Here is a 72,089-nt window from a genome sequence, read left to right as displayed (position 1 = left end):
CTTTGTAATCACTTCTTTAAATCTCTTGTCTCCAGTTTCAGATTCAGCACTACCCCTATCCTCTCCCAACTTTACTAACTTTTAATTTTTCTACCAGTTTCTAACTTAGGATCTTTACCTTCCACTGTGTCTCTCTAACTTATTTTTTTTTTCAGTTTATCTAGTGTTCCATTACGTTATTTAGTATTACCCAGCTGTGTTTTGGTCTGCTACTGTTGCTTCTTTCTCCTATACATTTTTTTTAAAAAAATAACTAGTATTATTAATCTTATTAAGAATTCTTGAAGCCATTATGCTAGATCTGGACTAGTCTTCTCTTTCCTGTGCTCATTAATGTTTTTCCCCTTCCAAAACCTAATTGATTAAATGCTTTTGTTAACTTATCATCACCAAAACTTTGGTTAAAATTTGATCTGAACAATTGTTCTTTGTCTTCTAGTCCTGTGGTTTTTGTGTCCTTGTTCTCTTGCCCCATATACCCCCATTCTCCTTGTTTGGATTGTAAGCTCTCCAGGCAGGACCATTTTTTCCTTGTAATTACACAGCTCATGATCAGGCCATTATCAGTGCTAAAAGATAAATGGTTTGTGTGTGGGATGGGTTCCATCTATTCACCTGCCAGGACTATAGCAAAAATGCCCATCATTTTTAGGAAGACTCTTTAATTTAAGACACAAATTAAAAATAATGTACCAATGAACTCTAGTCCATTAGATGCTTTATTCCAATAGACCCCCAAAACAGTGTGGTTTGTTGATTGAACTTTGGTGACAGCTCTTTATTACCCAGTTTGGGGGGATATAGTTTCAACGATGCAGCTTCATATTATCAATTCTCTAAGGTACAATATCTCTGAGACTTTTTTTCTTCAGACAAGTACCCCAAATTTCCATTACATAAGCATTAAATCCCATTGTAAGAGTTTATGATGGGGTGATGAAGGGAATCTAAATATTTTCTTTTATTGGTTCAATAAAATCAGATGAAGACCAGCAGGCTAAATTTTGTTCCTAACTGTATGGGAAATGGGAAACTCAATGGGAAATAAATGAGGTTAGAGCAAAAGAAATCCCTTTGTCTTAGGGTTGAGATGCTTCCTATCATAAACTCTGAAGCTCTGGTATATATGTAAAGAATCGGGATGTCCCAAAAGAAGTGTGATCCAAAGTCACTGAAAATAGCAAATGAAAATCTGAACAAACACCTATAAGAGTCACTAACGCTGTTTGTTTTTTCAAATTCTAAGTCATATTTTTACTTAAGTTTAAAGGATTCCGGTCTTTATCCTAATGGCCACGCCTTCCACCATGGCAGATCTCCACCCTTCTCCACTGCAGTGGACAGCCTTAATGAGGTCCCCCAAAAAATCAAGTTGTGGCCAAGCTTCTTACCTTTCAAGATCCCCTTCAAATATGACTAGATTGATTGGACTGACAGCTGATGTGCTGGTTCCCTCTTACTGACCTGATACTTTCCAGCTTGGGAAGACCTGCACTTTGCTGCCATAGTGAGAACCCAGGGTCACCTCCATATCACTGTGAGATACTGGTTTAAGACTAGAGTGATAGAGAAAACAACTATAGAATAATTCTTTTAACCTGTTATAATTGTGGAAGGCTCTATCTGTTGATACTGCATATAATGTTTTTCCTATAGATATTAGAGGAGCAGCATAGATGATTAGTGGATAGGGCGCTAGGGTTTGACTTGTCTACCTTGGGTACTTATTAACTGTGTGACCCTGGGTGAGATACCTAACCTTTCTGTACGCCTAAGTTGCCTCATGGCTGGACTCACTGGTCTTTGAGGTCTTTTCTAGCTCTCAATCTGTTATCCTACAGCCTAATTATTTTCACAAGTCTACGTATTTGGAGGAGGTGTTTGTCTTTTTACTAGAATGTATTTCATTTCCAGGCTAAACAAATTTAGAGTGAAAGGTTTAGCAGAACCTTTCTAATGGAGTGCTATTTTAATTAAAATAGGTAGAAATTAAGAGTCATTCTCTGCATGGTAACCTTATTAAACCTATACCCCAAAAAGTTCAAGGATGGAGAAAAAGGACACATATGTACAAAAATATAGCAGCTTTTTTTGTAGTAGGAAAGAACCAGAAATGGGGGGAGTGCCCATTAATTGGGGATTGGCTGAACAAATTATGATATATGAATATAATGGAAAGAAAGAAACAAGCATTTATTAAATGCTAACTATATTCCAGGCACTTTGCTAAGTCCTTTACAAATATCTCATTTGATCCCCACAGCAATCCTGTGAGGTAGGTGCTATTATCCCCATTTTACAGCTGAGGAAACTGAGGCAGGTAAAGATTAAGTGACTTGCCTAGAACCACACAGCTGGGACATGTCTCAGGCTGGTTTTGAACTTGTCTTCCTGACTTGAGGCCCAGTGGTCTACTATGCCACCTAGCTGGGATACTATTGTTCCAGAAGAAATGATGAAGGGGACTGTTTTAGTGAAATCTGAGAGAACTGATAGAGAGTGGAGTGAACAGAACCAGGAGAACATTTGATATAGCAACATTACTGTAGAATAAAAGAACTCTGAAAGACAAGAATGCTGATTAACACAATGACCAACCATGCTTCCTACTCACCTCTTGAATGAGAGGTTAAGTTAAGTTAAGGCTCAGTTAAGGATGAGGCATATATTTTTTGGATACAATGAGTGTAGAAATTTGTTTTGTTTAACTGCATATTTGTTACAAAGATTTCATTTTATTTTTTCTCCCAATGATTAGGGGTTGGGGTATGAGAGAGAAAATTTATTTTTGTTCAATAAAAAAGTACTTAAAAATTATATCAGCAATCTAAGAAACTAAAAAAAAAAAAGTGGATAGAAGTTGCAAAGAGGCAAGCTTAGAGTTGATGTATGGAAAATCTTGGCAAAGATTAGAACTGTCCAAAGTGGGCTATGTGGATAGGTAGTAGATTCCCTCTCACTGAAGGCCTTCAAGCCAGAGTTGGTTGATCTGTTGGCCACATTATAGAAGTGATTCTTGGGCAAGTATGGGTTAAACTCAGATTCTGTGGCTGGAATTGTGGGTGACATTCTCTGGAGGTGAATGAGAGATAAATAGTGTTTTGGAGGTCCCCAGTCATTTTATTCACATTGCACAGAATATATAACCTGAGCACAGAGAGTATCTACTGTTGTCAAAGTTCATGAAAAAAAAGGCATTTCTCTGTGTATTGGTTCCTAAAAAGGATATATACTTATCAGGGAAAAGATTTTCAAATTGAACTTCTTAAGAAAGTGTCCAGCCTAACAGGAATGAAGAGTTATAGGGCTTCTCCTTAATCCTCCCAGGCTGGGGGATTCTGAACCTGAACACTTTAGCTAGGATATACTAGTTAAAATGGGCAGCAAGGTGGTGCAGTGGATAGAGTGCTGGGCCTGGAATTAGGAAGACATCTTCCTGAGTTAAAATCTTGCCTCAGATACTAGCTGTGTGACCCAGGGCAAGTCACTTCACTCTGTTTGTTTCAGTTTCCTCATCTGTAAAATGAGCTAGAGAAGGAAATGGCAAACTGCTACGATATCTTGGCCAAGAAAATCCCAAATGGGATTTTCACAAATCACAGTTTGACGTGACTGAAAAGCAACTGAACAGCAACAACATTAAAGTAGATGCAGGCTCTGTCACCAACCAGAGCAGGAGGTACACTGGAGTGCAGTCTTTTAATCCCATCAGGAATGATGCCCCTGGACTTACACCATATTTTCTTATGTTGGCATAAGAATTGTCACTGTCCATGGGTTGATACACTTTTAGGAGTCAGAAGTTGAAGATAATGACACTACCCGTAATATGTGGATAGATTGAGAAGTGTGGCCAGTATCTGGAAGGTCAGTGGGAGAATCTGGTATCTCAGATACTGGACCACCTCAGTTTATAACATTCAAAGAATTTGTAAAAATTAGGACCTAGATAAAATGTGGGATAAAGAAATTTAAAATCTTACCTTAATTTGACTAGTCAGAAGTGTAACATTTTCATGAAACTAATATGGAAATATATCAACAGACAGACCTGATTAGATCACACAAAGGCATACTATGATGAATTGAATTATATTTGGGTTGGAGAAATCATACAAAAGAGAACTTTTTTGATTCCAGTGTTTATTTAACATAGTGCCTGGTACATAGTGGGTGCTTGATACTGAGTTGCCAACAGAATTGCAAACTGTTAACAACTATCATGAGATATAGATTCAAATCACTAATTCTAAAAAATGCAAATCAAAATAATTCTAAAGTTTTATTTCACACCTAGCAAATTTCTGAAGAAGTCAAAAGTTGAGAATAGTCAGTGTTGGAGAGATTGTGGAAAGACAGGCAGACTAATAACACATTGTTGGTGAAGAAATGAATTGGTCCAACCATTCTGAAAAGCAATTTGCAATGATGCTAAGAAAGTGACTAAAATGCCCATACCCTTTCAATGGAGAGATGATCCCACTGGTAGGCAAACACCTTGAAGAGACAAAAAAAAAAGGCCCCATATACATATAGGCTCACAGATTTCGAACTGGAAGGAATTTAAGTGATCTTCAAATCCAACCCCTTCACTCAACAAATGAGGAAGGTCAAGCCATAGAGATAAAGGGGCTTGCCCAAGCTTAAATGGCGTTAAGTGATAGATGCAAGATTCAAACCCAGGTCCTCTTCTCCAAAGCCTATGTCCTTACCACTGTACACAGAACCTTTGAAATATATTTGTAGCAACACTTTTTGTAGTAACAAAGTAATAGATAATCAACACCCATTTGTTGGTGCCAACCGATTAGACAATGGCTAAACAAATTACAGTGCACGAATGTAATGAAATATAGTAATGCCTTTGATCTTCTTGGAGTACATGTCTATACTGTAAGAAACAATGGTGTGAAGCCTGCAGAGAAGCATGGGAAAACATACGTACTGATGCAGAGTAAAGTAAGCAGAACCAGGAAAACAATATACACAATGACCAAAATTATGTGAATGGAAAGAACAACAAAAAAATTGAAACGGAATGCTGTGAAATTATAATGATCAAACTTGGCTCTAAAGAAAAGATGAGAATGCAACTCCCTCCATTAATTACAAAATTTGGGGGAGGGGAAGCAAGAGGGACTAAAGATGTAGAAGCTGTATATATGATATTGGTTAGTTATGCTAATTCTTTTCTCTTTTTTTTATCATTCCCAAGGCCTCTCGGGTTTTAAAAAAAAGGTCCTGGAATAAGCCCTCACCCAGAGTGATTAAAGAAAGAGGAAAAGGACTCATATATCCAAAAATATTTATACTAGCTCTCTGCATAGGAGTTAAAACTAGAAAATAAGAGGATGCTCACCTATTGTGGAATAGCTAAATAAATTACGGTATATGAATATAATGGAATGTTACTGTGCCATGAAAAAGAAGGAAATGTACACGTTTCAGAGGAAACTAGGAAGATCTCTATGAAATGATGCAGAGTGAAGTGAGCAGAACCAGGACAATTTATACAATGAAAACAATATTATAAAGAAAAAAGATTTTGAAATATTTTAAAATTATCAATGCAATGATAAACTGTGAGTCCAGATGTGCCACCCACCTCTTACAGAGAGGTTAAGGACAATAAGCTGTACATTTTTGGAGACTGGCAGTGTAGGAATGTGTTTTGCTGGACTAAATATATTTGTTATAATGGTTTTACTATTCTTTTTTATTGTTCAATTGAACAGCAGTGAAATGGAGAGATAAATACTTGTAAAAATTAATGAATTAAAGGAATCTTGCACTCTAGATAAAGTGTTGGGATTCCAGAGGTTTCCATGTTTGAGTTGAATCAGAAGGTCATAGAACTATCTGATGTCATAGGGGTACTGAGGTTGCCTGGTTCTTCAGGATGCTGTTGCATCAATTAACTTAGGTTGGTCAGTAATGGAAGATATGGCAGTTAGATCTTGTCTGGAAAAGCCTTCTTGGAGCAGATTTGGTTATTGCGAAATGGATTCATTATTGTTATTTAAGTTATTTGAAAAACTCAGCAAGACCTCGGCAAAACACCTTCTATGATCCTTGGAGTAATTGTTTTTTTTAATAATGGAGATCTTGAAGCACTACAGAGTTTCCAGCCTTCCAAGGGATTGAGATTATGACCCAGTATGCTGCTCAGGACACATCAGTGAGTATTAAAGATACTCTCAAACACAGCAGGCAAGTGTTGCCCCAAAGGTAGTGAGGGACCAGTAGGCTGATTCTTCAGTGTTCATGGAGAGGAGGCAACTTGAGATTCATGTGCACCTTGGGAGATAGATCAGCACTTGGGATTAAAAGGTTATGAGTACAGTTTTCTGAAGAGAAAATATCTAAGCCTGTCAGTTATTAGTGGGAAAAGAATGCAGCCCTGGAGGTTGAGTGAAGGAAACGGAGTTGAGGCAGATGAGAAGGGAGGATCCATAGAATGTTGTTATGCTAAATGGAGTGCTTCCTTTGTATTAGACAATTCAAATCTTGCCTCTGATGTTTACAACTAGTGTGACCTTGGACAAGTCACTTAACCCACAATTTTCTCTTCTGGAACAAGAAGGATTAGATGAGATGGCCCCTGAGGTCCATTCCAGCCCTAAATTTATGCCTCTATGATCTTTTGATAAGAAATATCTCAATGACTCTGGCCAAGTTGAAATCCATGATAAAAAAATGGCCCTAGGCATTTCAGACACAGTTCACTGGGGAGTAATATCATTAGGTGATTATATCTTCTCAGCACTTTCCCAAGGTTTTGGATGAGTGACAAACCAATGAAGAGAAGATAAAGAAGATGAAAAGTGGGAGGAGCGGAGAGAAGGCAGAAAGACTTGGGACCTGTGAAATAAGAGATCTGCCAGACTGGTTCCTTATTATTAAATAAGGTAACTGAGGCAGCTAGATCATGAAGTGGATAGAGAGCTGGGCCTGGAGTCAGGAAGGCCTAAGCTCAAACCTGACTTCAGATATTCGTTAACTAGCTCTGTAACCTTGGGCAAGTCACTTAACCTTGTTTTTCTGATTTCCTCAACTCAAAAATGAGGATAACAACAGCAGTTGCAGGGATCAAATGAGATCCTGTAAAGCACTTAGCACAGTAGGTGCCGTAGAAATGCTAGCTATGATTATAATTACTATTATTAGAGTCAGAAGGACTAATCTGTGGAAAGGTGCACTCTACCTTCCCAATTAGGGGTTGACAGCACAAACAGCTAGAGGAAAGAAAAAAGCATTCATTAAGGGCCTCCCACGTGCCAGGGACTGTGTTGAGCACTTTACAAATATTATCTCATTTGATCTTCACGGCAACCTTGGGAGGCAGGTATTATTGTTATTATCTCCATTTTAGCATTCAGGGAACTCAGGCAGCTAATTCTGGGTCTCACTTTCTCATCTGTAGAATACACAGGTTGTACTAAATGATATCTAAGATCCCTTTCAGTCCTAAAAATCTTTTTTTTTCTAGGTGTTTCTGCACTTTACTAGGATTTAGTGCCTGATAAGGCTGTGGCTTCACAAATTATGTTAGGTAAAGAAAATATACTTAAAAATCAGTTGGCAAGATGACATTAAATTAGGAGAATGAATTGGATGTGGTAACTTCCAAGGCAGGAGTTAACAAAATAGCCACAGTTTAAGCACATCTAGAATAACTACTCAATCAAAGCTTGCTGATTAGTTTATTGCTTTTGAATATTTGTAATTTTCTGGAAGTATTTATTCCCTTCAGTAATGCAGATCACAACCTTCCAATGACTTAGGAGGTGATCTTTGAGGCAATTTTTTGGGATGAAAAGAGCATTAGAGTACAAGTCAGATGACATTTCAAATCTCAGCTTTGCCACTTATCACTTACATAACCTTGAACCAGTCCAACAACATCCATGGGACTCATCTGTAAAATGAAAAAGTTGGCTTAGATGACCTCTGAGGTCCCTTTCATATCTAAAGCTATAATGTGATATCACCTCTGGTGAGTACCCTAGGTACTGAAAAACATTCATCATCCTGTAGCCAAGCTGGTGATGAGTCTCTGAATTCAGCCTGATCCTTAGACAGCATACTTTACCTCAATAGCCTAGCTCGCCAAGCCTTTCTGGCATGGGAAGACATACCAGAGCTTGTGCTCCATTAGTAAAGCGAGGATAACCTCCATATCATCATGTTACATTGAAGATACTGCTTTCATTAGCCTTTTCTTTCCTCCTTTACCACTGCACTATAGGATCCCCTCCTCTGCTACAAACAGAAGCAGTGTTATTGATTCTTCAGACTCCTTCCAATGGTCCTGTTTACAACAGAAGAGAGGATCCTTTAGCCTGGTGTCAAAGAAGAGGAAGCTAATGAAAGCAGCATCTTTTAAGAGATCAGAGGTGTGTCACAAAGATGGGGAGGGAAAAGAGTAAAGGGAATCCAACATTCCAAGGAGACCAAGTTATTCCACAGTTAGTAAGGAGGGGAGCCAGTGACTGTACAACTTTTTAGTTCTCCTGATGATTCATGGGAACATAATAATGATGTTATAGTTGAGTCATTTCAGTCACGTCCGACACTTTGTGATCCCATTTGGGGTTTTCTTGGGAGACAATGGAGTGGTTTGCCATTTCCTTCTCCAGCTCATTTTACAGATGAGAAACTAGTGATAACCACTAAGCCATTTTTGGCATAAAACGATCGCAATCGTAGCTTCCAGCTAGGTGGCACAGTGAATGGAGTGCTGGTCCTGGAGTCAGGAAGATGAGTCTTCCTGAGTTCAGATCTGGCCTCAGATACTTAAGAGCTGGGTAAGTCACTTAGCCCTGTTTGCCTCAGTTCCTCATCTGTAAAATGAGCTGGAGAAGGAAATGGCAAACCATTCCAGTATCTTTGCCAAACAAACAAATAAACAAAAAAACCTAAATAGGGTCATGAAGAGTCAGGCATGATTGAAATAACTGAACAACAACAATTATTAGTAATTTGGAGCATTTTTTTATATGGCTTTTGATGGCTTGGATTTCTTCTGAAAAAGGCCTATTCATATCCTTTGACCATTTATCAATTGGTGAATGTCTCTTATTCTTAAAAATTTGAATCACTTCCTATATATCTTGGAAATGAGACCTTTATTAGAGAAACTTGGAGCAAAGATTTAATACTTATTTGTGTCCCTTCTAATTTGCTTAGATATATGTATGTATGTACATATATATATACATATACATATTTTTTAAAGTTGTATGTCGTATATAAAAGCATTATTATTACAAGAATATGTATTACCAGAAAAAGGAGAAAGACTGATTATAGTAAGAGTGTTAGTGAATATTTCATAAATGCCCACAAAATATTAAAAGAACCAAACCATAGGAAGTCCTTCAACTTACTGGGTGAGTCTTCTATGGCAGATTTAAGAAAAGACCTTAACAAAAATTACAGAGGATGAGAAGGACTAGAGGAGTTGGAATCTGCTCTGGGCAGAAGGAATATCCACACTGATTGTATCTCTGATTCACTGAAGTGTTCAAGGACAAAAAGCAGATGTAAAAAGTAAGTAGATAGTACTTTTTAAAAGTATAATTTTCTGCTATAATTTATAATATGCATCATTTATGAGGAATTACTAAATGTTTCACAACATTGATGTATCATAGAAGAATGCTACTCATACCCTTTGATGTGAAATAATACCTTTTTATTCTGTCATAAACTGACTATATACATTTCTGTAGTTGGTTGTTATGCAACTATGGAAACTAGAGTTGCTTCAACAAAGATAGAACGTATGCTAGTTTATTTTTTTGTCAACTGTTTAATTGATTCAAAAGTATATATAATGCCTAGTTTAGTTGGCATCACTGTAGTACTCCAGAGAAATAAAATTTCCATGTGATTAAAACTCATCTTTTTGAACCTTGACCTTTTCTTATATCAATCTTCAGGTGATAGAAATACATAATTCCCTAACTTTTAAGTCAAGATTATATTGACATTATTATTGATAATTTTCCAGAGTCTATAATGATTATGAACATTAAACAATCAAAAAACATTTACTTCCTATGATGTGCACAACTTCTCTCTAGGTACTGTAGGGGATATTGGTAACTATCCTCAAGGTGTCTTTAATCTAGCACTTTGCTTTCTGAAGGGTGCTTCTCCTAAAGTTATGTTGTTAGAGGTTGCTGACTGTTATATAGGACCATTTGTTCTTAGACTAAACAGTCTGGGACTTTTGTGGGTCATGATTAGTATTATTCTGTTTTATTCCTGTGCAGACTGGCTTTGAACTCAAGATCTTCCTGACTAGATAGGCCAGAGGTGGGGAACCTGCAGCGTGGAAACCACATGTGGCCTTCTAGGTCCTTGGGTGTGGCCTTTTGACTGAGTCCAAATTTTACAGAACAAATCCTCTTATTAAGGTAATTGGTTCTGTAAAGTTTGGATTCAGTCATAGGGTGCACTTGAGGCCGAAGTTTCCCCACCCCTGTTCTAGGCCAACCACTCTGTAATGCCTAGCTGCCCTGTAAGTGGAATATTAATCATGTTTCTTTATTACTTATCCATTCCTGCCTTATTAATCATCCAATTATCATCCAGAGTTCAAGTCAAAGGTATTGATACATAATCTGATGAATTTTTTTTTCAGGTTTTAATACAGTACTTTCAAACTGACCATAAAGTACTAGACTACCTTACTCAGAATATTTTTTTTTCAGAAGTCCTTACATTTAAATTTTTTTAAAAAAACTTTGGTATTTTAAAGAGTCTCAAAACTATTTTCATTTTTAAAAGATTTTTTTTTTTTGGTGACAATGAGCAGATCACTTGACCATTAAGTGCTAAGGTCTTTCCTAAAACTATAAATTGAAGAGAAGATGCTGCCAGGTACTGGTGAGCTCTTCACTTGGGAAATTCCCTGGCGACTAAATCCAGTCCCTAGCTCTATTTATCATTTTCTTTGTAAACAAATCTGAGAACTTGTTTCCTTTTTTCCATGCTTTATGTCTTTTGCTTGGGCAGCCAGATTTTATTTTTTGAAAGAGATCCCATGAACCACCGCAAAATATTTTAGAAAAATTCTCCTGGCCAATTTCAAACATAATTTTTATTATTATACATTACTGAGCAATAAACTGCACCCTCCCAAAAAAGGAAAAAAAATTGCATCAACTTGATAAATACAGGTATTTAGTTAATCTTAGGGCAAAGTACTAATTCTATTTTTTTACTGACATTAAGAGACACTGACTAAAATAAACACTCCCATAAAAATTTCCACCCATCTTCATAAATAGTTATTTTAATTAATCTTAGGGCAATGTTCTAATTCTAATTTTTTTTAAAAATTCTGACATGAACAGACACCAACTAAAACAAGCACTCCCATATAACCCTGCTTAAGAAAGAAGACTGCAGAGGAAACTGAGAATCACTATTACGGGCCCCCAAACTGAGTAATTCTAATTATTTTTTAATCCTCTTAGTTCCCCGCTCCCCCCCTTCTATATTATATCCTACCCACGTGGAGAATGTTTAATTTAAGAATTCATCAACTCCCTGGAGGAAAAGTAATTATTCTAAAATGACAGTTATTTTTAATAATGGGAGTGGTTTTCAAGCATCTTCTTTTGCATTTTTTTTGGGGGGGAGGGGGCTTTTTAACGCATCAGTACGAGTTGAATCTAAATTTCGCGGCTAGTTTTGGGGAGAAAGTCGTCACGTCCAACCTATTGAGCCCCGCTCTCTGCTCCTCAGTTTTCAAACCCTAAAGTGGGGATCTGATTAAGAAAAAAAAAGAATTAACGCCAAAAAACCCTAACTACCCTTCCCTTAGGTAAAAGGCGGGCCAACCTGTGGCTTCAAGTCACACGAGCAGAGAAGTTGTGGAGCGGAAACCGCCTGCCCCGCCCCCAAGATGACCGGCAATTAAGTCCCGCCCCCAGCGCGATCTGTGCCTCGTTCCGTTCCTTTGGCAGTCTCCATGGAAACAGCGTCTCGAAAGTTCCTTTCTGGTTGGACGGAGGAGTCGTGAGGACGCTGCGGTCTGCGCTTGCGCCGTACTGAGGGTGGGCGTCCCCGTCTGTGCAGGGCAAAGGCCCCGGATGGAAGAGGCGGGGTCCCGTTGTTGCCATGGCAGCCCGGTCCCAGCCACCGCCGCCCCAGCCCCTCTACCGTCGCCCCAGCCCCTCCGCCGCCGCCGCCGCCGCCGCCGCCTCCGCCTCCTCCTCCTCCTCCCTTCGCCTCCGCCACCGCTGCGGATGCAGCCTTGCCTTCCTGGCCTCGCTGTCAGAACACAGCTAAGAGGAAGAGAGGAGGACCTGTCCCGCCCTCCGTCCGTCCCGCTCCTTTCCATCTCAGTGACCCCAGCCGCCGCCGCCGTCCTCGACCTCCACAGGCAGGAAGGGACGCCCAGGGAAGGGAAGGGGAGGCGGGCTGGACAGAGGGAGGGGTGCCCCGAAGGGCAGCGCGGGGACGCGGCGTGGCGGGCGGACTGGGCAGCCTTCCGCGGGGCAGGCGTCCTGGGTGCCGGGGCAGGGACCGCCCGAAGTTTAGAGTAGCCATCCGTGTTCCCGGCCCTCAAGTCATTTGGGGGAATTTGAGTTTACATGGGAAAAAATGTTGTTATTGTGAACTTTGTATGTTCGTCCCCTGCCTGAAAAACAAGGTTTCTCACCCCCACAGGGAGTGTTGTCAAAGTCTTTAGTTGTCATGGCATGGGCTCAGTTATGAGCTTTGGAGTTTTACATGTGACAGTCGCCCTGGATGGTGATAACCCAAGTGGAATCAGCCCAGTCCTATTTTCCCTTTCCTAAGACACCTTTCTTTTCTTTTCTTTTTTCCTTTCTCTTTTTCTATCTCTCTTTCTCTTCTTTCCCTCCCTTCCTTTCTTCTTTCCTTCATTTCTTTCTCTTCCTCCCTCTCTTTTTTCTCCCTCGCTTCCTTCCTCCCTTTTCTTTTTTTCTCATTTACTTCCTTCCTCCTTCCCTTCTTTTTCTCCCTCCATTCTTCACTTCCTTCCTTCCTCCCTCCCTCTCTTCCTCCCTACTCTTCCTCCTTCCCTCCCTCTCTCCCTTTCTTCTTTCCCTCTCTTCCTTTCTTCTTCCTTCCCTCCCTTCCTTCCTTCCTTTTATTTTACCTTACAACTTGATAATGGTACGGTCTTACTTAACTACAGAATTTCCCGTTACAGTTCTTTGCAAGAGTTTCAAAAACGACATATGATAGTGGTTGGATTCAGCTTTTTATGAAAAATCAGAATCTTCAAAATGAAACCTTGTGAAACAGGTGTATATGTGATAATTCAGACTCAAACTAAAAGATCTGTAGTTTCCTATCCACTAGGAGACTGGGGGATTTAGCAGACATCCTTAGGGAGGGAATTAATTTCCTGTTCTAATTAACATCTGTGTTGAAAAGGTTGGCTTGTCCAAGAAACCTACCTCTTTACTTGCCGATGATAAACTCCATGAGATTCAGATGTGTTAAACTCACAATAGACAAATAAGACAGGAACATCATTAGTAATGAATTTGGCCAAGGTGTCTCCTCTCAAGCATAATGATTGTGTGCCATATGGATTGTACACTCCAGATGAAGATTAAGAGAGCTGAAGGGGGTTAAGTGTCCTGTGACGCATCTGAATAAGACATAAGGGATGTGTGTTCTGATCTGTGTTCATTTTTACTGATGGGGCTAGAAGATACTTTTTTAATTTGCTTGAAAATAATTAGGGCTATGATACCTTTAAAATTTGCTTGAAAGTAATTGCACTTTTATGTCTTTATGTTTGGATGGAACTTTTATTTGTTTCAATTGAGTTCAATTCAGCTTTGTGTTTTAAAATTTATTATATTGCAGTAGTATTAAAAACAAGTGTGATGCTGAGTAGAGATTTTAACTTGGTGATCTAATTTTCACATTGGAAAGATGTTGGAAATAATAATGTTTGGTATAATTTTCTGCATGACTTTATTTGCATTTTCAGGATTATGTTTATAATGCTTACATTTAGACATCAATATTACCTACATTATTATTTAGCAGCAGATGAGAGGCACCTAAATATTAATTGGATCATACATTTAGAGCTAGGAAGGACTTCAGGGATTATGTGGTCCAACCTCTTCATTTTGCAGATATTGAGGTCCCCAGGGCAAATGACTTGCCTAAAATCACATAACTAATAGATAGTATTCTGGATTTGAACCTAGATTCTCTAACCCAAGATGCTAAAGCCTTTGTATTACATGACACTTTTTGTGTGTGTTTAGAAAGAAATAAAAACTTAACCTGAACTGCAAGCTCTTGAGGATAAGGAGAAGTTTTATTTGTGTCTTTGTATCCTGGATGCCTTAAATATTGCAGGTTCTTCCTGAAGGTTTGTTGAATTGAATTTGTTGAGCTGAATGAATTGATTTAGTTTATTTCTTTGAAGAAAAACAGTGGCTAAGTGAATAGTGACTGTTTCTTGAGGTAGCCTCAAAGAAACCAACACTGGATATTGAAATAATACCACCATCTATTTTTCAAGTTACAAAGTTAATTAAACCTAATTTTGTCTCCTTGAAGGTCCCTTTGAATTTTGTTGTTCTTTTTTCAAAGAAATGCAAACATCAAAGATGGTAATAATATCAAAAAGAAAATGACAACTAATTAATTCAGTAAAAATCAATATTAACCAGTGATAGTATTTATGTCAAACAATCAAATAAAAGCTATAAGCTTGATTTGTCTTTGGGGGGTAAAAATAAGAATATTTGTGGGAGATGAACTGACGATATGGGAGAAGAGCAATAGATGATGGGGGGGTCTAAACAGGCAATTTTGAAGTAGAGAAGTAAGGTTTTTAAAGGAGGTCATCAGAATTTAGCATCTTTATTCAGTTATTCAGTTTAGGAATTGGTCATTAGCTTATGGTTTGCCCTGTTTTCTTTCTTCCTTCCTTTCTTTTTTTCTTTATTTTTTCTTTCTTTCTTCTTTCTTCTTTCTTTCTTTCTTTTTTTTCTTTCTTTTTTCTTTTTTCTTTCTTTTTTCTTTTTTCTTTCTTTCTTTTTCCTTTCTTTCTTCTTTCCTTCCTTCCTTCCTTCTTTTCTGAATTTTGTTTTTTCCCTCTCTGCTGGTGAAATTTTGGTATTTTACTTTTAACTAGCAGTTAGCTAGCTAGTAGAAGGGGAAAAACAGATGAAGAAAAATAATAAATTTTGCCCAGTTAATAGGCTTGGTTAAAAAAAAAAAAGATTTAGTGGGAGAGGAGTTTGAAGCCAAAAGCTAAAATTGTTTTTGTGTAACCAAACAACAATTTCTTATAGTGATTTTGTAATTGTTGAATTCCACCACTCTAAAAGCATGCTTTTGGTTTGTTTTTTTTTAATATGGGTGAGAATAAATGGGGTGTAAGAATATGGGTAACAGATTAAGAGTAAATGATGTATAAGACTAAATAATCCCACTAAAACACTGATAGCTTTGATAGCCTGAAGTTCTACTGTTTTGATTTCTGTGACCATTTCTGGAGTTAGAGTTTCAAGTTTGAGAAACATTGATCTATGTTCCTTTGAGTAATCAAGAGGTATAGACATTTTGAAGCCGAATAATACACAAAATATACCTGAAGAATTTTTATGAATTGGAAATAATCAAAATAGGAAATAACTTATTTTCAAAACTCATCAAATGAGCTGGAATGCTGAACTAATTTTGTTTAGGAGGCACCAAAAAAAAGAACACAAATATTTGAAAAATACTACCTAAAATTTATTGCTATATTTTCTAGCCTGGAATATTCTTGACATTTAAGTCTACATGAAAAGTCCTATTAATCCCAGATTCTTGGTTATTAGATTAATTCAGTTCCATTACATTATCATTTCATGATTTCAACCAGCAAGTATTTTTGGATGCTCGTAGTGTGCAAAGTACTATGGTAGGCAGTGGAAGATACAAAAAGAAAAAATAGAAGATAGACTATTCAAGGAGCTTAGAATCTAATTTGAGAGCAAGGTGGAGAAAACATTAAAAGTACAAAGCAGTCCATTTTAAAATTATACCCCATCACAGTAAAAAAATTGTGTATATTCCCAGTATGTGTGTATGTATGTGTGTGTGTGTATATTTTTACATATATACACACATATTATGATAGGAATGGTGTGAATGTACACATACATACACTATATATACACTCCATATTCTCTCTCTCCATATATATATACATACACACACACACATATACACATACACACACACACACATACATGTAAATACCCCACCACCAGTAAATAGAGTGGTAATTATGTGTAGAGAGAAGGGAACAGATGGGAGAGATGTGGAGGTAGAAACAAGATTAGCGACTGATTAGCCCTGTGGGGTGAAGGATAGTGAAGAGCCTAAGATGACACTGTGAATCTGTGTAACTGAAGACGTTTGAAAAGAGGGATGGGTTTGGAGGTGAAAGATAAAGTCATGAAATTGGCAATCTCTGACAGCCCATACATTGTTGTTTGTCCTATGAAATTCCCTACCACCTAAGACAGAAAGAGAGAAGGTCGCATTTTTATTTCCTGTTCTGTACACTATATAGGGTCAGTATAAGGAAAAACTTCCTGATAATTAGAGTTGTCTCAAAGTGGAACAAATTGCCTTGGGAAGTTAGTGGGTTTTCCTTCACTAGAAGTCTTCAAGCAAAGATCTATGGACTATTTTGTGGAAATGATACATAGTGGAGGTGTCAAACTCATGGCCAAGAAGTCATGCAACCTGAAAAACTCCCACATGCAATCTAAATTAAAATTAATTGGGAAATGTTTAACAAAAATAAAAAATACAATAAAACATAATGTTTGTGCTTTTCTAAGTCAATCTGCAGCTCACAGGGATCTGTTTCTAATTGAGTTTGATACAACTGATACAGAGGGAATTCGTAGGAAGGTTAGTCTAAGGTCCCTTCTGACTTTGAGAGATTCTTTGATAAAGGCTGATTCAGCAGTTGTAGACAGCTGTACAGTTATAAAATTAGGAAGGATTTCTTGGTAGTTTAGCAGTGTACCTCCTTTTTAGTTCTGTTACTGAGATGAGAGGCAGAGTCTTTCAGAGTAGTCTTGTGAATGTTGGCCAGATAGGGTGCAATTAGCTGGTTGAATGGCTGTAACAAAGGAATGTCATCAGTGATTCAGTTTCAACTGGGGAGGCTGTCTCCCTGTCTTTTTGGATTAGTAACTTGGATAAAGACCTAGGTAACATGTTCATTTGATGCGCAGATGTGCAGCAGCAGTGGTTGTGGTGGCATCCCCTAGAGCAAGCGATTGGTGCCCAGGGGAAGTGGGATAAACAGCAATGTTGATTGATTGTAAAGAGACTGAACTCTTATCACAGCAATCATGGTTTCTGTGACTTAGCTTCTGATCTTAAAGAGACAACTCTGAGAGCAATGTGAATAAATTATTTCTCTCCAGGAGATTGCGGGAACCCGTGCAGTGTTTCAGCTTCCCCCTTCATCTCTGGTGTTCACTCCTCAGTTTTTCTGTTCTTTGTCTTTTTATAAATTTTTATTAGCATCCTTGAAAACATTTTTCCATGACATACAAACTACTTGACCATAACTTTTTGGTGTTGTGTCTGTATGTTGATTCTGTGTCCGGGAGGGCAAAACTGAGGATGCCATTGAATAATTGGGGCAAATAGAATTAAAAATAGGTCAGAGTAATGATTAGACTTTTATTCTGGTGAGCAAGGTTTCCCCCTGCAGGGATTCCATGAGTTGTATATGTGAGAAGATATTATGGTTATGATTTTATTAATAATAATCTTTATATTTTCCTAAAATAGAGAGAGGAGAGATGACCATGTCATCTGGGAACCATGTGCCTTTAGATTTAAAATCAAAATCTTTGCTGTAACAATATGCTGGTGTGGATGCATCAACTGTGAACTACCTCAAGCAAATTTCCCATTTCTGAGTAAAGGGGGGCTGGAATAATGGTGTGGACTAAGGTGAGACTTTGCCCTGGAGCTAACCAGTGGGATGAGAAAGGGTGGTTTGGTAAGAATTCCTCTTATCGCTTTCTTATTAGGAAGAGAGAATAAAAAAAAAGTGCCCAATTAAACCTTGCTCCATAGCAACACCTACTGATTATATTTATATAGTGCTTTATAATTTACACCGAGGACTTTCCATAAGAGGATCATCAGAAAAGTCTTGCATGGGAGATACTGTAATTATCACCATTTTACAGATCAGGAAAATGAGGTTCAGATTTGTGCAAAGTCATATAACTATTAAATGTCCGGAGTGATTTTTTTTTAAATACTGGTCCTCCTCTTTCCATTACGCCATGCTGCCTCTTCAAAAAGATTTCTGACAGAATATTGGGTCAAATTTAATAAGACTAAATTTAATATAAATAAGTGCAAAGTCTTAATGCTTTAATTTTTTTTTTTAAGAAACAGAAGTACATGACTTGAGAGTCATAGTCATTTGTCTGAAAAAGATTCTGGGATTTTAGTGGACTGCAAACTTAATGAGTTGACAGTATGATTGATATGGTAATCAAAAAAGAGAATGAGATCTGTAGCTTGCTATGAGAGGGACGGGGTACAGAACTAGATTGGGGAGAATCCTGCTATACTCTGTAATGATTAGACCACATCTGTAGTATTGGGTTCAGTTCAGGATACTATGTTTTAGGAAAGTCGCTGAAAAACTATAGAGTAGCTAGAGAGAGCAACAATGCTGTTGAAGGACCTTGAGATCATGCCATATGAAAATCTGTTGAAGGAACTTGGAATGTTTAGCTTAGAAAAGAGAAGATTTAGGGGGACAGGGTAACTGACCTCAAGAATTTGAAAGGTTGCTATGTGAAAGAGGATGTAATAGAACTATTGTTCTTGGCTCCTGAGGACGGACCTGAGAACAATGGGTGGAAGATGGAAAGAAGCAAATTACGATTTGAGGTGTTGCAATTGAAATTAAGGTAAACTGAAGCACAAGGTCCCAAGTATGTTCAGTTTATTGGTAAGGCTAGCAATTACCAATAAAATGGACCACGAGGTAGAGTTTGGGAGCCTTCATCTAGTTTGGGGAAGTACTAGGGGACAAAGAACAGGAAGCATCACAGGTGGAAAACAATGTGATTGGTTACAAAGTCTGGAGCATCATAGACGATGGAAAACAGTACGATTAGTTACAAAGTCAGAAGTGTCGTAGATGATGAAAAACAATATGATTGGATGGAAATCTGGAATTTAGGGCTAGCAACAGCCCCTCCTTCCATCTTGTTGCTAGGGAAAGTTCATTGGTGATGTCCATCCGCATTAGTGTCGCAGTGATGCCAGACCGACCTTTCTTGAAACACAACCAGTGTTGCAGGGATAACAAACCAGACTCTAGAATACACCTGCACCTTTCAAGGATAATAAATTTTATTCCTAATTGTACAAAGGCAGCTAATGGCACAGAGATAATAATTTTCTTTCCATTAAAGTGATTTATTGTGCATACCCTTTGACCCAGCAATAGCACTTCTAGGGCTATATCCCAAAGAGATCATAAAAACGGGGAAAAGACCTCCATGTACAAAAATATTTATAGTAGTTCTTTTTGTGGTAGCAAAGAATTGGAAATTGAGGGGATGCCCATCATTTGGGGAATAGCTGAACAAGTTGTGATATATGAATGTAATGGGATACCATTGTTCTATAAGAAATGATGAGCAGGCAGACTTAAAAAAAATTTGGAAAGACTTACATGAACTGATGCAGAGTGAAATGAGCAAGAACCAGGAGAACATTGTACACAGTAACAGCCACAATGTGCTATGACTAACTTTGATAGACTTGGCTCTTCACAGCAGTGCATGAATCTAAGCCAGCTCCAAAAGACTCACTGTGGGAATTGCTATCCACATCCAGAGAAAGGACTGTGGGGTCTGAATGCAGATCAAAGCATACTATTTGCTTGCCTTTTCCTTTGTTGCTTTGTTTTATTGCTTCATTCTTGTGGTTCCTCCCATTAGTTCTAATTGTTCTTCACATCATAATTAATGGGAAAATATGCTTAATATGTGTGTATAAGTATATCAGATTGCATGCCATCTTGGGGGTGGGGGGAAGAATGGGGAGGGGGAGAAAATTTAAAACTCAGAATCTTATGGAAGTGAATGTTGAAAACTAAAAATAAATAAATTATCAAAAACAGTGATTTATAAGAAAACTTAGCTTTTAAACTTAACTCAAGGCAGAAAACAACTTCTGGACTCATGAACTTCTGAACCTAACTCAGAGACAAAGAAACTTGATTGAGGCAGTTATAGAATAGAATCAGATATAGAAAGAAATCAAATAGAAAATGAACATTTGATTTTTCTCAGAGGTGAAGAAAAACTTCCCATTAATTAAAGTTATCTAGAAGCAGAAATGACTGTCTGGGAAGGGAGTGGGTTCTATTTATTAGATGGCTTCAGATGAAAGACGTGTGTGTGCTTGTTGGATACATTGTATAGAGGACGGTTTTATGTGTCTGAGTTCCCAGAAGTGGACTTTCTGAGCTCTTTCACAACTCTGAGATAATGCAATTCTTTTCTATTGTATAATAAATTGTCTTTGTTGAGAGGAAAGAATGAGTCAGTTGTGTGTTTAAGGAAACCGGGAATCTCACTAGCCAGAACCCTTAGCAACTGGATGTGTTTGACAGGGAAACAACCTGCCAAAGCAGTTCTGTTACCATGATTGCAGGATCCAGGATCTCTTTCTTTGCTATAAGAGACCCTTTGCAAGAGGAAGGGGTTCTTGGGATTTCCCCATTGTTGGTTTCTCTCCAATCCTCTATCCTCTTATCAGTGAATGGAACTCAAAAAGGAAATTGCTTCTGTCTAACTTCATGAATTCCGAAATTAGAGGAGGGAGGAGGGATAGGGAAAAAGGAACGAGAATTCCACCTCCAAAATATCAGGGCTTTTTCTGATAGCGTTTTCTGACACAGGAATACCTTGGAGATATTGTGGGTTCAGTTCCAGACCATTGCAATAAAGTGATACTTTTGTCACACACATGTTTTGGTTTCCCAGTGCATATACAAGTTATGCTTACACTATACTGTAGCCTATTAAGTGTGCAATAATGTCTAAAAAAAAAAACCCAGTGTACCTACTTAATTAAAAAATACCTTATTGCAAAAAAAAAAAAATGCTGTCATTTGAGCCTTCAGTGAGTTATAATCTTTTTCATGGTAGAGGGTTTTGTCTCAGTGTTGATTGATCAGGGTTGCTGAAGGTGGCCGTGGCAATTTCTTAAAATAAGACAACAATGAAGTTTGCCACATTAATCTACTCTTCCTCTCATTTGAGTGCTTAGAGATCATTGTATACTTATTAACTGGCCTAAATTCAATATGATTGTGTATCAGGAAATAGAGAGGCCTGAGGAGAGGGAGAGAGAAGGAAATGGCTGGTTGGTTGAGCAGTCAGAACACACACAATATTTATTGATTAAATTTGCTGTCATACTAGCTGGCTGTTACATAAGATGTACAAGGGATTCTTGTCCCAATGTGGATTAACATCAGATGGCTTTCCAATTCTCAGATTCTCTAATAATGTGAGGTTATTTGAAAGTAGTCCATCCAGGTGTCAATTCAGGGATTATGTTAGAATCATGGCAGTAGGCATAGAGAAAAAGTAGATCTGAAAGATAATATAACATCCAGTAATTTACCAGATGCTGTCAAGTCAGACAAGAAGCATTCATTAGGCTCTTACTATGTACCAGGGTATATGTGAAGCACTGGAGACAGAGAAACATTTCAAAAGTCCTTGATTTTAAGAACCTCCCAGTCCAATAAGAGAGACCATATATAAACAACAACAACAACAAAAGTTTGCCATCATATATGGTTGTGGTTTGTGGCACCCCGAAACACTTACAATAATAACATCAAAGATCACTGATCACAGATCACCATAATAGATATAATAATAGTGAAAAAGTTTGAAATATTGTGAGAATTACCAAAATGTGACATAGAGTACACAATGTGAGCACATTATATTGGAAAATGGCACCAAAGGACTTGCTTGCCACAGACTTGCCACAAACCTTCAATTTGTAAAAAACTCAATATCTATGAAGCACAATAAAACAAGATATGCTTGTATTTGCTTTCACATTTCTTGGCATGATAATTATAGGTCCGTGTATCTGTGTGTTTCTCGGAAGGAATTCTGAATAGGGTTCAGGAAGTTCTTTCATCACTTAGATATCCTTTGATTTACAAACCTTAACTAGTTTTTTTTTGTTTTGTTTTTTAGTGAAATCAATATACTTTATGTTCAGTGTTACCTCCTTTGGAAATTGTAGATTTTTTGCAGGATTCCTTTTCCTATGAGGACATATTGCCATGTCTTTTCTTTTCTGCCTGACAGCACTATTCTTTAACAAGGAGAAAATGAATGAAAGGACAGATGCTGATTTGAGGGAAAGTGGAGAATATGAAGATGACTTTGAAAAGGACCTTGAGTGGTTAATTAATGAAGAAGAAAAAAACCACATCGGCATGATTGAGGTATTTACTATAAACAACAACCTTTTTTTTTTAAATGTACCACTATATTTATACTATTTCTTAATTTTCTTTCTCTCATCACTGAGCACAATGTTTTGTATACATTGAAGAAGAAATGGTTTTTGAATGAGTTACTGAATTGAAACATAACTAAGTGTGTCAAAAAGAGAAGTATAAATACAGTGGATCTTTGTGTACAGCATGGATTTGGATGTAACTTAGGTTAGATCATGAAATGATGTCCTTCTAAAAAAAGAAACCACATGAGAAGACTGCATGCAAGGCCTGGCAGAGAGTAGATGCTTAATAAATGCTTGTTGACTTGACTTGGTATAATGGCATAAGCATTGGGTTTGGAGCCAGAATATCTGTGTGTGATTCTAAGCTTATATTCCTGGCAAGAAACTTATCTTCTCTTGAGTCTCAGTTATTTCATTTGAAAAATGGGGGATGAAAATGCTTGGATTACCTATCTCACAGGGTGGTTGTGGGAGAAATTCTTTGTAAACCTTAAAATGAGTTGTTATTGTAAAGGTGAGTGGTTAAGTGCAACAAAAAAAAACCTGGTATTAATATATACACACACACACACACACATATATATAATTTATAAACAAAGAAAGATATTTTAGAGAGAAGGTGTGAGCTGAGGAAAATCCATGGATTGAATAGAAGGAATGAACTGGGAACCTTGGAGAACAGTTGTAAGGGATTGGTGATGACAAACTTGATTTGGGTGAAGAGGTGGGAGGGTTATGGAGAAGTTGGGAGAGAAGAATAGAAGGGGACAGGTATAAAGTACCTGCCAATTAATCAGAACGCATGTTAAGTACCGTATGCCAGGCGTGTGCTGAGTGTTTGGGATAAAAAGAGACACAAAAACACAGTTCCGAAGTCAAGAAGTTCACATTCTAGTGGGGAACGCAACATATGAATAACAAAGTAGATATAAGAAGTACACAATGTATGCAAAGATTGTGCATTCAGGATATATACAGTGTAATGGTAAGTAATCTCACCAGTTGGGGGAGGGGGGATGGAGAAGAGGGACTGGGAAAGGCCTGTGGAAGAGTGAGAGGCCAGGGAAGTCAGGCGTTTGAGAAAAAGGGAGAGCATTCTTGGCTTAGGGAGAGAGCTAATAAAAGGTGTCGAATCTGGAGATGAGAGTGTCATGTATAAGGTAGAGCAAGGAAACTGCAGTTTTTCGAACTTGGCACTGTAAATTCTTAAAATGTTTTGCTCTCTGGGGAGAAGAATCTGTGTAGCTGGATCTTAGAGTATATGGAGGTGAGTCAAGTATAAGAAGACTGGAAAGGTAGGAATGGGCCAGGTTGTGAAGGGCTTTAAAACCAATGATAGGATTTTATATTTGATCCTGAAAGTAGCAGGGAGCTACTGGGATTTAATGAGGAAGGAGATGATGTGATCAGACTCTTGGAAGATCACTTGGCAGCCAAGTGGAGGATAAGCTGGAGTGGGGAGATGCTGAAGGCTGCTCCAGTGGTTTAGGAGTTATGTGGGGAGAGCCTGTGCTAGGCTGAGGAACTCACTGTGTGAGAAGAGAGAAGGAGATTTGTAGGAGGGGTGTTGTGAAGGTAGCTATGAAGGTGTGACTTGACAGCTCTTTGTCTTTGGGATGTGGCCATGAGAGGAAAATCATTAAAAGAATGGTGGTTAGAGAGGTCAGATGGATCAGGTGAGATTTTAAAAAGGAATGACGATAATAGCCGTAAGTTTTATTTAAGTATATGCTCTCATCCCCACAATATGCCCCCATAAGATAACCATTAGGGGCCTTATTAACTCCATTTTACAGATGAGGGAACTAAGGTTTAAAGAGATTAAGTTACATGGCTGTGGCCGTATCACTAACAAGCGGGGAACATGGTACAAGATTCCCACCCAGGTCGCTGTGGAATCCAGGGCCATTCTTCTTCCTGCTATACCACACTCCCTCTCAAAATAAGAAACTTCTGTGGCTTATGACAGTCAGTCAGTCAACAAGCATTTATTTAGTGAGTGCCTAGAAATGTACTGGGTGTGGGGATGCAAAGACAAACACAGGAGCTGACATTCTGTCTGGGGCAACAACGTGGACGTATATAAACATATACAAAATATGTATAGAATAAAAACAAAGTAATCAGGACAGCCTTCTTCCAGGAGGCAGTACTCGAGCTGAACATTGGAGCAAACTAGGCAGAGGAGAGGTGGGGAATGCATTCCAGGCATGGGAGACAACCAAGCAAAGGCAGAAAGCTGGGGGATGGTATTGTGTGTGAGGGACAGTGAGAACACCAGTTTGACTGGACTGCAGTGTATAGGAAAGGGAGTATGTGTAACAGTGCTGAAAAGGTAGGTTGGGGCAGGCTGTAAAGAGCTTTATATGCCAAACAGGAATTTGTTGTGATTCTCGAGAGACTAGGGGCCATTGAAGTTAATAGAGCAAAGGAGAAAGAAACACGGTCACACCTATGCTTTTTGAAAATCACTCTGGTAGCTGGGTAGACCATGCTGTGGTCACTTGAGACAGGGAGATCGGTTCTCCAGGTTTTTCATGTACTTCACGCAAGAGTGATGAGAGCCTGAATTAGGAGCATGTGTGTAGAAATAGAGAGAAAGGCAGAGATGCTTAAGAGGTTGGGGAGGTAGAATCAAGCCTTGCCAGCTGAGTGGTGGATATAGGAGTGTGTGTGAGGAGTTAAAGGTGACTCCTAGGTTGTGAACCTGAGTGACTTCAAGGATGGTAGTACCCATAATGAAAATGTGGATGTTTAGACAAAGACGTGTTTTTGAGGGGAAGATTAAGAATTGTTTTGGACGTGTTGAAATTGAGATGCCAATGGGACATCCAGTTCAAAATGTCCAGTAGGCAGTTGGTTATGCGGTATTGGAACTCAGGAGAGAGCTTAGGGCTAGTTAGTGTGGATTTGGGAGCCATATTCATAGAGATGATTATTAAATCCATGGGAATAGATGACATCACAAAGAGAGAGAGTGATACAGAAAAGAGAAAAGGGCCACAAAGAGCCTATACCAGTCAAACTACTAAGGAGTTGCTTTGTCCCACTATACAAAATAATAACAAAAATCATTTGGAAGAAAAAAATCTAGAATGTTAAAGGAAATACTGGAAAAAATAGGAATAAAGAAGGGATAACATTTCCAGATATGAAACTGTATGATAAAGCAGTAAGTACCAAAAAAACCCAACAACATTTGGTTCAAACATAGAAAAGTAGATCAGTGCAACAGTTTGGATAAGTAAGAATCAGAAACAGTAGCTTTAATGTTCAGTTAAACCAACAATAATCTGTTGGGAGATGGATTCTCTATTTTGACAGGAACCACTCAGAAAATCGGAAGGCCGTTTAGTAGAAAATAGATTTGGACCACAAATTCCACTATATGCTACAATAAAGTTCCAAATGAACAGGTGACCCAACCATAAAAGGTCACCTCTTTAAAAATTTAGACTAGGGTGGAGGAGGGAGGTACCTTTTACAACTATGGCCAGGAGGAGAATTCTTAGCCAAATAAAGGACAGATGTGATCATAAAGGAGAAAACAGACATTTCAACAACATAAAATTTTAAAGCTTTTACATGAACAAAATCAATGTAGCTGTGATAAGAAGGGAGATTGTTAATTAGGGGAATAAATAGAGGAATAAAAATGATTAATTAGGGAAAATACCTCAAATACAAGTCTCACCTCCAGTGTATAATAATGAAATATATAAAACCAATACTCATTCCCTAATAGTTATCAAAAAAGGTGGTTTTCAAAAGAATTTGATGAAAAATTATAAAAGATTACATTTGAAAGATTATTCCACATCACTAGTAATAAAAGAAATGTAAATTAAAACGATTCCAGTTTCTCATCTTACACACAGCAAATTTATAAAGATGATAAACTGGAAATTGTCAAAGCTGTCAAAGCTTTGTCAGGACAGGTACATTAATACACCATTGGTGGAACTGTCAATTGGCCCAATTCTGGGAAATAATGTGGAATGATCTGAGAAAAGTTACTAAATTGCTTATATCTGTTGACTCAAGCAATCTCATTACTGGAAATATACTCTTGAGGGAGGGGGGAAGAATTAAAGACAGAAGTAAAGAATATAGATATATAGATATAGATGTATGTATATGTATATATATGTGTGTGTGTATATATATATATATATATATATATACACGTATATTTAAATAAGAACATTGTGGTAGCAAAAAACTGGCCACAAATTTGGCACCCATTGATTGAGAATAGCTGAATAAATTCTGCCATATGAATGCAATGAAATATCACTGTGATGTAAGAAATTATATTAGGAGTTGAGAAAAATGGGAATACTTGAATGAACTAATAATGATGCAGAGTGAAAAGTGGAACCAGGAGAACAGTCTATATAGTGATTACAAAAGGAAAAGCTAGTGGAAAGAAAGACTGAAGATGTTAGCAAAGCAGAACATCAGGATCGAAGCAAGATGTTTTGGGATGTGAAGAGGGATGATATCCAAGCAGAGGTGAAGGGGGTTAAGCTTCAGAGAACACTGTTTCCTGTGAGACCAGTGGGGAAGAAGCTTGGAGATGAAGAGGGAAGTGGACTTCATGCTAAATACTCTTGGTCTTAGTGAAATAAGGTGAGGTCATTAGATTTAATTGATGGGAATAGGGGCTGTAGGAGAAGGTCTGAAATAACTTCTAGAGAAATGATAGTGAAGGACAAATAACTAGATATTAATGGGGTGGTATAAACTGTATAGTTCCTGGTTTATTTAATTATGATCTTTTCTTTGGAAGATCTGTGTAGCCAAGTTGTAGGAGTTAAGAAAGCAGATTGTAGGGGGAGGTAGAGTGTTGGGGACAAGCAGGGATGACATTTTGGAAAATAAGGGAAATCTAGAGTGAAGGCAATTTGAGGTAGTTGATTGTGTTGTCTAGGGTGCTAAAAGTGTATAGGATAAAAATAATGTTGTGTGTGAAGGGGAGGGAAGGCAAAGTTAAATACTGAAATGGTCCCCTTGTGGACAGAGGACACCTTTGGTAAGTACTGAGGGGCGGTGCTAGAAAAAATGACACATAAGAAGATGTGGTTGGAGACAAGAAGCGCTCTGTGATCATGAGGTTAAGTCGGGGGTTTCATGTAGAAGGTGAATTTTACACAGAGTCTAGAAGAGGGAAGAGCTTTTGAGACTAAGGAGCCTGATGCATAATCAGCATAGAAGAGTGGAGAAGAAGGGGCCGCGAGGGGGCGCAGTGGAGAGAGCGCCGGCCCTGACGTCAGGAGGACCCGAGTTCAAATCCGGCCTCAGACCAGACACTTGACACGTACTAGCTGTGTGACCCTGGCCAAGTCACTTAACCCCAACTGCCTAAAAAAAACCCCCAAAACTAAAAAAAAAAAAAGTGGAGAAGAAAGATAGGAGCCATGTATGGAAGTTGTCTAGAAGGGGAATGGATTCGGGGGAGAGGGGCAATAGAGAACAGCATTGATTGTTTGAAGATGATGGAATTAGGGAACATGTACTCAACGTGAGCTTCAAATACTCAGGGAGAAGATGACTATAAAAGTCATCAAATACCTGATGACTCAGTTGTCCTGAGTGAACACAGTCATTTGCTTTGCCTCCATAGGTTTCAATTAAAATCAACTCACATTAAGCATCTACTATATGCCCTATACTGTCTCAGGTCTTAGGGACAAAAGGGAAAAAAATTAAAAGGTCTTGTTTTCATGGAGGTTACATATTAATTATTTTTTAAGGTTTCTTTTTTATTTTGAAGGGGAGAATCATGTGGAGGAAACATTTTTTAATCTCTTTTTTAACCTGTAAATGGAGAGAAATATACAAATAGGAAATTCCCAAGTAAAAATGACAATTATGTAGTTAACCCCTTTATGTAGCAGAACAAATATATATATATATACACATATATTATATATATAAAAGCATATTAATGCATCATTTAAGTGAAACCTTTTATAATACCACAGTAAAATTCAGTAAACATTTTCAAAGGGTTTTTCATATATATATTATTTATTGCAAGATATTTTGTTATGTAATTATACACCATAGAGTATCATATCAAATTGTCAATAAGTAACACTTTCTCCTGGAGAAAGTAAGTTGTATAACTAGAAATTTCTTGCTGGGTTGAATTATACAAGTGAATAAATTTGCATTTGATTTGGGGAACCTCAATTCTGAATCATCTGACTGAAGGAGAACCTGATTTCTTTTTAGATGTCTAGTGAAAAGGAAGAAGTTGCCAACCAAGAACTCAAAGAGGACGATAAAGGAGAAGAGGATACAAAACAGCTTCCTGACCATGACAAAGTGTCAAAGGATGAGATGTCACCGAGGCAAAATAACTTCATCTCTGTACCTAGCATTCAACCTTTGGATCCTGTATCTGATTCAGATAGTGAAAACTCATTCCAGGAGAGCAAGATGGAAAGCCAAAAGGATCTTGATGATGATGATGAGGATGAGGAAGTAAAGCGATACATCATGGAAAAGATTGTAACGGCTAACAAGATTCTGGAGACTCAAGAGCCTGTCAACGAAAAGAGAGAAAGAAAACTTAAATTCAAGGACAAGTTAGTAGATCTGGAAGTGCCCCCGCTGGAAAATACGGAAAGTTACAGAAATGATAATGAAAATGAGAGAGATGTGTCTGGGAAACTGTCACAGCTATGTATTTCTGGTGAGCGTAGACCAGAGAGTGTGCTCCTTTCGCCGACTAATGGCAGTAGTGAGGAATATAAGGATGGAAAGATACTAGTGGAGAGAGATGGGAAGTTTGAGCTTCTGAGTTTACAAGACATTGAGAGCCAAGGCTTTTTGCCCCCCATTAATGTTAACGTTACTGAGATCGAAAGTCAGCAGTTACCACCTCGATCTTCCAACTCAGCTACCAATGGGATTATTGGGATTAAAAAGGAAGACCTCCTAGGAAAGCCACATGTTATCACTCACACATCCACAAGTGAACCGCTGGTTTATTTTCCCCAGCCTCCACCCAATCCCAAATACCGTCCAAGCTCAGCAGTTAACACACGAAGAAGCAAAGGGAGTGGAAAATCTAACCGCGGAGTACAGTCCGCAGAAATATCACCAATAAACTCAACATACTGTCTTTCACCTCGACAGAAAGAGCGGCAAAAACAGATAGAACTGAGGAAGGAAAAACTAAGGAGAGAGGTGAGAGCGTGAATAAGAACGACATTGGAAGTAGAGCAAGATCTCGTTTTGTAAATGTAACAAATGGAAATTGTTGCCCAAAGTGATTTTTAAATATTATTTTAGTGTCAGAATGACGTTTAGAACTTATGATTATATGATAATCATTATTTGTGGTTTTCATTTAGGATTTATAAAACACCGTGAAAACTAAGTTGTGTAAACTCTTTGAAGCTAGTGAAATTCAAATGGCAGATGTCTCTGTCTTAAGGATGAACAGCTAAGATCAAATTTGTATTTCCTTTACCCTTTTGTGTACATGTCTTTAATATACAAAGTTCTCAAATCTCTGACATTTTGCCAAGATTGACGATTTGGTTTCAGGACCAAGGGAATTGTGTAATTATTATTTTTATGTTAAACATTTTCAATATGGTATATTCCAAATTGATTTTTTAAGGTCTTGGATTATACTTTTGAATATTTTCCCGAGTGTATTTTATGTTTTGAATATTTACACATATTACAAGTGAAGCACCCAAAGGGGTTGAAAATCCATCATTCTGGTTCTTGGTCCCACGTGGATGCTAGTCTTGTTCCAGCTGCACCATAGGGATGCCCAACTGCATATGTAAAATGTAAGTACAAAGAGACAGTTGCTAGGGATAAACAATAGCACAAACCTGGCTGTCACCTCGTGTCAGTCATCTGGAACAGGAATTGCTGGTTCACTTCAGCAAGGAGAAAGAGGGTAGTTGAAATAACTTTTATTAATGAACTTTTAGTATGCAGCCTACAATCAGAAAAGAACTCTACAGATATTGGTATTATCTTTTGTATCCTTGTATGAAGATAGGATTTTCTCCATTATTTACTTTTTATTTCCTTCACAGGAAGTCTTTCTACTTTATTATGCTAGAGAACTTTGAGCTCAGCTATTAATGGAGAATTAGGATATCAACTTGTATAATTCGAATCAGAGAATTGTGACATTTTGGAGTTGAAATGGATGTTGTAGAGAGAATTTCATGCAACTGTCCAATTTAAATAAACAATTGAGACTCAGATAAGTGATTTGTTTAAAGTCATTTAGCTGCCTGAAAGGTTAAGGACTAAAATCAGTTCCTGTCCTATTCTTACGTTCCTTCTACTACGCCACACTGTTTCTCTTCATTTCTATGTTTTGCATCTGTATTTGGCTGTACAGATATCAACTTTTGTCTCTTAGTCAGATTCCTCAATGGATCTGTGATTTCATCCATATGGCTGTATCCAAGTAATGCTGGTCACAACCCACTCATGCCTAGTTATTGTGTGTGATTCTTGTTTGCGTCCTCCCACAAGTTCCCTACAGGGAGTACAACTAGTGTACTGGTAGCACTCCTTGATTTTTCACGACATTTTGAGGCAGTTAGCGGAGCACATGGGCAGGCTGTCCAGTGCTCATCTCTTGCTCTTGCCATGACTAGCCTATGTTTTTCAATCGTGCATTTCTCTGATGACATCATAGTTCTGTGTTTGTTTTGTATTGTAGCCTATTTATACCCTCCATTACCCTCTTAAGTGATACTCATTTTTAATCGTTCAGAGACTTTAGTGTTCCATACTGCAACACTGGTAGAATTTTTTTTTATTGCTATTAAATATGACCTTTCATTCTAGGTGGAGTTTGGGATCATTAATGGAGTTTTGTCCTTTCCCAAAGCAACCCAACACACACTCCTCCTCCTCCTCCTGTTTTGGGCACAACTCATTGTTCATGTGTTCTGACTATCCCCCCCACATGGATATTCCATATGTGTATATACCCATATATAAATGGATATTCCATATATGTGTGTATATACACATATCGTGTATATACATATGTGTCTATATATACATATATGCACACACAGAGGTAGGCAATTTATAGCCTTATGGTATTGCTTCTGACTTCATCTCTCAACTCAAACTACTCCCCCACCAGTTGCCACTTATTTCTGAATTGCCTACCAAATACAATGGTCATTTCTCAGTCCTGACCTTCTTGACCTCTTTTTAACACTTATCACTGTTGGCCACCCTCTTATCTCTGGGCTTTCATGACAGTGCTTTCGAGTGGTTCTATCTATTTGATCTTTTTTAGTTTCTTTTACTGGTTCATGATCCTTATCATGCTCTGTAACTGTTATCTAACTATCTATCTATCTATCTATCTATCTGTCTGTCTAGTGTGTAAACATATCTCTCTTCATACACATATGTGTATGTATGTGTGTACATATATATACATATATGTATATATACACATATGTGTGTGTGTGCGTATATACACATGCATACACATATATGTTCCCCCCTTGTCTTCCATCTGAACTTCAGACAGGCATCGTCAGCATGCATACTGGCTATCTTATATATTGGCATTTCAAACTCAACATGTCTGAAATAGAACTAATTATCTTTCACCTTAATCTGCTTTCATACTTCCTTATTTAAATCTAGAGTACCACTGTCCTTCCAATCCATTTGCAGATTGTTTATAACTCCAGCATTATCTATCCTTGACTCCTTACTGTCATCTCACATATCCAGTCAGTTGCCAGGTCTTGTAATTTCTATCTCCATAACATTTCTCACATCTTTTCCCTTCTCTTTACTCATATGACTACTATCCTTGTCTGGATAATTGCAGTAGCCTCTTAATTACCCTTGGCCCAAGTGTTTCCATTTTCTAACAAATCTTATGTAATCCATAGAGCTACTAATATAATATTATTAAAAGTGCAAGTTTGACTAATTCACTCCTCCATTCAGTTAACTCCAGTGGCTTCCTATTGCCTTTAGGATCACATATTAACTCTTCTGTTTACTCTTTAAAGTGCCCTACCCACACTCTTTGGTCAAGCCAGACCTGCCGTTTTGCTGTTCCTCACACACAATACTCGGTCTTCAGTCTCTGTGACTTTGCAGTAGTTGTCCTCCATGCTAGGAATGACTCCGTTTTCACCTCCACCTTTTTAGGAGTCCCTTGTTTACTTCAAAACTCAACTTGACTGCTGTCTTATACATTAAGCCTTTCAAGATCCCCCAATAACTAGTGCCCTCTCCTCAAAAATTGTCTTGTATTTATTTTGTTGTATGTATTTTGTTCCCCTGATAGAATGTAAGCTCTTTGAGGGCAAGGTTTGTTTCATTTTCATTTTTGTATACCATTGCTATGAAGAGTCCAACACGACTGAAAACAATTGAACATCACACATCATTGTCTAGTACATAATACCTATTTGTTGATTGATTAATTCCATAGTTAATATGTCTATACGGAAGCACTTTTCATTCATTGGGTTTTTCCTGTTTAGATGATTAGGCCAAACTCTCTTGAGTGGTTATGGATCTCTTCCAGGAGGCTCTGCAGTATTCCAGAACTTAATGTAACCAGCACAATGTCATTTCCACACAAGAACATATGGAGGACCTAACTGTCTATAAGAGAATCACTCTTCAGCTTGGACTTGGCGCTGGACCTCTTCTCTAGAACAGAGGTGAACATCTTTGGCAAGCACAAATCTCCATATTTTATGCCTCATTTGGTATTAGTAGTCATTAATCAAGGTTATCTCTGTTGTTATGCCTTTTTAGGTATGCGATAGGGATTAGACCTTTGATTTCATTGACATTACCAGTCAGTGTTGGAAGTGGAACCAGAACCCAGATCTTACTAGCCTCAAGCCCAGCTGTCTATTGATTATGCCACAGCTGTGGCTTTGTTGGTGGAGAGCCCGTAAAGCAGTGTTTTGCCTTCCTGCATAAAATTGTGTTGTTTTGTTTTAAATAATCAATAAACAATAAACACAGTGCGCTCTTGTGCTTTTTAGCTCTTTCAGTCAGTCATGTAGTGGTAGAGAGATCATCCATTGGGGAATATCCCATGTGAAAGCCTGTCTGTTTCTCACCAATATCCTTCCTGAGGATGCCATTGATGGCATGCGTAGTATATGGTCATCATATTTTTATAGAGTTTGATACTTTTGTCTTATATCAAGTCCTTTGTGCTCTTACAACTGTGTTGTACCCAGCATAGGTCTCTTCTATGCATTCTTGGTCTAACCTGGCTGCTTTGACAATGTTCTCTTTAGGGCTCTTTCTACCTCTTCTGTAAATGCATCCATGATGTTAAGGGTTAAAGCATGGGAGTTCTGCTGTCCTTATTGATAAAAAACCTTGGTTATAAAATTTTTTTGTAAATATGTCCATTTCTTCCTCTATTTGTTGCCTTCCCTACATTGTCATCCTTAATGTCCTCAGGATGATTTTGCTTAATTGAATCTTTTGTCAAGGTTTCTTTGAGCTAATTTTGCTACAGCTTCTTTCCTTTAATGAGATGATACAGCCCTTAATCTTCTGTCATCCTCCTCACTGTTCTTTGTTATTTTTTCTGTTGTTATTGGCTGCTGTATCTCTCCACTTGGCAGTTCAATCAAGCATTTGCTGAATGAGGTGCTTTTTAATTTCTTTTGGTGGTACTAGTAATAATAGCTAGCATTTGTCTAGTGCTTCAGGATTTGCAAAATGCCTTGCATATGTTAAAACATTTGATCCTCACAACAGTCCCGTGAAGTAGGAAACTGAAGCACAGATAGGTTAAGTAACTTGCCTGGGGTCATACAGCCAATAAGTGTCTGAGGCAGCAGTAGAACTCAGGTCTTCCTGACTCTAAGTCCAACATTCTCTCCACTGTATTTTATACCTTGATATATATATATCAGTAAAACTGAAGAGTGAAATTATATGTTTTTCTGTTTTTTTATTTCATCCCTATCCTATTGTCATCATCAATAAGTTGTCTATTTAGTAATGCAATTGTTTTAATTGCACATCATACATTCATTTTCATGCTTCTAGTTCTGTACCATTTTGATTTTCTTGAAGTAAGTGGCCTGATTGTACCTAGACAGCTAAATCAAGAATAACTACCACATCAGTAATGAGTCATTTCTTGTCTGTTTAAAATGTATATTGTTTCATTTTTGTGATGTTTTCTGTTCATCATTACACCTTCCATTTATTTTCTTGAAGGTATTCAAGATGTAGAAACATGAGTCGTTTGTCTATTCTAAAAGCCTTTGGAACCTCTCAATTCTTATTCATGATCTGTATTTTCCAATGTATTGCTCACTGTCTTCATCTATTCCCACATTGTTTTTTTAAACTTTTTATTAATTAATTTATTTTTAGTTTTCAACATTCACTTCCACAAGATTTTGAGTTCCAAATTTCCTCCCCATCTCTCTCCTACCCTCACCCCAAGATGGCTTGCATTCTGAATGCCCCTTCCCACAATCTGCCCTCCCTTCTATCACCCCCCTCCTCACTTCTCTCATCCCCTTCCCCTTCTATTTTCTGTAGGGCCAGATAGATTTTTTTTTTAAGTGAGGCAATTGGGATTAAGTGACTTGCCCAGAGTCACACAGCTAGGAAGTATTATGGGTCTGAGGCCAGATTTGAACTCAGGTCCTCCTGACTCCAGGGCCAGTGCTCTATCCACTGCACCACCTAGCTGTCCTTGGTAGGATAGATTTCTATACCCCATTGCCTATATATCTTATTTCCCAGTTGCATGTAAAAACAATTTTTGACATTCATTTTTAAAACTTTTGAGTTCCAAATTCTCTCCCTTCCTCCCTTCCCAGCCACCCTCATTGAGAAGGCAAGGAATTTGATACAGGTTATACATGTGTAGTAATGCAAAACACTTCCGTAATAGTCATGTTGTGAAAGACTTACTATATTTTCCTCCATCCTATCCCGCCCCCCTCCCACTTATTCTATTCTCTCCTTTGACCCCGTCCCTCCTCAAAAGTGTTTGCTTCTGATTACCCCCTCCCCCAATCTGCCCTCCCTTTTATCATCTCCCCCTCTCTTATCCCCTTTCCCCCTATTTTCCTGTAGGGTAAGATAGATTTCCATACCCAATTGAGTATGTATGTTAATTCCTCCTTAAGCCAAATCTGATGAGAGTAAGAATCATTTGTTCCCTCTTGCCTCCCCCTCTTTCCCTCTACTATAAAAGCTTTTTCTTTCCTCTTTTATATGAGATAATTTACCCCATTCTATCTTTTCCTTTCTCTTCCTCCCGGTACCATTCTCTCTCTCACCCCTTAATTTTATTTTTTACATAGCATCCCTTCATATTCAACTCACCCTGTGCCTTCTGTGTGTGTATGTATGTGTGTGTGTGTGTGTATATATATATATATATATATGTATGTATATATATATATATATGTATGTATGTATAGATATAATTCCCTCCAACTACCCTAATACTGAGAAAGGTCTCATGAGTTACAAATATCATCTTTCCATGTAGGAATGTAAATAGTTCAATTTTAATAAGTCCCTCATGATTTCTCTTTCCTGTTTACTTCTTCATGCTTCTCTTGAGTCTTGTATTTGAAAGTCAAATTTTCTATTCAGCTCTGGTCTTTTCATCAAGAGTTCTTGAAAGTCCTCTATTTCTCTGAATGTCCATTTTTTTCACCTGAAGGATTATACTCAGTTTTGCTGGGTAAGTGATTCTTGGTTGTAATCGTATCTCCTTTGACCTCCAGAATATCGTATTCCAAGCCCTCCAATTCCTTAATGTAGAAGCTGCTAAATCTTGTGTTATCCTGATTGTGTTTCCACAATACTTGAATTATTTCTTTCTGGCTGCTTTTGCAATATTTTCTCCTTGACCTGGGAACTCTGGAATTTGGCTATAATATTCCTAGGAGTTTTCTTTTTGGGATCTCTTTCAGGAGGTGATCAGTAGATTCTTTCAATTTCTATTTTACCCTCTGGTTCTAGAATATCAGGGTAGTTTTCTTTGATAATTTCTTGAAAGATGATGTCTAGGCTCTTTTTTGATCATGGCTCTCAGGGTGTCCAATAATTTTTTAAAATTATCTCTCCTGGATCTATTTTCTAGGTCAGTTGTTTTTCCAATGAGATATTTTACATTGTCTTTTGCTTTTGTTTTATAATTTATTTCTCATAGAGTCATTAGCTTCCATTTGCTCCATTCTAATTTTTAATGAATTACTTTCTTCAGTGAGCTTTTGGACCTCCTTTTCCATTTGGCCAATTTTGCATTTTAAGGCATTCTTGTCCTCATTGGCTTTTTGGACCTCTTTTGCCGTTTGGGTTAGTCTGTTTTTTAAGGTGTTATTTTCTTCAGTATTTTTTTGTGTCTCCTTTAGCAAGCTGTTGACTCATTTTTCATGATTTTCTTACATCACTCTCATTTCTTTTCCCAGTTTTTTCCTCTACTTCACTTCCTTGCTTTTCAAAATCCTTTTTGAGCTCTTCCATGGCCTGGGACTGAATCCTATTTTTCTTGGAGGCTTTGGCTGTAGGAGCTTTGACTTTGTTGTCATCTTCTGGTTGTATGTTTTGATCTTTTTCACCAAAGTAATGAGTTTTTTCCTCTGTTGCTCATGTTCCCAGCCAATTGCTTGACTTTTTAACTCTTTGTTAAGGTGGGGCTCTGCTTCCAGTGTGGAGGGTTTACTCTCCCCAAACTTCAGGGGTTTTGTACAGCTGTTTTCAGAGATACTTCTAGGGATCTGTAAATTTTCAGTTCTTCCAAGGTGGTATGATCAAAGGAGAGATTTTTACTCCTTTCCTGGCCTGTGCTCTGGTCTGTGAGTGACCACAAGCACTCTTTTCTGCCTTGGAACTGTGAGGAGGATTCCCTCTCCACAGCCTCCACAAGCTCCGCCTCCATGCTCCAGGACCGCCCCCCAGGACTACAACCCAGATCTAAGCAGGGGTAAAGCGAAAGAATCCTGCCTCAGCTCCAACAAAGAGATCCCTGCAATCCCCCTCTGATCATCCGCTTGATCCCCCTACTGTCTGTGGGCTGAGAGCTTGGGAAGCAGTCACCACCACCACTGCCCCAGGGCTGCGCCCAAGGCTGGGGTCAGACTGCGCTTCTTTCTCAACCAGGTCCAACAGACCTTTCCTACTGACCTTTTAAGTTGTCTTTGGAGTTTGTGATGTGAGTTGAGAAGTCTGGAAGTCAGCACAGCTGCCAGTGATTTAATCTCCTGAGGCCTGCTCCAGGTTCGCTGGGGTCCTGTCTTTGCCTATGCAGCCTATGCTGAACTGTGCTCCTCTCCCAGCCTGGCACAACAGACCTTTCCCATCAACCATCCAGGTTGTCTTAGGCTGGCAAGTTGTTTCACTCTGTCTTTGTGGGTTCTACTGCTCTAGAATTTGTTTAGAGTCATTTTTACAGGTTTTTGGAGAGGTCTGGGGGAAAGCTCAAGCAAGTCACTGCTTTGACTTTGCCATCTTGGCTCTGCCACCCATTCCCACCTTTTACAATATAATCATTGAATATTGATTGAAATAACCAAATATTGATTTATTTTGGAGAATTTTATTGGGTTCTCCACATAGTTTTTCTACTTCATCTTCTGCAACAGATTTTTGAGCACGAGCTGCAATTATTTTCATGGTAGTCTTTTTGCAAATACTTATCCTGAGTACTACACTGTGAAATGATCAATTGTCCCTTGAAATAATGCTTCTAGTGGCCTTTGGTTGCATAAGAAAACAAATCCCATCTACTCCTCTGCTTGTTAAAGGAGAACCATGAGCCACTCTTTTCTCCTTAGTGTGATTTCATTTATAGTGAGAATGTCAAGAATGATACTGTTTAGTTTCTCCAGTAGCACATATACTCATTGGTTATTGGACAAGGGTCTTATTTAGAGCATCAAGAGTTTAGTGGAGGTTCATCAATAGTCAAAACCTGTGATTCTTGACATCCTTTCTTTCCCTTACTGTCACTATCACTGAAGAAGAGGAAGAAGGGGACGCACAGGGGACCATTTCACATTTTCTTTGTTTGCTAGGTTGCCATAGCCAAAGGAGTCATCACCAAGAGATTGCCCTCCTAATGATGAACCTCTCTGTAGTTGGGTGGATTCTGGTCTTTGGAGCACAAACTCATTCCATTACCAGGACTCTACTGAGAATCTTCCCAGCGTGGTAAAGTCCATCAGACCTTGCATTTTGCTGCCTTGGTCCACAAAGATCTAGGATCACCCTTGTACCACAAATGAGGCATCAGAATAGGATTTTGTGGTTTGAGCTAATCTGGATAATTCAGATAAGGAGCTCAGTTTAATCTAATAGTGAACTAAGATAAGTAAAGTATCTTCTGAGCCTAAAAATCTATGAAACATTAGTGGACAATGGTAGGAATATTAAAGACTATAAATGATACCCTAGAAAATAAATATTCTAGCCTTGCCTGTGGCCAAAGTAAGAGGAAGGCAGTATGTTTAGGAAAACTTGGAAGTGACATGTCATGGAGGTTCAATATTTCAGTATCTCTTCTGCAGTACCCCACCCCACCACCAGATTTCTCCACTCCTGCTTCAAGGCTGCTGAATATCCCAGGAGAAAGAAATGAAATAATGCCAGTTTCACTGGGTACAGATTCATTGCACATGACTTCAAGCGAACCATTGCTGCTGCTCAACAATCTGTTCTATCCTTACTGAGTTCTTATCATTCCCTTAAAGCACTGATTTTGAAACCTTTCTTCTCTCTTTCTAGAAATGCTATCCTCACCACCCAACACTTTTATCAAGTGATCTAGCCTCCTACTTCATTGAGAAGGGTGAGATCATGAAACATGAACTCAGCTCACTCATTCTTTAAAATTTCTCATCTCCCCCTCTTTCAGCCACAAAAGAAATATTGATATCCTTCTTCAGGTTAATCCTGCTACCCAAATCCTTGATCCCTCTTAATCCTATCTCTCCCAGCTCTTTCAGATCAATCCTAGCTCTCGTAGCCATCCTACTTATGTTTCTTCAGTCTTTTCCTTGCTAATAGTGTCTTCTTATCTGCTTACAAACATATTCGATTTCCTGAAATCCTTTATTTAAAATAAAAAAAATTATTGGTCTTTCTATCTTGCCCAGCTTCTATTTCATCTTCTATCTTTCACTGTTAAATTTTTAGGGAGAAATCCATATCAAATGCTTCTGCTTTCTCATTGCTTCTTTCCTTCTCAACCCAAGCAGTATGGCATCTGTCAAATCACTTTTCAGAAATGGCCCCACCATATGGTTAGTTTTTATGATTAAAGCATTTTGTTTTCACTTCTCATACTGCTGACCCCTCTGGCTTTTTACTACACTTCACCTCTTATTATAGTGTTCCTCCCCCTTTGGCCTTAGAAATATCACAGTCTTTTAATTTTCTTCCTACCTTTCTAGTTGCTTCAATGTCTCTTTCACTGGTTCCTCATTCTCCTCCTTACTCATAAATATAGGTATTCTGGCAGGGTGGTCTGTCCTTGATTAGAAGGACCTAGGCGGCACAGTGAGTGGAGTGTTGGTCCTAGAGTCAGTAAGACCTGAGTTCAAATCTGGCCTCAGACACTTACCAACTGTGTGACCCCAGGCAAGTCACTTACCCCTAGTTGCCTCAGTTTTCTTATCTATAAAATGAGCTGGAGAAGAAATGGCAAACCACTCCAGTATCTTTGCCAAGAAAACCCCAAAAGGGGTCACACAGATGTGTTCATGGAAAAGATGAAACAAGTACCAGATAATTTGGGATGGGTTGGGGGGGGGGTGGAGGGGAAAGATCCAACAACCAGGGGAATCAGAAATAGTCTGTTGTGTAAAAGGTGGAACTTGAGCTGAGCTTCAGAGGGAGACCTAATGCAGCCAAGAGGGAAAGATGAAGAGGGATCCAGGAAATGGCTTGTTACATAGCTATACTATATCGTGTGTGTGTATGTGTATATATATATATATATATATATAATGCTATTTATATATATGTGTGTGTGTGTGTTATATGTGTATATTATATAAATATATATTTTTTCATATGTATATTAAAATAAAAGGCCACTGGCTTTAATTATAAGAACTAACCATATAGTGGGGCCATTTATGAAGAGTAATTTGACAGATGCCATACTGCTTGGGTTGAGAAGGAAGGAAATAGTGAGAAAGTGGAAGCATTTGATATGGATTTCTCCCTAAAAGTTTAGCAGTGAAAGATAGAAGATATGTGTATATGGGAACAGAAAGTAGGCCAGTTTGATTGACACATAGAGTTCACAATTCAGAACAATGTGCAGTCAGCTTGGAAGAAGAGAAGCCAGATTATCAAAGGATTTTAAGTGACAGAGCAATCAGTAGGGAGCCATTGATGCTTCTCGAACAAGGTTAGTGACATGGTCAGACCTTCATTTTAGAAACAGCAGTTTGTCGGCTGTGTAGAAAGTGTCTTGGTGACGGGAAATGATGGGACACTGGGAGATAATGAGGAAGTTACTGCAGTAGTCTAGGTGAGAGATGATGGAGGCCTGAACTGGGGTAGATGTGGTGTGAGAGGAGGGAAGGGGTGAATGCAGAAGAGAATTGTGGAGGTAGGATCGACCGTCCCATCTACCTGGTCGCATGTGGGGAAGAGGTGAGTGAGAATGAAGAGTTAAGGGTGACTTCTAAGTTTGCTAACTTGGGTAACTTGAAGAGTAGCGGTGCCTTGTTGACTTCTCTGAAGCCTCTGACGTTGTTGATCTCTCTCTTCTCTCTGAGTTTTCAGGACTTTGCTCTCTTCTGGTTCTCTTCCTACCTGTCTGATCACTCCTCCTCAGTCTCCTTTGCTGGATCTTGGTCGTGCCCTTTAACTGTGAGTGTCCCAGCAGGCTCCGTCCTGGGCCACCTTCTCGTCTACACTGTTTCACTTGGTGACATCACCAGCTCCCTTGAATTCCCCTATCCTCTCTACGCTGATGATTCCCAGACTTATTTGTCCAGGCCTAACCTCTCTGCCTCTGGTCTCACATCTCCAATTGCTTGTTGGATATCTAGAACAGGATGTCTTATGGACATCTTAAACTCAACATGCCCCAAACTGAACTCATCATCTTTCACCTCAAATCTTTCCCTCTTCTTAACATCCCTGTTACTGTGGAGGATACTACAATCCTCCCATCCACCCAGGCTTAAAACCTAGGTGTCATTCTTGACTCTTCACTATCTCTCAGTCCTCACCCCTCAGCCAACCTGTTGCCAAGGCCTGTTGATTTTCATCTTCATAACATATCTAGTGTATGCCCCCTTCTCTCCTCAGACATTGCCACCACCTTGGTGGAGGTCTTTATCACCTTGTGCCTGAACTATTTCGTTGGCCTCTGTGCCTCAATTCTCCCCACTCCGGTCCATCCTCCACTCAGCTATCAGTCTTCCTAAAGCATATATCTGGCTATGTCACCCTCTTCTCCCCCAATCAATCAACTCCAGGGGGTCCTTTATTCCCAAGACCAAATAAAAAGTCCTCTGTTTAGCATTCAAAGGCCTCCATAACTTCTACTTTTCCATTCTTCTTACATCTTCTTTCTGTTTACTCTATATTCCATTGACACTGGTCTCCTTGCTGTTCCTTACACATGGCACTCCGCCCCTTAACTCCCAACGTTTTCACTGGCTGCCCCTCGTACCTGGAACTTGCCCTCCTCATCTCTCCCTCCTCACGTTCCTGTCTTCTTCAAGTCTCACCTAAAGCCCTACCCAAGAAGCAGACTTTGCCTGTCCTCTCTAAGCTCAGTGCCTTGCCTTTGAGATTACTATTTATCCTGTACATGTCCTTTTTGCACATAGATGTTTGCATGTTGTCTCCTTGCCTAGACTGAGCTCCTTGACAGCATGGACAGTGCTTGGCACAGTGCCTACCACTTAGTAATAAATGCTATTCGCCTAACAGAAATAGGGAAGCTAAGAGAAGCAGTGAATTTAGGGGAATGGGAATAAGTATTGTTTTGGACATACTGAGTTGAGCTGCCTTTGGATTATTCAGGTGGAGATGGTCAGGCATGCTTTCGGAGGTGTGCACTTTCAGGAGAAAGATGAGGATTGACTCTGTAGATTTGAGTCTATACTGCATCTGTATAGAGAAGATAGCCAAATCTATAGAAGATGATGATCTGACCAAGAGAGAGTATAGAGGAGAAAAGAGAAGAGGAGAGGGACCTCGACAGAGCCTTAGGATGGGGCTTGGATGACAAATTTGCGGAAGAGACCGAGAAAAACCAGTTTGACAGGTAAGAAAAAAACCATGGCGGAACAATATCCCCAAAATCTAAGGCTAAGAGGCTTTGCAAGAGGAGGGAATGTTCAATAGGGTGAAATGCTACAGAGCGGACCAGAAGTGGTCTTAGGGAAGGCTGTGGATCTAACAGGAAAGAGATCATTGGTGACATTGGAGAGAACAGTTTCTCGCAAGTTGTGGGGTCAGAAGGACTGCAAGTTAATGAGCAAGTGAGAGGGGAGAAAGTAAAGGCAACGAAAATGGACAGCTTCACAATAGCTCATTCCCTTTTACCATAAATTTGCTCTTCCTTTTTATGTCAATATTTTTGTTTGGAGAACCATCAACTGCCCAGTCCCACATGCTCGTAATCTTGGGGTTATTATTTTTATTTCTTCTTCCTCCTCAATTCTTTGATATGCAGTCAATTAATTACCAGGTCTTACTGAGTTCATCTCTGCAACATACTTAAATCTGTCTTCTCCATTCAAATTGCAGATACCCCAGTAGAAGCCCTCATTGCCATGTACCTGAACTATTGCAATAGGCTCCTAACAGTACTTCCCAAGTCCACTTTTTCTCCTTTCCAATCTGTCCTTCACACCTTGCAAGAATGTTTCCTCTGTGTAAGTCTGTTTATAATATTAATTTCTTTGCCCAAAAAATCTTCCATGACCCTCTTTTGCCTACTGAATAAAATCTTTGGTATTCCAGGTTTTCTACAACATGATCCCATGTTATCATTCGAACCTTGTTTCATGATTCCCCTCCTTACATTTATTTATTTTTATTTTTTGCTGCGGACAAACAGAATGGCTCTTTCACTACACCCCTCCCCCTCCAACATGCTGTACTTTTGCATCTCTCTGCCTTTTATGCAGCCTGTTCATTCTGTATCTGGAGTATGCCCTCCTTCTCCATCTTCTGTTGAATTCCAGTCTGTCCTTTTAGTGCCTAACCTCGATGCTACCTCTTTGTGGTATCAAGTCTTCTCTAATTTCCCCTAGTCACTAATGACCTTTCTTCTCAGATGTTTTATAACACATTATGTTATAATTCACTAGTGAGCTTATATAATGCTATGTATCTATCTAACCGTATCTACACATATCTATCTATTATTTATTGATCTATATATATATGCATCTATCCATATCCATATCTAGACATAACTATCCATCTATCATCTGTGTGTTGATCTATGTACATATGTATGTGTGCATATATTGTCCTATCTCCTATCATCCATCTATCTATCTAATAATATTTCTGTCTATGTATATATCTGTCTGTATTTGTCATCTCTGGAGTTAGTTGTGATTGGGGTCCTGTCCACCTATTGGGTCTATAAGCCTGAATTTTGCATGTCCCCATGGGGTATTATGCTTTGTACAAAAAAAAAGTTGATAAACATTTGGGAAGAGATAATGTGGTAGGATAGACTTATACAGTGCTGGGCTTGGAGTTAGGAAGATCTAGATCTTAATATTGTCTCTGACCCCCTTTTAAGCTGTGTGATCATAGACAAGTCATTTAACCTCTCTGAGCCTCAATTTTCTTATCTCTAAGGTATAATAATACCTAGATTTCCTCCATCCCAGAGTTGTTGTAAGGTTCAAATGATACTATGTATGGATAGCACTTTGAAAACTTTAAAGTGCTATATACATGCCAGTTAATTTTTGTCTTTGTATTGTTCTAAAAGGATATCCAAAGAGTTGGAAAAGAGTCAGGGCATGCTCCAAACACCCAGTGACTTCAAAGATCAGTATGCATTTATTGTGGATGAAATAGTACTCTCTCAAAATTCTCTACACAGCCAGATTTAGCTTTGCAGAACTAGAAAATTCAAATGAAAGTTTCACTTTTGCCTGAAGTAACTAGCATCACCGTCATCAATATAATTTAAGAATCTATAACCAAAGGTATCTCCCATGTACGGTTGGCACTCCAGGTCTCTTGATGTCATGGACCCCTTATTTGCAGGTCTTTCCCAAGGAAGGCTGGCCTTGAAAACATGGCTCTTTGCTCTGAAAACACATGCTTTTTATTCCCTCCCAAATAAAATTTACTCATTTCTTTATAATCGTTCTTAACAGGAAGAACAACGGAAAAGAGAAGAGGAGAAGGAAAAGAAACGAGAGAATGAAATGGTCTTTAGAGCTTGGTTGCAAAAGAAAAAGGAACACTTTATGGAAATGAGAAGAATTCAGAGGGCAAAGGAAATGGAAGACATGAATAGCAGAGTAAGTAAAACTTCTCTTATTGATAGGGAATGAACGTGCATTGCCCAAAACTTACCCATGTTTTCACCTGGAAATTAATGGAAAATGATTAAAATAATGTAGGTAAGTTAAACAGACATGTGGTTCTGCAAAAATGATCAGATGAAAAAAAGAGTGGCTTGAATCTCTGTGAAAGAACTGAGTCCCTTTCAATTTTTGTTAAAATTCACTAAGTTTCTTTTGGTCTTACTTATCTTATTCAGGCTAGTCTTTTGGTTCCTAAGACCAAAGAACCACAGATCTAGAGTAGGAAGGAATCTCAAAAGCCATCTGGTCCAGTCTCTTCATTTTACAAATGAAGAAACTGAGGCCTAGAGAAGTTAAGTGACTTGCCCAAGTTCATGTCGATAGTAAGCATCAAATTTAGGCTTTGACCCCAGGGCCTCTGACTCCAGAGACAGTGAGAACTCTTTCTACTGTATGCATTGATACTTATTAATATGTTCACATCACTGAAACTTTCAGTGATCCTTTTATAAACAGAGATTTTTATTTGGCCTTTGGTATTTTATAACGCATCATTACAGAGTCAATCTTGTCTTCTTTTGTGTTAAAGCTTTTAAAATCTTTGGCTCTGAGTGAGGCTGGTAGGGAACAGAGGTCAGTGTGTCTGATAGCAACTGTTAAATACTTAGAGACCCCTTCCAGTAGCCTGGGACTGGCACGAAGAGAAGAATCCCTAGGATAGAGGAGCTGCAGGGTTAGTTTAGAGACCCTTAGGTAGTGATGTATGTGTAGTAGTGGACAGCATCTGGCATAGGAGGGAAGATGATATTACATCCTATCTTCTTTAATATTAGTCCTCTTACTATAAAGACTCAAACACAATTTAGTTGCAATGTTGTGTGTGATTCTGTTAAACTTTTTGGATGCATCACCTGATAAAAACTCATCATCATAGGTAGCTGAAACCAGCCCTAGTTTCAGTTAATCTTTGTATCCATAAAAATGTCCCTCTGGCTTACAATAGTTTGCATTGGCTGTGATCTATTTTTACATCACTATTAGCTTATTTTCATGTTAATTGTCCTTTCTTATTGTTCCCCACAGTACTAATGCAAGAGAACAGGAATGTTTGGCTAAAGCATATATGATAAACAAATTTAATGGAACCCTTCTAAAAAGATTAACAGAAGGGAGAGTCATAGCTCGTTAGATTTCTTTGGGGCCTGTTGCTTTATTGCTAGTACTAGAGAAATATCAATGGATGTTCATTTACTATCTGGTTCCACGATGTAAATGTTTTTAGTTAAAAAAAAATTAAAGGTGTATAGCTATGAAATGCTTAGGCATTTCAGAACAAATTGTGAAGGCACAAAAGAAGAAAGACTGATGGTCAATATCATTGAATTACCTCTAAAGAGATGAGATCTCCTTGGTCTTTTTAAAATGACTGTTGTAGACCAGGCATGGTGTCAAATGCTTATCATCCTTTCTGCCAGGGAGTTTGAGTCTAATGGATTGTTTGAGTTGGAGAGTTCTGAGCTTCAGTGTGCTAAGCCAATCAGGTGTCTGCCCTTAGTCTGGCATCAATATGGTAAGTCTCTGGGAGTTGGAAACCACCAGGTTGCCTAAGGAGGGGTAAACTGGCCCATGTTGGAAAGGGAGCAGGTCAGACCTTCTGAGCTGATCAGTAGAGGTATCAGGTCTATGAGAGACCTTCAGTCTCTCAGACTTCAGACTTCAGACTTCAGCCTAAGTGAGATTTGGAGACCCAATTTTTAAAAAAAACCAGACTGTAGTTCTTTTTGAATAGTTAATAGCCTTTGATAATGAATGCTCTACTGTGTGAGCTACAATTAGCTATTACTTTGGTGATCTGGCTTGTGCTTTTATGACCTTTCAGATTCTTCGTGTCTCCATTGGAGCTGACAATCTTTCAAAAGTCTAGTCATCAAGTAGATATAAATAGTACCTTATTAAAGAGTCACAAGACCTGAAGTGGGAGAAAGACTTAATTTAATCTCTCTCCTTGACTAATGATTCACTATTGATAAGTGTAATGAGTATGCAAGTTTAATAATGGGAACATGGCTACTATCTCACCTTAAATTTCCCTAAGCTGTACTGTACTTTTGAGAATACTGATTGCTCTTCATATTAAACTATTCAAGAAAAACTAGAGTACTCATTTTCTTCTATTTGGTTTTATTAAATTTTAGGCTCAAACAGCCCAGATTCGTATAGTTCTGTTTCTAACTTTTTACCACTCAATTTATTTTGGCTTGTTATAAATGAACGCAAAGAGGGGAAAATTATCTTCTCCTTCAAGTAGTCCTATAATCTATACCAAATCAGGTTTTTCTCTACTCCCAAATTTGAGTGGATAAGCACAGGCAGTCATCTCAATAATTCAAGCAGAAGATAGTTAGACCTACTGCCCAAATGTGTATTGGCACATATAATACTATTTTAAATTTGTGCTTAAAGTATTTTATATTTTTTGAAGTTCTATTCATCATCTCATCAATTAGTGATGTTGGGATATTACTATCTTCAGATAAAAGAGGAACCTGGGGCTTAGACAGGTAAAGTGATTTGCCTCAGGTCACCACACTTGGTAGAATTGGGGCCATCCTGTCTCCTGATACCCGTTTCAATTCCATATCCACCATATCACTTTGCCCACACACAGACCAAATTGTTTTAATGTATATAGCAGAAAACTATTAGAAAACTGATTTGTTGTTCTTTATGGAGAAGGAAATATAGTTGTGTATATGTCTCTTGGGAAGCATAATCATTTTTAGATGTGTTAGCTTAAATAATGCTTTATGCCTTGCTTTCAGATGACCACACATTCAATTGTATATATAAGCCTGGTTCTTGAATGTGAACTGCATGATACATAAAATTCTTGTACTTACATTTCTGATGAAAACCTCTTAAAGTTCTTAATCAAAGAAGAGTGTATAAAAACAAATATTTGGATTTGACAAGAGAGGTATGACTATTACCCCAGTTAGTGTTATTTTTCCAATTATCTGGAATTGATCTTTAATCATAACATCCACACGCACAAATACAAATTAGTTGATGTTTTATTAAGTGTGAGGTAAATATTTTATTCTCATGTGAATGAAGACACATGTGTTTTACCTGTAAGCTGATGGCACCAGGCATTTCAGAAACTTCAAGATCAGATGACAAGCTAGTGACAGAATTAATTTAAATCCCTATTTGTTCCTAGAGCATCTTTTCTCTTAGTATCCTTACGTTTAGAGCTTAGGTTTCTTTTGCCAAAGTAAAGAGCAAATGTTTGGATAATTCAGGCCCCAGATACGCTTATGCTGTGATCATTCTTTAAGAAGTATTTATTAAGCAGCTAATATTTTCAAAGGCAGCTAGAGGATAGAGCACCAGGCCTGGAGTCAGGAAGACCTGAATTCAAATCTGGCCTCAGACACTTATTAGCTGTGTGACCCTGGGCAAGTCACTTAACCCTGTTTGCCTCAGTTTCCTTATCTGTAAAATGAGCTAGAGAAGGAAATCTTTGTATCTGTGCCAAGTATCTTTGCTTAGAAAACCCCAGAAGGAGTCACAAAGAGTTGGACATGACTAAAAATGATTAAATAAATATGTGCAAGGACCTACATATGAGCATAAGCCCTAAACCACTGATACTAGGAAAAATCTTTATAAAAATATTTAAGAGCAGAAGCTAAGGTCACTGCAATATAAACTGAAAAAGTAAAGAATTTTGCCATTATTTTTGGAAGGGGCTTTTCCTGGCAGCATTTAGTATTAATTGGTGGTTAATTGTGGGTTGAGATGAAATGAATATTTTCCTGTCTTGAGAAGGAACTATGGTAGAGCCATGATAGTGATCTTTGTTATCAGACCCCGCGTCAGAGCTTGGTCACAAGTCATTTTTAAGAACATGAAAGGGCAGCACCAGAAGGGCCACCACGACCTTCAAAACACAGCTATGCTCACTGAGACTCTGAGAGGGTCATAGGCTTCTAGGGGTCTCTCTGTGAGCACTCTTACCCCCCTGCTTCTGGCAGCTGGCCTGTCCTGGGCTACTTACTTGGCAGCCAGTCAACTTTCCTTTCCACCTGTGGCATATGGCCTTAGCTTCTAGATCTTAGTCTTCAACCCGGGCGTCATCCCAAGGCTTTTTGCTGCCCCTGACTGCTTAGCCTGCTATTATTAATTCCCACAAGCCTAGTAAACCCTTTAAGTGTTAAGATTTTTTTTTTTTTTGCATTGTGGCATTTCTAGGCTTATTTGAATACAAAATCGACTGAGAAGTTAAAAATATGTGACTAGAGAGGCCAATTCAATCAAAAGTGAGCAGTAAGAACAGATGAGCTTGAATCTAGTACTGGGGCAAAGGTATTAGGATTGGGAATTCCTTATATACTTACTGCCAGGGCAGGAACTAGTGACAGCACACAGATGAGCCTGGCATGGAAGAAAGAAAAAGAGGAAACAAAGAAGGAAATAAGCACTTGCTTAATTTTTTTGATGCTAAATGCATCTTTTAAAAAATCGTTAGCTTTTGTTTTCAAATCACCTTCATTTCCTAATATATTCCCCACCCTCCACTATCCCTTCACTTCCCAGCTTTCCCTTATTACAAAAAAAAGTTGAGAGGAAAAATAAAGCAATTCATTGTAACACTTGTTGCACTGGCCCCCATTGCCTAGAAGGCCAAGTATGTTACATTTATATAGTTCCTGCTATGTGCTAGATACTGTGCTAAGCACTTTACCGTCATTATCTCATTTGAGCCTCACAGAAGCCCTAGGAGGTAGGTGCCAATATTATCCCCATTTTACAGTTGGGGAAACTGAGGTAGACAGAGGGTACTGTCAAATCTGTCCTGCTTGTCTGTTTTTCCTCCTGAGCTTCCTTCGGTTATTTCGTCCTTTAAAAAAATGCCTCAGTGATGCTCTTGCCTTCATTTTTTGTCAATCCTATTGCTAGTTCCTCCCTCTACTTCAATTCCCCTGAATAAAATAATCTTTTAAACAAATAATCAAATAAGCAAAACAAATATAGACATCTCCATGTCCAGAGATGTATGTCTAATTCTGCCCATTGAGTCCAGTCGCCCCTTTGTTAGAAGCTGGCTTGCTTATTTCTTGTCAGTCTTCCAGAGTCATGGCAGGTCACTGCATCGTTCAGTTTTTAAGTCTTTTGTAGGTGATTTTCTTGACAATGCTGCGTTTACTATATAAATTATTTCCAGTTAGTGCTCCCCTTCTTTCCCATGGGGTCATTTATTATCACCATGCAGATGATTCCCAGGTCTATATATGCCACCTCCGTCTTTCTCCTGAGCTCTAGTCCCACATCACCAGCTCCCTTTAACATCTCAGATGGAATGTCCTGTAGGCACCTCGAGCTCACCACATCCAACAAAGAACTGCTGAGCTTTCCCCAAACCCTCCTCTCTCTTCAGTTTCCCTGTTACTGTTGACAGCAGCACCGCCATTCTTGCAGTCGTCCAGGCTCACAATTTCAATGTCATCCTTGACTTCTTACTTGCATTCATTCCTTTGCCATGTCTACCTTCGCCAGATCTCTCATACACATTCTCATCTTCTCACTCACACAGCCACCACCTTGGTGCAGGCCATCCTTGCTGTACACCTGGATTGTTGCAATAGCCTGCAGATGGGTCTTCCTGCCTCAAGTCTCTTTCCACTCCAGTCCATCCTCCTCTCAGCTGCAAAAACAATAAGCTTCCTAAAGTGCCAGTCTGACATGTCACCACCCTGTTCAGTGAGCTTTTGGTTACCTTTGGGATCAAATATGAAACGCTCTGTTTGACACCTCAGCTGCTTCCTTCCTCTCCAGTCTTCTGGTGCTTTACTTCTGTGATCCAGCAGTACTTTTCTTGCTGCTCCCAGCACGTCATATGGCTGTCTCCTTATTTTGTGCCTTTTCACCGGCTGTCTCACATTTCTGGAATGTCCTCCCTCTTCACCTCTGAATTTTGCCTTCCCTGGCCTCCTTCAAGACTAAGCTCAATTCCTCCCTTCTGCGTAAGTCTTTTCCCATTCTTTCCTACCTTCCCTCTCCCTCTCCCGTTATCTCTCTGAGATTTCTATCCATTTATACCATATCTATCTTGTATGTACATAATTATTTTATGTTGTCTCCCTCAATCGGAATATAAGTTTTTGCCTTTCTTTATATCCCCATTGTTTAGCCCAGTGCCTGGAAAATAGTAAGCATTTTAAAATGTTTACTGATTCATTGACTCCTGTTTCTGCTCACTTCACTTTTCATCAGTTTATACAAGTCTTCCCAGGTCTTTCTGAATCTATCCTTTTCATCGTTTCTTAAGGCTCAGAAATATTCCATTACATTCATATACCATAATTTGTTTAGCCATTTCCCGTTTGGTGGGTACTCACCCTCTTTGTTTTTAGTTCTTTGCTACAACAAAAAGATGTCAAAAATACTTTGTATGTGTGAATTTTTTTAGTCTTTCTTTGCTCTTTTTGGGAAATGGGCCTACTATCACTGAGGATTTAGTGGGTGTGAGCAGTTTAGTGACTTTTGAGGCATAGTTCCAAGTTGATTTCCAAAATGGCTGGACCAATTCACAGCTCTGTCTACAGTGCCTGTCTAATCATCATTTTCCTTTTTCATTATCTTTGCCAATATGATAGGTGTGAGTTAGAACATTAGAGTTGTTTTAACTTGTATTTCTCAAATTATTAGTGATTTGGGACATTTTTTTCACATGATGTTGGTGTCTCAGGTCTTGTCCTTTGAGAACTACCTGTTGACATCTTTTTAGTATCTGTCTGTTGTAAATGGCTGTCATTCTTATAGATGTGAATCAGATAAACATTTTCATTTGATAGACTTTTTGAAATTTTTTCCCCAAACAGCAAGAAAACAGAGATCCCCAGCAAGCTTTCCGATTGTGGCTTAAAAAAAAGCACGAAGAACAGATTAAAGAAAGACGGATTGAAGAACTGAGGCGACAGGAGGAGTGTTTGTCCTTTCTTAGAGGGGCAGAAGGCCGTGACAGGGCATTTAAACAGTAAGTGAAAGGAGAGGGGTATGTGTCAGCATTCTTATTGCTTTGGTAAATACTTTGGTAATTTAAAGAAACTGATTGATTAGTGTGGAAGCTCCTTACTGTTGCATCTTATGTCTTTGAACTTAGCTAGATAGGTCCTTTTACATTTGACACAGAATCTTTGGGTCCTGTAGTTGAAGACTTTTCAGCTTGGTGTCTATTTCAAGAATTTAGTTTCTTCTGGCATGGTGTTGAAGGACCTAGCATAATCTCCATGCCATAAAGAATAAAGCTTCAGTGGATTAAATAACATATTAGGTCTAAAAATGTATTCATTTTGCCTCTTGCATTATCCATTTGAGTTTTTGGCTTAATCTAATTTACATAAGGGGTCATCTGAGATTGCTAGGTACTATATTAAAATGAAGATCTGCTGGATGCCAACCCCAATACTATAAGTAACAGTATAGCTTGGAAGGACCATGAGGTCATCTTCCTGTAATACTCTGGTTAGACCCTCACCAGAGTACTGTTTGGTTCTGAATTCCAAAACTAGAAGAAAAAGAGAAGACCTTGAAAAAGGTTCAAAAGAGAGTCAGAAAGACAATTAGAGGGTTGCAGGATACATCTTCCTTGGGGAGATTAAAGTACTTGGGATTATTTAACCTGGAGAGAAAGCCAAGGGGAGACTACTGGTTTAGGACAGAGTGTTGTGGACCAATTTGGCCATGGGATATTTGAAGCCTTGAAATATATTGATGAAATTCACAAATACTGGTCCATGAGACATTGAGCTATAGAATATTTCCAGGATAAAGAGGTGTGAAGGGAAAGTTTTATGCGAAGAAGGGTAAATGAAAGCATTTTTTCATAATGAAAAATTGTTAGATTGTAATTACTGTCTTTGTTATGAGATATCATATTTGGTATTTTTGAAGGCAAATAGCATGAAAATCCTTTCATGTAATCATTTTTCAGTAATATGGAATACACAGGTCCTGTGGAGCACAGTTTGGAAAATGCTAGTGTCGATAAATGTGAATTTACTATATGTAATTTGGACTAAAGTCTAACCTATCTTCTAAAATCTAGGTCCACACTTTATGTACCATAGTATTTGACTTGAAATGAGCCTAAGAGATCATTTAACTCTGCCCTCCCTTTTACCTGTGAAGAAACTGAGACTCAGAGAGGAATAAATGACTTGCCTAGAGTAATGAGTTTCTTTAATATTTTGGAAAAAATACTAAGGCTTGGATTTAGGATACTGGAATGCAAAGCTATCAGTAGTGCTAGCTTTTGAAGGTTAGGACAAATAGAAGTGATGGAAATGTTAAATATTAAAATAGTATTAAAATTCAATTCAACAAGCATTTGTTAAGCACCTGCTGTGTACCCAGAATTATGCTCTGTGCTGGAGCCCTGCAAGCCTAGAGTAGCTCCTTCTCTCAAGGAGCTTCCAGTCTCCTGGAGGGAAAGAACACGTTCCCAGGTAAGTCAATACAAAATATATACAGAAGGATTTGGGGGATGGGGAAGATCACTAACAGTGAGAGGGATCATGAAGGGACTTTTGTAGGCAGGCGGTGATACCAGAACTGAGCCTTGGAGGAAGCTTGGAGATCCAAGGGGCAGAACTTGGGAGAGTGAACATTCCATGGAATGGGAGACAGCTTGTGCAAAGGCAGGGGATGGAACATTGTAGAGAGAGCAGCAAATAGGTCATTTTGCCTCAAATATAAAGTATGCAGGAGAAGGGAGAAAAACTGTTTGGAGCCCCATTGTGAAAGACTCTAATCAACTAACCGAAAGACACTTATTAAGTGTCTACCATAGGCCACATACTATGTGGGGCACTGAAGATTCAAAGAATGCAACAACCCCTTCTCTCAAAGATCTTAAAGTTCTTCAAGGGTGACGTCCATCTGTGATATATACAAAATAGCAGAGGAGTTAGGGAGGGAAGACACTAGCATTTGGGCTGGGGGAAGTTGGGAAAAACTTGAAAGGCTTCAAGAAGGTGGTGCTTGAAGGAAGATGGGGATTCAGTGAAGTGGATGCAAGGGAGTAGGGGTGGGGGGGGGATCTGTATTCCAGGCATGGAGGACAGCTGGCGCAGAGGCATAGGAAGGTGGAAGATGATGGAGTGCTGTGTGTGGGGAACAGAGAGAAGACAAATTGTGCTGCACAGAGAATAATATAATAAAAATAAAATATAAAACAAATATAAATATAAAATAAATAAACAAATATAATAAAACAGGTTGGGGCCAAGTTATGAAGGGCTGTGAAAGTCAAACAGAGGAGTTTATAGTTTATCCTAGAAGTAGTAGGCAGCAACTGGAGTTTATTGAGTAGGAGAGTAACATGGTCAGACCCGAGTATAAGGAAAATCATTTTGGCCCCAAAGTGGAGGATGGATAGGAGAAAGGGGAGGCTTGAGGCCAAGGGAGCAGTTAGGACCCTATTACAATATTTCAAGTAGAGGAGTGCCTGAACTAGGGTGGGTCATCAGTGGAGATGAAAGAGATTGAATGCAGGAGATATTGTAAAGGAAGAATTGGTAAGGCTTGTTAAATAATTAGATATGGGATTGAATGGGTGGGAAAAGTCAAGTAAAACTCTAAAGTTGAAAATCCAGATGGCTTGGAGGGATGGTGTGGATTCAACAGAAGTAGGGAATTTCTGAGGAAGCTGGAGGGGTAGGCTTAGGAGGAAGGGTAATGAGTTTGAACCCATTGTATTAGAGATGCCTAAAGAAGTCCAAACAGATCTGTAAACAGGCAGTTTGTGATGCAAGACTGGAGTTCAAAAGATAGACAAGGAAGGGTTGGATGCATAGATTTTTTTTTTGTTTGTTTTTTGGTGAGGCAACAGGGGTTAAGTAACTTGACCAAGGTCACACAGCTAGTAAATGTATCAAGTGTCTGAGGCCGGATTTGAACTCAGGTCCTCCTGACTCCAAGGCCGGGGCTCTATCCACTGCGCCACCTCGGTGCCCCTTGGATGCGTAGATTTGATGGTCATCTATATAGAGAAGAAAATTAAATCTATGGGAGCTAATGAAATCACCAAGTGAGAGTGTATACAGAGTGAAAGAAATGGAGACCCAGGACCCAGACTTGGGGATTGTCCACACAGTAGGTGTGGGTGGAGGAGAATGTAAATAAGACTGAGGAGTAATCACTCAGATAGGGGAAGCAATTTCTGGAAACAAAGGGAGAAGAAATGTGTCTAGAAGGAGAAGGTTGGATGCCAGAGATATTGTAAAGGAAGAATTGCTAAGACTTGTTAACTGATTAGATATGAGATTGAATGAATGGGGAAAGTCAAGCAAATCTCCTTGACTCTTCTCCACTGTCTGGAGCCGCTGAGGAGATGAGTAGAGTGAAGACTAAGACAAAGCCTTGAGGTTTTCTTGTTATGAGAGTGTTGGTAGCCTGGGAAATGGCAGTTCCAACCAGGAGTGGGGTTGGAATCCATATGATAAAGAGGAGGTGAGGATATAGAGGTATTGAGTGTACGAAGGAATTAGACTTTGAAAGGTTAAAGAGATGTTCATAGGCCTGAGGCACCTGCAGGGTCCAGCAAAAGTTTAAAGGTGGCATTCAAAGAAAGGCAGAGATTGGAAAGGACAGTTTGAACAGTAAATGCAGCTTTTCCCCTTCACTTCCCAGAGGTAGCATGGTATAGTGGAAAGAACCCTGGATGTAGAGTCCAGAGATGGAGATTCTAATTTCAGCCCTGCTTATTGTACCACTGACCTTGGTCAAGTCATGTAACCTTCTGGCTTCAGTTTTCTCATTTGTAAATGAGTAGGTTGGATTGGATGGTATCTTCGGTTGCCATTTTGGCAGTATTTTACCCAAGTGGCCTCTACAGATTAGCCATTATTACTAAATTTTAATTTAGTACCTATCAGTATTTTAGTCTTTTTTAGACGTTTCATATTTTTCCCTTTTATAAGGCAGCACAAATATGTTTTATGCACTAGAAGAACTATGATTCTATTCACTTTCCTACTGTAAAAAGCAAGTCAACATTTGAAAAAATGTCTAGTTTTTATTTACCTTCTCTGCTGATTTCCTGACTTGGCTACTCAAGTTTAAAGAGTAGTTAGTTGCAAAAAATTACTTATTTGATTATATGAGCTTAAATTTTTGGAGTCACTTCCACATATGTGTGTGTGTGTGTGTGTGTGTACACATATGTATGTATATGTATGTGTTTTATATATATATATCATTGTATATACACACATGTATGTATATATGTATCTAATATATATGTATATGTATAAATTTCCCCTGCAGAAAGAAATCTATAAAGTCCTTTGCCTCTCATATAAAAATGTTCCCTGAATTGGCAGTGTTATAGGATTAAATTTCTGAACATTTGAATCCAATGTAAACTATGGCAACAGTTGGTTTCCTTTCTAAGTAGATGTTTGAGAAAATTAGAGCCTGTCACCTTAATATCTTCTCCTGGGACTATATTTGTTTGTTTTAAGTCAATGCCAGGTTCCTTCCATTTTGGGAGGGTTGGTGCATTTAACATAGTCCTTTTGGACACTTACAAAATGTCTTTGTGTCTTTCCAGATGGCTGAAAAGAAAACGAATAGAGAAGCTGGCGGAGCAGCAGGCTGCCAAAGAGAGAGCCAGGCAGCTGCGCATCAAAGCCTGGCGATCCAAACAGCTACAGAACCTCCTTTACATCATTTCAGAAACTAAACCCTTTCGTTTTACCAATCATTACAGTTGAAGGTTCCTGTCTGCACCGGATCCTTACATCGGTAGCCAGTGTCCCCTCACAGCGGCAGATGTCATTCCTTGTTCTGATCTGTGTGCTTTGGTCATCTCCTAAATGATGGGAAAATATATTCATCCTTCAGTGACAGTGAATTTATCTATTTTTTTAAAATTCTAGAACTGAATAAATGCCTTTTATTTCACTGTTGTAAAGTATTCCACATGCATTGTTTCAAGCAAATTAAATGAAACAAGATGAATAAAATCCATTTTCACTAGTTTTAACTTACTGGACTAACACAGTTATTAAAAAAACCTTAAAATAATTTATTGCTTTGAAAACACCATAATGCCATTTTAAAGCAACTTGGCTTAGTGGATAGAGAGCCAGCCTTGGAGTCAGGATGACCTAGGTACAGGTATTGCCTCTGGTGCAAACTGATCTGTTGGTCCTGGGCAGAATACAAGCTTCTGCTCTGCCTTGGTAGAGGGAATTTTCTCACTGGGAGTGCCTTATATCAGTGAAATCACAGGTCTGTCCCACCTTCCCCCCGGTTGCTACTTTATGACTTGTGTACTAAAACATTTCATGAAGCAGATTGAGGGCTGTTTCATTATGCCACACCCGCTAACAGTAAGTATTTTCCAATCTTCTGTCCCAGTCCCTCTTCTCTTTTCCCTCTTTTCAAGCTCACTTGGTTATCGTAGCTCCTATGTATGGGTTCAATTACCACATCTGTGCAAATGTTCCCCAAATCTATCCAGCCGTAGTCATCTTACTGAGCTCTGGTCCTAAATCAAAAACCTGTCTTTTGGCTATCTCAGTCTAGGTCATGTGACCAACAAGATAGAGGACTAGACACTTTGTTCAATCCTCCCAACCTCTCAGACTTCTCCAAAATAGGAATTATGTGCAAGAGATAAAGAAATTTCACCTGCCTCCACTGTCTAAGACCCCATGAATGCTAATAAGGTAACAGCCGGATGAACTAACAGTAGAGAAAGCTAATCCCTAATTCAGTCACTCAATGTCCTCCTCCCCTAGTGACCAACACCCTATGGCAGAACTGCACAGGCTGATCCAGGCTTGCTACAGAACTCAACTCTGCCTCATCCCCACTCCTCATGCCAGAGAGCTAGGGAGAGAGACAAGGGAGGAGGAATGGCAACGTGTGTGATATTCCACAGTGCCTGAAGAAGACTGGCATCCACCTGTAATCGTTGTGTCCCCTCCTATGTCACCTGAGGCAGAGATTGAAGCTAGTGAAGTGTGAATTCCTCAGTGTGGGAGGGAGCTGGGAAAACTGGAGAAACTCACCAGAGGGGGAGGAGTCAGAAAGGGAGCAGTAGACGAATACAAGGAAAAAAGACTGAAATTGCCAAAGATCTTAGAAGGAAGAAAACTCAGTTAAAGACCTTGAGCATAAGCAGGTAAACCAACAAAAAAGATATTAATAAGAGATGGGAATGATATCTATGAATAATTATTGCAAAACAAATGAAAATTAGTCAATGATGAGGCCAAAGACCCCGTGGATTCCCAAGGGAACGTGAAACCACAGAAGGATGTTTTTGAATAGTTTAAAATACAAATAAGAATTGTGAGAACAGAACTCATAGCCTGCATAGCAGAAATAATTTTGAGAAATACTTGAGTCCATGGTGGCAAACCTCATTAAAAAAAAAAGAACTTATTACGAATGCAAATAGTAGAGGAGAAGGACAATCAGAAGAAGAGAAGCAAAAAGATGATCTCTAGACAAGCATAACGTTGATTTTGCAGACAGAATGAATAGATACAATATGAGGATGATAGATCTCCCAGAATAAACCTGAATCCCATAATGGAAGAAAGAACACAAGGAAACTGCGCAGAACTTCTGAACACACAAAGTGCTAATCCACTGTTTTCTTTCAGGAAAACACACACACTCCAAACTTATGCTGCAAACTCCAAGACATATATTGGCTAAATTTAATAATTCTTATGACAAGCAGAAAATTCTGCAGGTGACTAGAAGAGAGACCTTCAAATATAAAAGGAAATTTGAATGATATAACTATTCTGCCCCTGACAGAAACCTCAAAAGGGAATGGAGTAATGTGTTACAAGGAGCAAAGGAACCCAAGATGCAATCCACGGTGATATACCCTGCAAACTTGAGCCTAATCATTAATGAAAAAAGATGGACATTCAATTAAAAAGAGGCATTTGTAGCTTTCCTATAAAGAAAACTAGACGTGAGCAGATTATTTGCTTTGCAAACATCTCAGACAACAGAAATACTAGAAAAGTAAACCAAGACAGCAACCAAGGGAGGAACAAGTAACAAGTTATTCTGGAAAATATGAGGGAAAAATACCTAGAGAGGAAAGTCACCTATGAGGTTAAAAACGATAACAACAACAAATAACAGAGGGACTATTAAGAGATTGCTCTATCAAGGCACACCAAGGGAGAAGAATGGAAGTGGAGCTTAGATGAAGGAAGAGGCCTGAACTTCCATGGACTTTATAAAACTCCCAACACCTCACCTACAGGTGAATCTTTTTTTTTTTTTCAAATGAGACTAAACTGCAGAGTGGGAGGGTAAATAAAAGGGGAAAGGGGAGGAAGAAGACGGGAATACGTGATGTGCTTTGATCAAATCAAAGGTTAACAATGAAGAGAAAATAACTCTTGTAGTCTTTCATGAAGAAGGGTACAAAAGAAAGGGCAAAGGAGGAAGCAAAGAGAGAGAAAGCTTGTTTCGGTCATGGGAGGGTGTCCCACTGAGGAATGCGTATATAGAAGAGAGAGATTGTATAATGGGAGATGAGGAAATTACGGTAGATTTAGTTTATAGGGATTTGGTGCTTAGGTCACTCATCTTTGCCTCATGAGAAGGGAAATCAGAGGTCCTGTGGGCAGCTAATCCCCAAAAGAGTTAGGAGGGCATGGCTCCAAGGTGGAGATTTCATGGCAAATGGGGCAAAAAATTTCATGGGGAGAGCTAAAGGCAATAATGAACTGCACAATCAAGGACATGGGAAAATACCTCTCAGAAGGTCTTTTGTCTCACCTACAGGAAATGCTATTTCTGAGAGTGAGATGCAGTAGAAAAGGGGAGTTAGGGGACAAGATCTTCAGGGCAACAACAGAAACTATTTAGAAATAAGTGGGAACTCAAAATAGGTACCTCACAAGGTTTAATTCCACAAGGAATATGGAGACTAAAGAAGGAAGAAATAAGAATAAAAGCCATCAGTCAAAGAATAAAAGCCAAGAAAAGATAAGAAATGAATACAAATAATGAATGAGGGAAAGAAATATTTTTAGAAAAAGGTGCAGAAAATGAAATTTCAAAACAAAATAAGTTGAAAGGGAAGAGAAAAGAGATTTTACCTGACAACTGAGAAAAAGTATGGAAGAATTAGATAACTACACAATTTATTAATAATTTGAGATGTTAAGAATTAGATAAGTAGATTTAAAGGGAAAGAGAAATTAATAAGCTAAACTAAGGAATGGGGTAATAAATTGGCAGGGAGAGGGTGGTTGAGGGGAAGAGAACTGAATGGGAATGGGGTTGCCTTAAATTAAGAAAAAATAACTGAAGGAACAAAGTACCTTTTTTACAGAGAAAGAGGAACAGACCAATCCTAATTAAGCAAAACAAAACAAAACAAAAACCCAATATCAAAGGCAAATGGAGGAAAATAGAGACCTATTGTGACTGTAAGTGTGAATGGATTAAGCAATCCAATAAAATGAGAAAGTGAGAGACTGAATTAAAAAAACACAATTTGTTGCTTATAAGAAAGACACCTTAAAAACAGACACAAGAGGCTGTAACAAAATTTACTATGCATCTGGTGAATCAAAAAAAAGTAGGTTGTAATCACACAGTCAGACAAAACCAAACTAAAAATTCACAACAGGAATAAGATGTACATTATGTTGAAAGGAATTGTAGACCCCATTATCAATATTAATCTTACATTCCAAATGCTTTAGCATCTAAATTAATAAAGGAAAAATTAATTGAATTACAAGCAGAGACAGTAATATTGTGACAGATTTCAGTGTCCCTCTCTCAGTTTTGGACTAATCTAACAAAGATAAGAAAAAAGGAAAAAATAGAATTTAACAAATTTCTAGAGAAAGTAGAGCTAAAAGACTTATGACATCTTATGGGGCTATAAAATAATATATACTTTTCTCAGGACCCTGTAGAACGTTTACAAAAATTGCCCATATAGAAGGGCACAGAAATATTGCAAATAAATGTAAAATGGCAGAAATAGTAAACACATTCTTTAAAGACCATAGCATAATACAAATAGTAATCAATTTAAGGCATACAAACAAAAGACATAGACCCAAATAAAGATGTAACAATGAATCTTAAATGAGTGGGTCAATGACAAATCATAGAAACAATAATTATCTGAAAGAAAATGTTGTTGAATTATCATACCAGAATTTCTGAGATGAAGCTAAAGCAGTCCTAAAGGGGAAATTACATCCCCAGAAACATAATAAATGAAAGGAGAATTAAATAAGGGAATATATATTTAAAAATTTAGAAAGCCAAGAAATAAACCTAAAATGAAGCAAAGAAAAGTCGATACTAAAAACCAGAAGGGAAATAAATGAAAAAACCTATAGAAATGATAAAAATAAAATAAAAAATAAAAGCTGGTTCTTCTATACTCAAAATTTCCATTTTTGTTGTCTTGTCTAAACAACTTGACCACTTTCTTGATCTACCTAGTTTTTAGCCTTTAGTCAGCTCTTGGTGGCTCTTAAATATTTAATGTTTTGGATGGTTCACCTCTTATCTGTCTTCCTTGCTACCCACTAATGTCTCTACCAATTCTTTATGTGGAGCTCTTTAATCAAAAGATCTAGATTTGAGTCTTTGGGCATGTCACCTAACATCTGACCTTCATTTATTTGTAAAATTGGGACAATCATCTTAGCTATATCACAGAGTTGTTATGAGGAAAGCGCACTGTCAACCAGCAATTGCGTGTCAATGTGATTGATATTTATCATGTATGATCTTGTAGATTCTGTATGGTCTTTCTGTTGCATGTTCTGTTGTTGCGGACTTGAGAGACAATATCGTGTAATGGATAATGTTGTGGACTTGGGCATCTGGAAAAGCTGGGTTCAAATTCAATACTACCTGTGTTATTTTGGGCAAATCACTTACCTGCTCATAGCCTCTGTTCCTTACCTGTAAAATGAGGGGATTGGAGTAGATGGCTTCTAATGTTCCTTAATGTTTGATCTTATGTTTCTCTTCTTCACTCGTCATTGTGAATCCACCATTTTGATGTGATTATTGAAACTAGTAGCGTGCAGTCGAACATTTCTGCCCTAATCTTCACGTATACCTGCCTCATTGTTAGATTGTTGGTCAATGGTATGTGAGTGTGACTGGTCCAAGGCAATTTGACTCTTTCTGGGCAATTTTCCAGCCAAACTATGGCCATTCTAATTATTCTAATACCTTCTCGATCTTGAAGCTGTAGGCAGTATATTAAGGTTCACGTCAAAGCGTATCACCTTAATTTCTTTGGCTGTTACAGCTTTTCTTGGAGTTCCTGAATGACACTTGTAAAGAAAAAAAATATTCTAAAATAGATATCTTGATTATGTTTTGTTAATGGAGCTTCCAGAATGTCTCCAAAGTAGCCATAGTTAGGGGAAGCTAATTGTTGTTCAATTGTTTCAGTCATGTCTGACTCTTCATGACCCTATTTGGGATTTTCTTGACAAAGATTCTAGAGTGGTTTGCCATTCCTTTTTCAACTCATTTGACAGATGAGGAACTGGGGGTTAAGGGTTAAGTGACTTACCCAGGGTCACACAGCTAATAAGTGTCTGAGACCAGATTTGAACTCAAGAAGATGAGTCTTCCTGACTCCAGGCCCAGCACTCTATCCACAGTGCTACTTAGTTGTCTGAGGCTGTACACCCATGTAAAAATACTTTATGGATGCTGTTTTGGCATGATTCCATGAACGTGGAGGGTATAATCTCACCTAGTTTTCTTAAGATGACAACATATAGAAATATTTTGGCTTCAGAAAAGATGGGAAAAATCTAGGCTTTTCACAAGATTTGGGAACTAGGTTAAGCAGGCAGTTAGAAATCATCTGACTCTAATAAAATGGTACATGAGTAATTTATAAATGTGAAGATTATGTCTATAGTACTAATATAAAAGCCTCCAGTATTGAAATGGTGAATAATGACAAACTGAAGCTTAAGTAAATTCAATGGAAGATGCTTACTGCACGAATTAAAATTCTCATTCACAACTTTTTTTCAAATATTGGCATGAATTGGTCGTACTATTTCTGTGATAGTACTACATATTTCAAAGTGATAACCTTTCCATGCTTGCACCTAAGAAACAGACTACTTCTTGTATCTTGTACTTTGAGATACTTCTGGTTCTAACAATGCTGTATATAATCAAACTGATGTTTTAATCTAAGTTGAAAGTACCAAAAAAGGAAACCGTGATGCAAACATGTTTATGTAATCATGAAAAATAATTTTGCCTGTCAAAAATGACTAGTTTGTATCAGTTTTATCATCTCCTGAATTATTTATCTTATCCCACCTGTAGTGGGATTAGCTATACAGTTTAAACAATTACAAGCATATAAAGAAATACTAAAAAATCACAGCTAAAAGGCTATGAAGAGGACATAACCAATTGGGGAGAAACCAGTTCTTATTCTGAGCTACATCAAGCTTTGACTTAGAGCACCAACATCCATGGTTACATCACATTACGTTAAAAATAAACAAGGTAGTTTTACCACTGCAGAAGATAGATACATTTATTGCATTCTGAAACAATAAATTAATCCAAACATTGAGGCCAGAAACAATTATTTAGTTGACAAAAACATATGTATTCAATACATCGTATTTATACCTGACCATTGAAGATTTCTCTTCTAATAGGCACTTCTGTAACTCATCTGCATAATTTGGTATAATTACATAGGAGACTAATTTAAATGAATCCTGTACTGTGATATAAAATGAGAACTGTTTTTAAGGAGTCAACCATTGATACATAATAATACAATGCTGAAAACAAAGTTTCAACTGATGAGTTGCTTTTCTTCTTTGGGTTTATAAAGATAGTAATGGTCTGTTATGTTACATTTTTTTAAAAAATACATGCTGCACAGAATTTTTCAAATTGAAAAGGTTTCTTAAAGTACTATTACTCAGATCTGTACAAATCAAGACCAGAATATTTCTTTTAAAAAACAAGTAAAATATATTGTGCATCACATTTGCTACAGTTCAATTTAATGGTTAAAACTGTCTCTTCTTTCTCTTTGTCAGTCTTACACAACAGTCTGAAAAACCCCTAACATCATATGCACACTTTGTGCTGAACATACCTTCTTATCAATTATTTATTCAGAACCATATAGCTTATTACACTTTATTACACTTTATTTTTCCCCTTTTCAGTAAGGTGAACATTTTTTAAGACCATGCTTTTTTGGGAACCTAGAAACTGGTAAAAATCAATGTAGCCATTTTGGGGAGATTTTAAAATCCCAACTACCAAGAGAATTCCAAGACTATGAACTTTAAAGAAAGCACAATATGAAGCTTTGGAAAGCTTGTATTATTGGTGATTAATATTTTTAGAGTTTTGTGCTTTTTATACCCTGAGTAGATAACTATGAAAAAGATCTAAAATTCAACACATGGAAGTTCTTTGGAGAAATCCAGTACATAAGTAGAAAGAGTGCCATTACATGGTACCTTAACAAGACTCTAGCCCCCAAAACTCTAGTATGACAAGAGATTCTAAGACATTTTGAAGACGTTGATTTGACTTCTTTTAAAGGGCAATGAGTTCTCCCTGGCAGTGATTACAGCAGTTGAAAGTTATATTTTCATATCTCGTATATGGATGGAATCGCCCAATATTTTTTTTTGTAGAAAGCAAAGTAGCTGGTGAAGACTCTGAAAATATTTCAGATGAACTTTCTGTACAGGTAGCTGGATCTAAAATTCGAAGAATCTAAAGGAAATAAAAGCTATGATCAGATGCAAGCAGCACATTATTGTTTCAATATTAGGATAATAAAAATGATACATTGAAAAGGAATTGCTCTAAAAGTTCTTAGCCTCATTACTATTATTATATAACTGCTATTAATAATTTAATGAAGATGAGTATTAAGTGTTAGGTAAGAAGATTAAAAAGTTCACAAATTAACAATGATGCCTAGTTACAGTACCATGCACCTAGAGAATATCCAATAAATAACAAGTCATGGTGAAATTAATGAATTCCCTCCTCCCCATCTTAAAACAAACACTCATATTTCACTGGGTATTGTGTTTGGGCGAGTGAGGAGTTTGAACAACAACAATAATAATTTTAAAATCATGTACGATGGGTTTTTTTTTAGCCTATCTATAAAATCATTTTAAGTACAATAGGTTTTTTTTTTTTTTCACCCAACACTCAAAAGAAAAAAATGTTAGGCAAAACTGGAGTGATTCACAGGTAAGCACAAAGACTTCAGAGATGAACATCCTGGCTCAGAAAATTCTTTCCCAGAAAAGAAATAATATGTCCAGAGGTGTTAGCGAGAAACAGCAAAAAGTTCTAAGTGACCACACATCATACATTTAGTGTCCATGTTACAACCAGAGAAATTAAATGAGATAAGCATGTCTGTCTGGATTCTCTCCAGGAATCAAACTTTTTTTCCCCCTTTTCTTAGAGATAAGTGATAATTCATTCTACCCCTACATATTTTTAGATGAGGAAAAAGTGGTCCAAAGAGTGCCGTGACTAAGGTCCTCTCACCACTTAGTGGCACAGCCAGGTCTAGAACCCAGGGCTCTTGATTTCAAGTCTGATGTTTCTCCCTAACAACTGCTGGCTGTCATAGGACCCCTTTCTCAAAGCTCAAAAGTTGATGGTTCCGAAAACTTACCGTTTCAGCCATTTTCTCTGCTGGAGTACTACAAAATTCAAATGTAGGGGAAGCCTTTTTTAGATTCTTAGTGCCAACATTTCCAAGGAAATGGGAATTCAGTGCTGTGGCCAATCTGTGATTTGTTGATGCTAGCTCTGCAGTGCTGTGGGGTTGTTCACTAGGGTAGTAAGTCTGCTCTCTACCCCACTGCAAAGAAAGCAGGAGTTCTTCTAATAATCTGCAACAGAAACATACACAGGACATTAACATGACAGCTAATTACAAGTCAAGTATACGAGATAAATGGGAAACATTTATTTGGATTTGTATAATGCTTCCCCACTATAGAATTCAAATAAAGTATAAGAAAAATCCAGACAAAGCAGATAAATGGTGCCTGGCATTTATATATAGCACCTCAAAATTTTTAAGATGTATATATATTTACCATGGAGTTATGTTATACGCACATTTAACTTATGCAAATACAACTAAACGACATTTGGGCCAAAAAAAAGGGCACAAGGCAATTTAAATAGTGTGGGTAATTCTACCCACCTCATACCAAATGAGTGTAAACTGAGGCAGGAGGCTCAGAATGAGCCTCTCATCGTGTGAGCACCTTGTTAGGCTGAAGGTGATTTGGAACTTCTTTCTCCTCTCTGTAGACTGCCTACCTGTTCTACTTAGGCTGGTAGATCTAACGAGGGTATCCACCTTACTTGGCTTTCCTAGCTTTCCTGGGCAGCTAGAACATCTCTGCTATGAATGCTACCTTTGATTTAAGGCTACTCGTACCTCATGGTCAAACAGGAAGGAGAAATGGTTATGTGGTAGTGTGATCATCCTCTATTAACACCACCTTTATGTGAGAAGCCTTTTTCCCCTCTAAATACATGGCTTGGTTTTGTTTTCCCTTTGAGTAGATGTCTTGATTACAACATCTTTCCTGATCAAAAGCTTAAGTGGGTACAGTGAAAAATAAAACTGATATTCAGCTATTTCCACAGCAGCCATCTGAGACCCATTTCACCTTTCTTTTAAAGCTCTTTCTAGCTATCACTGTTTAATGGCACACTATTGTACTTGATGAGAAATCAAAAGGATGTTCAAGAGTGATGTCAATTTAGGATTTTTACTATACACAGTTTCTCTAGACCTAAAACCCTTCTAACAACCCTGTGCTGAATCATCTCCATTTTACACAAAGATAAACTGAAGCTCAGAGAGGTTTAATAACTTGACCATGGCCATACAGCAGGTAACTGAAAGAGGCAGAGTTTGAAATTCAGTCTTCCGGGCTCTACCACAACATGCTGTTTTCCCCATTACAATAGTTGAGGCCCTCTGAATAATATATGTGCCTTCCATTAAAACCACCTAGTTGACAATTGGGGATCTAACACGCAATAGACAGTATTTTCATAAAGTCATGGTATAATCTGGAACAGCATGATATATAATTTAGAATAACTCTTAGAAGTCATTAATAACTGGTAGTGTCTCTATCCAACATACTCATCTTCTATCCTCTACTCACATGGTCACAACCCTAGTTAAGGTTTTCATGTTATCTTGCCTCAACTATTACAATAGCCTACTTGGTCTGTCTCTAGTATCCTTTTTCCAACTTAATCTCCACACGGCTGCCAAACTTCAATTCTTAAAGCACAAGACTGACCATGTCCCTTCCTGGCTTAAGAAGCTCTAGTCACTCTCTAGTGGGTCTAGGGTAAACTACAAACTCTTAAATGTTCAGCATTTAAAGCCCTTCACAATCAGGCTTTAGTCTATCTTTGCAGACTGATTACATATTATTCCCCCTGACTGAAAATGATTGAATTAAAGTATAAAACTGTTTGAGACTATTATTATTTTTGACTCTGTATCCCCAATTAAACACACAGCAAATGCTTAATAAATGCTTGTTGAGCTGAATTAAATCTATAAAACTGCATCAGACTTGTAAGAATGTGAATTGGTAACTGGTAACAAAGTGCCCAGAAGCCTGAAATTCTATATTTAGAAGTATGTAGAAAAGACTCCTTATGATATTCCTCCGAATCATCTCAAAGAGCTTTCTGGGGGAAGCGGGCCACCTGCCTCTCAAAGCACATTCCACATTTGTCCTCAAAGATTCCTCCCCACACAAATGGAGCCTCAATTAGAATGCAACCTCCTGGAGGACGGAGAAGACTTTCGATTTCTTGTGGAACCTTCAGCTCAATGCAGTACAGTGTAACAAGGGAACAGATGGAGACAGAAGTCAAAAGAGAAGCCTGAGTTTTGGGAGAAAACCAACTGACAACACAGCACAATTATGGCTTACTTCTGAGTAGCAATCATCTCTTGCCGGAATTGTTCCCGTTCACTGAGGAGATCTTGAATAGCACTCTGGGCATCCCGGCTTTGACGCTGTAATGCTGCTCTGGCATTAGTTAACTCGTCAGCCATAACCCTGCAAAACATTATATATCCCACAAATGAAATCTTTAAAACAAAACAAAAAACAAACAAAAACACCACAACACTAAATAACTTACTTTACAACTGACACAAAGAAATTTTAATACTGATGGAAATACCTTTAAAAATTTAGATTAAAAATTTTAATTTAATTTGGTGCTTGGGAAAGATATCCAATTAAAGTTAAGTAAAAGACAAAAGGGAAAAGACTACAAGGTGAAGATAATGATTCCTATAGGTATCTGTCATCCTTATTCTGCAATTATCAAGTCTCCTTAAAATTTGTGTGTATTTTCGTTCCAGCTAACAACTAAGTGAATAACAATTAAGGTCTCAGACCGAACTTTTTCACTAAGACCACTGAATACTATAAAGTGGAAACTATTTTGAAATTAAAGTCTTGTGTGCGGACTCAAAATTTAAATATAATGGTAACAAGGATTTAACAATAAGAGACAGCAATTTGTTTCAAATGCTATTAGAAGGTAAATCAAAAAATACAAAAAAGTCCCATTATTGTTCTTACAGCAACAAGCTTTTCAAGGGCTATATATTAAGCGTGAATAAGATTTTAAATTGCTTAATGAAAATCAGTGAATGTTTAGTACTTTTTTAAAATCAACACAACTACAAACTTATTTTTCTTTAAAAAGTCATTCTATATTAGGGCAATTAGAATACAACTTATTTTATATTTATTTTGCTTTTTTGGTGAGGCATTTGGGGTTAAGTGACTTGCCCAGAGTCACACAGCCAGTGAGTGTATGTGTCTTAGGGTGGACTTGTACTCAGGTCCTCCTCACTCTAGGGCTGGTGCTGTATCCACTGCTCCACCTAGTGCCCCACAACTTAAGTGTGGTGAATGATCTTTCACAGACATGAAACGGGATACTGTTTTTAAGCATTCCTTCTGTACTCTCTAGTGGTCAGTTATATTCTTTTGAGGGGGGAGGAGGGGAACAAAGTCACACAGCCATTTGTGTAAGAGGCAGGACTTGAACTCCGGGATTCCTGATGGTGCAGCCAGTTCTCCAGCCACAATTCTACACTCCTTCTCCTAGAGTTCTACTTCAAGTGTTATCCAATTTTCTCCAGATGACCCACAAGCCTAGTTTCTTGTGGAATTCTTTATAATGAAAACATCTTTACTTGTATTCTTAACATCATTAAATTGTATCTGCAATATTAAAAAAAAACTAACACCTCATTAGTGTTCTCAAAAGCATCAGCAGCTCTGCTAATTTTCCTATTAAGTCTTCTCAGAGTCCTCCCTCTGTGATCCAAAGTCTAAGAGTAGGAGGCACAATGTTGTCTGTGGGCACTCTTTTGGCCTGAGAACCAAAGCCATATCAGTCAGTACACAAGTCATTCCGGATTCTTGATTCTGGTACAAGTCTGTAGTTCACATTGCTTTTCCATCAATTTATTGACAGTTTAGCCACCTACAGAGGAGGTACTGGAAAGAGTCGTAAAGGACCTGGTTTTGTTCTGTTGCTTATTATTCCATCATCACATAGTAAGTGAAGCCCATTTCCCTCATCTGGGAATCTGTCCCCATCCTCATTTTTACAACGAAGATAATAAAACCTTCATTGCTAACCTCAGAAAATCAAATGAAGATGATAAATGCAAAATACTCTGCAACTGTCGTTTGTTTTTCATTCTCAAAGAGGACCATGACATCAGGAAGATGATGCCAAGACTTGCAAGTGAATTGGATTTAAGTGAGGGAAGGCTGTGCAAAGTCACCAGCTTCATTTTCTCCTCTGGAGCCATCTGGGTCCAGTGGCCAGATATAGATCAGGATGACTAGAGATGGTTCCCACTCCATAACCAGCAAAATGATAAGTAAATGTATGTTATGAATGTAGGAGAAAGTACATTCTGTGGCAGCTATAATGTGTTCTAACATCCTTAAATTAAAGGTTTGAAGATAATATTCTTATAAATCTTTAAATTCAAAGTTTCAATATTTCTCAACAATGAATTCTGCTTTTGTGTGTCAACTGGTCAAAGGCTTGAAATATGCACAGAACTAGTAATATGATTGATCATGTGAAATGGCACAATACCTGCTTGCTAGAAATTTACTTCGCCACACATCACACTGTATAGACATGCGTTCTAACTGTTCAGAGAGCTGAGCTGTGTTCCGGCCCAGGGCCTCATTTTCTAAAATAAGCTGATTTTTCTCACGAGCCAAACGTTCAAAGTGATACTGCAGATCATCCCCAACAGAAGCCACTAGCAACTTCTTTAATTCACGATTCACCTAGAAAAGAACATCAATAATAGTTCAGTGTAAAGACTAATTAGTGAAATAATTAAGAGAATTAACTTGAATGAAATAACAGAATAGGGTACTAAGATGAAAGGTTCAGTTGTGGAAATGTCATACAACACAGGAGTATGTTCACCAGGACCATCTTAGAATATCTTAATGTGTCTGAACTTCAAATCCAAGCCACAAGAGACCTCTATCTGTTCATCCAAGTTTTGGTATATATGTAAACTCAAGTAAAATGGCACAAATCATGAATTTTTGGAGGTCAGAGATGATGCCTTATTTAGCATTTTTCCTGGTGCCTAGTAAATTACACTACACACAAGGAGGTTTATTGAATGAATAAAATCACGAATATTTTATTGGTGAGAGAATTCCTTCTATTAATGCAGACTGCAACTCCCCAAAACTCAGGAGATGGTCTTGAAGAATTGCTATGGCTGAAAACTCTATTATCCCCTAGCCACCCTGGCAATGAATCTCCCCAAATTTAGTTACTCCCCTCTAAATAAGAACTACTGATTTTACACAGTGGTTTACGCCGTCTTTTTATCTTCGAGCCAGAAGGCTCATACTCTACTATCAACACAAGAGAAAGAATGAATCTTTACTCAGTCACAAAGATTAAAACTGTACATGCACACAACAGATGGCTCCTTAAAGATTAAAACCGTACATGCACAACAGATGGCTCCTTAACCTTTCTTCTCTCCCAACTTCCCTGTATCACAGGCACCACTGTCTTTTGATCACAAAGGTTCAGAGTCTGAATCTTCCTTAGCAACTCTGTCTCCCTCCCCAGCCCACAGTGAATCAGGTTCACGGTCTGGCTGACTCTTCCTTCACAACACCTCTTGCATTCATCCATCCCCTTCTTTCTGCTTATACTGTCACCATCCTAAGTCAGGCCCTCATCACTTCTTACCTACAGCAACAGCCTCCTAATTTATTTCCCTGTCCCTAATTTCTTCCCCTCTCCATCATCCACTGCCAAAGTGATATTCCTAAAGCATAAGTCATCCCCCTCATCAAAAAGTTCCACAGCTCCCTGCTGCTTCGACAATCAAATGAAAACTCCAGACTGTCACTTGAAGCCCTTCACAATCTACCTTCAGTGTACCTTCCCAGACCTCTTACACATTTCTGCCTCTGAGGAAGCTTGTGCTTCAGCAAGCCTGGCCTCCCTTTCACCCCCAAGTGTAGCCTCCCTGCTCTGGCTAGTCTTTTTCACACACTCTTGGCCCATGTCTGGAATGCACCTTCCCCACCTCCCCAGCCTCTATCAAATTTTGGCTCCTATGCCTCCCACCTCACTGGGTCTTTCCCAATGCCACCAGCTATTACTATGTATAGACCTGGTATGTATTTCATATTTACTTATATATATGTATATGAATAAACTGACTTCTATGTGCTATTCCTCTGATTAAAATCAACTTCCTCCAGGGCAGGGCCCATTTAATTTGTCTTTGTGTATTCCACAGGGTAGTCACGT

The 72,089-nt window shown here is 38.3% G+C and overlaps 2 protein-coding genes across 3 annotated transcripts in view; one reads left to right on the top strand and one right to left on the bottom strand.

The window, feature by feature from the left end:
- The first annotated feature begins 12,229 nt into the window (after window positions 1–12,229).
- Window positions 12,230–57,106, top strand: CCDC181 (coiled-coil domain containing 181). 2 transcript variants are annotated; one of them, XM_027868538.1, is made up of 6 exons: window positions 12,230–12,400; window positions 22,419–22,558; window positions 28,819–29,778; window positions 44,952–45,098; window positions 51,992–52,146; window positions 56,725–57,106. In XM_027868538.1, the coding sequence occupies exons 2-6, from the start codon at window positions 22,442–22,444 to the stop codon at window positions 56,885–56,887; spliced, it is 1,542 nt and encodes a 513-aa protein (XP_027724339.1). In that variant the 5' UTR covers window positions 12,230–12,400; window positions 22,419–22,441; the 3' UTR covers window positions 56,888–57,106. The 2 variants fall into 2 exon arrangements, with proteins under 2 accessions (XP_027724339.1, XP_027724338.1); XM_027868537.1 differs by lacking the exon at window positions 12,230–12,400 and having other exon boundaries at window positions 20,203–22,558.
- Window positions 57,107–63,403: 6,297 nt separating this feature from the next.
- The window catches only part of BLZF1 (basic leucine zipper nuclear factor 1), a 19,545-nt gene continuing 10,859 nt past the window's right edge, over window positions 63,404–72,089 (bottom strand). Inside the window, exons 4-7 of the mRNA XM_027868657.1 lie at window positions 70,383–70,582; window positions 68,174–68,302; window positions 65,863–66,082; window positions 63,404–64,934 (exon numbers count right to left, since the gene is read on the bottom strand). Of these exons, the coding sequence (XP_027724458.1) occupies window positions 64,752–64,934; window positions 65,863–66,082; window positions 68,174–68,302; window positions 70,383–70,582 (732 nt within the window). The 3' untranslated portion in view covers window positions 63,404–64,751. The remainder of the gene's footprint in view (window positions 64,935–65,862; window positions 66,083–68,173; window positions 68,303–70,382; window positions 70,583–72,089) is intronic.

The sequence above is a fragment of the Vombatus ursinus genome, unplaced genomic scaffold (genome assembly GCF_900497805.2).
Source record: "Vombatus ursinus unplaced genomic scaffold, bare-nosed wombat genome assembly UNPS02014789.1, whole genome shotgun sequence".
In the NCBI taxonomy this organism is placed as follows: domain Eukaryota; kingdom Metazoa; phylum Chordata; class Mammalia; order Diprotodontia; family Vombatidae; genus Vombatus; species Vombatus ursinus.
The sequence above is the reverse complement of the archived record's forward strand: the minus strand, read 5'-3'. Positions and strand labels throughout refer to the sequence as shown.

Coding starts and splice junctions, on each gene's coding strand:
- CCDC181 (XM_027868537.1), top strand. CDS start 22,394: ATGTCTTTTCTTTTCTGCCTGACAGCACTATTCTTTAACAAGGAGAAA. Junction 22,559..28,818: donor ACCACATCGGCATGATTGAG/GTATTTACTATA, acceptor ATTTCTTTTTAG/ATGTCTAGTGAAAAGGAAGA. Junction 45,099..51,991: donor TGGAAGACATGAATAGCAGA/GTAAGTAAAACT, acceptor TTCCCCAAACAG/CAAGAAAACAGAGATCCCCA.